The 60,948-nt window shown below is 47.8% G+C and overlaps 2 protein-coding genes across 13 annotated transcripts; both read left to right on the top strand.

Moving 5' to 3' along the window:
* The first annotated feature begins 1,700 nt into the window (after positions 1-1,700).
* On the top strand, positions 1,701-16,575 carry LOC121287276 (MRG/MORF4L binding protein). Of its 3 annotated transcripts, XM_041205001.1 has the most exons (5): positions 1,706-1,919; positions 10,861-10,982; positions 12,288-12,369; positions 13,416-13,490; positions 16,374-16,575. In XM_041205001.1, exons 1-5 carry the CDS (start codon positions 1,805-1,807, stop codon positions 16,544-16,546), a joined length of 567 nt encoding a protein of 188 aa, XP_041060935.1. In that variant the 5' UTR covers positions 1,706-1,804; the 3' UTR covers positions 16,547-16,575. The 3 variants fall into 3 exon arrangements, with proteins under 3 accessions (XP_041060936.1, XP_041060937.1, XP_041060935.1); XM_041205002.1 differs by lacking the exon at positions 13,416-13,490 and having other exon boundaries at positions 1,701-1,919; XM_041205003.1 differs by lacking the exon at positions 10,861-10,982 and having other exon boundaries at positions 1,702-1,879.
* Positions 16,547-60,734, top strand: LOC121287274 (tyrosine-protein kinase HCK-like). Of its 10 annotated transcripts, none has more exons than XM_041204997.1 (12): positions 16,571-16,670; positions 28,875-29,003; positions 38,740-38,915; positions 42,569-42,658; positions 45,563-45,666; positions 46,448-46,594; positions 49,211-49,360; positions 50,962-51,144; positions 54,373-54,449; positions 55,914-56,067; positions 58,116-58,247; positions 60,394-60,734. In XM_041204997.1, the coding sequence occupies exons 3-12, from the start codon at positions 38,887-38,889 to the stop codon at positions 60,558-60,560; spliced, it is 1,233 nt and encodes a 410-aa protein (XP_041060931.1). In that variant the 5' UTR covers positions 16,571-16,670; positions 28,875-29,003; positions 38,740-38,886; the 3' UTR covers positions 60,561-60,734. The 10 variants fall into 10 exon arrangements, with proteins under 10 accessions (XP_041060926.1, XP_041060931.1, XP_041060925.1 ...); XM_041204991.1 differs by having other exon boundaries at positions 38,790-38,915; XM_041204992.1 differs by lacking the exon at positions 28,875-29,003 and having other exon boundaries at positions 16,547-16,670.
* Positions 60,735-60,948: the final 214 nt, after the last annotated feature.

A 60,948-nucleotide genomic window follows, 5' to 3' on the forward strand; every position in this document is an offset into this window, starting at 1 on the left:
AGAGTCTAGGAATTCTGTGGTGAAATTTTGAAGGGGGTGCAGGCACAGAAAGGCCTGGATGTATATGTGCATAGATCATTGAAGGTGGCAGGACAGGTGGAGAGAGCAGTGATAAAGCATATAGTATGCTGGGCTTTATTAATAGGGACATAGAGTACAAGAGCAAGGTGGTTATGCTGAATTTTTATAAGACACTCATTTGACCTCAGCTGAAAATTGTGCATAGTTCTGGACACCATATTATAGGAAGGGTGTGAATGCATTGGAGAGAGTGCAGAAGAGGTTTACAAGAATGGTTCCAAGGATGAAAAACTTTAGTTATGTGGAAAGGTTGGAGAGGTTGTTCTCCTTGGAGAGATGAAGGCTAAGAGGAGATTTGAAAGAGATTTTCAAAATCATGAGGGAGCTAGACAGAGTAGATAGGGAGAAGCTGTTCCCATTCATAAAAAAGATCAAGAATGAGAGTGAATAGAATTCAAGTAATTTGCAAAATCACACAGCGAGTGGTTTGGGTTTGGAGTGCACGGCCTGGAAACGTGGTGGAGGCAGGTTCAATCGAGGCATTCAAGAGGACAATTGATAATTATTTGAACAGAAACAATGTGGAGGGGTACGGGGAAAAGGCGGGGCAATGGCACTAGGTCATAATGGTCATTTAGAGAGCTGGTGCAGACCCGATGGGCCAAATGGCCTCCTTCTGTGCTGTTAAAATTCTATGATTCTGAGTAGCTCACCTCCTGACTCCCCAAAGCCTGTCCACCATCTACAAGGCACAAGTCAGGAGTGTGATGGTATACCCCCTACTTGCCTGGATGAGTGCAGCTATCACAACACTCAAGAAGCTTGACACCATCCAGGACAAATCAGCCCACTTGATTGGCACCACATCCACAAACATTCACTCCCTCCACCATCGACGCACAGTAGCAGTGTGTGTACCATCTACAAGATGCACTGCAGGAATTCACCAAAGCTCCTTAGACAGCACCTTCCAAACCCATGACCTCAACCATCTAGCAGGACAAGGGCAGCAGACACATGGGAACACCACCACCTGGAAGTTCCCCTCCAAGTCACTCACCATCCTGACTTGGAAATATATCACCATTCCTTCACTGTCACTGGGTCAAAATCCTGGAACTCCCTCCCTAACAGCACTGTGGGTGTACCTACACCACATGGACTGCAGCGGCTCAAGAAGGCAGCTCTCACCGCCACCTTCTCAAGGGCAACTAGGGATGGGCAATAAATGCTGGGCCCAGCCAGCGATGCCCACATCCCATGAATGAATAAATATAGAAAAAGCAAAGCTGTGAGATGTGGAATTAAAGTAATGACCAATGGTCATAGGGTGGATCACTCAAGCTGCCTTATGAAGTTATTATTGATAAAAGCAAAATACTGCGGACGGTGGAAATCTAGAACAAAGTTATTGTTGAATCTGCTTCCATTCAACAATTGGGGTAGGGAGAGGCTGTGACATTGGGTCAGTGACCTTCAGTAACCTTTAACCTCCAGTGACCTCTCAGTGACAGCTGCCCCCTGGTGGTCGCGAGGGGAACTGTCAGTCCCTGCATGGGCCTCTGGGATTCCTGGCAGGAGGGGAAGGCGCGGGGGGCGCTGGGATTCCTGGCAGGACGGGAAGGCGCGGGGGCCGCTGGGATTCCTGGCAGGACGGGAAGGCGAGGGGGCCGCTGGGATTCCTGGCCGGAGGGTTAGGCGCGGGGGCCGCTGGGATTCCTGGCACGGCCTGTTTTCTGTTGGGTGTAGGCCTCAGGCCTCGGGTCTTGCCGGAGCGGCGGTTATGGCCGAAGTGCAGGCGCCGCCGGTGGAGAAGGAGCGCGAGGAGGAGACGGTGTCCTGGACCCCGGAGGTGGAGGTTTGCCTTTTCCACGCGATGTTGGGACACAAACCAGTGGGTGAGTCGGAGTGAGGAGAGGGACAGACTGAACCCCTCCCCACCCCCCCCCCCCCCCCCCCCCCGGGGCCAGCAGGTGTGGCCATTCGGCCCATCCCCCCTGCCCCCGGCTCATTGTCCACACCCGGGGGTCTGGAGATCGAATCTACGGGAGCTGCGCGCGCCGACCCCCCCTCCCCTCCCCCTCGTCTCCCCCCCTCCCCCTCGTCTCACCCCCTCCCCCTCGTCTCCCCCCCCCTCCCCTCCCCCTCGTCTCCCCCCCTCCCCTCCCCCTCGTCTCCCCCCCTCCCCCTCGTCTCACCCCCCTCCCCCTCGTCTCCCCCCCCTCCCCTCCCCCTCGTCTCCCCCCCCTCCCCTCCCCCTCGTCTCCCCCCCTCCCCCTCGTCTCCCCTCCCCCCCTCCCCCTCGTCTCCCCCCCTCCCCCTCGTCTCCCCCCCCTCCCCTCCCCCTCGTCTCCCCCCCCTCCCCTCCCCCTCGTCTCCCCCCCCCTCCCCTCCCCCTCGTCTCCCCCCCCTCCCCTCCCCCTCGTCTCCCCCCCTCCCCCTCGTCTCCCCCCCTCCCCCTCGTCTCCCCCCCTCCCCCTCGTCTCCCCCCCTCCCCCTCGTCTCACCCCCTCCCCCTCGTCTCCCCCCCCTCCCCCTCGTCTCCCCCCCCTCCCCCTCGTCTCACCCCCTCCCCTCCCCCTCGTCTCCCCCCCTCCCCTCCCCCTCGTCTCCCCCCCTCCCCCTCGTCTCCCCCCCTCCCCCTCGTCTCCCCCCCTCCCCTCCCCCACTCCCCTCCCCCCCTCCCCCTCGTCTCCCCCCCTCCCCCTCGTCTCCCCCCCTCCCCTCCCCCACTCCCCTCCCCCCCTCCCCCTCGTCTCCCCCCTCCCCCTCGTCTCCCCCCCTCCCCTCCCCCTCGTCTCCCCCCCTCCCCTCCCCCTCGTCTCCCCCCCTCCCCCTCGTCTCCCCCCCTCCCCCTCGTCTCCCCCCCTCCCCTCCCCCTCGTCTCCCCCCCTCCCCTCCCCCTCGTCTCCCCCCCTCCCCCTCGTCTCCCCCCCTCCCCTCCCCCTCGTCTCCCCCCCTCCCTCCCCCTCGTCTCCCCCCCTCCCCCTCGTCTCCCCCCCTCCCCCTCGTCTCCCCCCCTCCCCTCCCCCTCGTCTCCCCCCCTCCCCTCCCCCTCGTCTCCCCCCCTCCCCCTCGTCTCCCCCCCTCCCCTCCCCCTCGTCTCCCCCCCTCCCCTCCCCCTCGTCTCCCCCCCTCCCCTCCCCCTCGTCTCCCCCCCTCCCCTCGTCTCCCCCCCTCCCCTCCCCCTCGTCTCCCCCCCCTCCCCTCCCCCTCGTCTCCCCCCCCTGCCCTCCCCCTCATCTCCCTCCCCTCCCCCTCGTCTCCCCCCCTCCCCTCCCCCTCGTCTCCCCCCCTCCCCCTCGTCTCCCCCCCTCCCCCTCGTCTCCCCCCCCTCCCCTCCCCCTCATCTCCCCCCCCTCCCCTCCCCCTCGTCTCCCCCCCCTGCCCTCCCCCTCATCTCCCCCCCCTCCCCCTCGTCTCCCCCCCTCCCCTCCCCCTCGTCTCCCCCCCTCCCCTCCCCCTCGTCTCCCCCCCTCCCCTCCCCCTCGTCTCCCCCCTCCCCTCCCCTCGTCTCCCCCCCTCCCCTCCCCCTCGTCTCCCCCCTCCCCTCCCCCTCGTCTCCCCCCCTCCCCTCCCCCTCGTCTCCCCCCCTCCCCCTCGTCTCCCCCCCCTCCCCCTCGTCTCCCCCCCCTCCCCTCCCCCTCGTCTCCCCCCCCTCCCCTCCCCCACTCCCCTCCCCCACTCCCCTCCCCCTCGTCTCCCCCCCTCCCCTCCCCCTCGTCTCCCCCCTCCCCTCCCCCTCGTCTCCCCCCCTCCCCCTCGTCTCCCCCCCCCTCCCCTCCCCCACTCCCCTCCCCCACTCCCCTCCCCCTCGTCTCCCCCCCCTCCCCCTCCCCCTCGTCTCCCCCCCTCCCCCTCCCCCTCGTCTCCCCCCCTCCCCCTCCCCCTCGTCTCCCCCCCTCCCCTCCCCCTCGTCTCCCCCCCCTCCCCTCCCCCTCGTCTCCCCCCCTCCCCTCCCCCTCGTCTCCCCCCCTCCCCCTCGTCTCCCCCCCTCCCCCTCGTCTCCCCCCCTCCCCCTCGTCTCCCCCCCTCCCCCTCGTCTCCCCCCCTCCCCCTCCCCCTCGTCTCCCCCCCTCCCCCTCCCCCTCGTCTCCCCCCCTCCCCTCCCCCTCGTCTACCCCCCTCCCCCTCGTCTCCCCCCCTCCCCCTCGTCTCCCCCCCTCCCCCTCGTCTCCCCCCCCCCTCCCCTCCCCCACTCCCCTCCCCCCCCTCCCCTCCCCCTCGTCTCCCCCCCTCCCCTCCCCCTCGTCTCCCCCCCTCCCCTCCCCCTCGTCTCCCCCCCTCCCCTCCCCCTCGTCTCCCCCCCCTCCCCTCCCCCTCGTCTCCCCCCCTCCCCTCCCCCTCGTCTCCCCCCTCTCCCCCTCGTCTCACCCCTCCCTCCCCCTCGTCTCACCCCTCCCCTCCCCCTCGTCTCCCCCCCTCCCCTCCCCCTCGTCTCCCCCCCTCCCCTCCCCCACTCCCCTCCCCCTCCCCCTCCCCTTCGTCTCACCCCTCCCCCTCCCCTCCCCCTCGTCTCCCCCCCCCTCCCCTCCCCCTCGTCTCCCCCCCTCCCCCTCGTCTCCCCCCCTCCCCTCCCCCTCGTCTCCCCCCCTCCCCTCCCCCACTCCCCTCCCCCCCTCCCCTCCCCCCCTCCCCCTCCCCCTCGTCTCCCCCCCTCCCCTCCCCCTCGTCTCCCCCCCTCCCCTCCCCCCCTTCTCCCCCCCCTCCCCTCCCCCCCTTCTCCCCCCCTCCCCTCCCCCCTCCCCTCCCCCTCGTCTCCCCCCCTCCCCCTCGTCTCCCCCCCTCCCCTCCCCCTCGTCTCCCCCCCTCCCCTCCCCCACTCCCCTCCCCCCCTCCCCTCCCCCCTCCCCCTCCCCCTCGTCTCCCCCCCTCCCCTCCCCCCCTTCTCCCCCCCTCCCCTCCCCCCCTCCCCTCCCCCTCGTCTCCCCCCCTCCCCCTCGTCTCCCCCCCTCCCCTCCCCCTCGTCTACCCCCTCCCCCTCGTCTCCCCCCCTCCCCTCCCCCTCGTCTCCCCCCCTCCCCTCCCCCTCCCCTCCCCCCCCTCCCCTCCCCCTCGTCTCCCCCCTCCCCTTCGTCTCCCCCTCCCCCTCGTCTCCCCCCCCTCCCCCTCCCCCTCGTCTCCCCCCCTCCCCTCCCCCTCGTCTCCCCCCCTCCCCCTCGTCTCCCCCCCTCCCCCTCGTCTCCCCCCCCTCCCCCTCGTCTCCCCCCCCTCCCCTCCCCCTCGTCTACCCCCTCCCCCTCGTCTCCCCCCCTCCCCTCCCCCTCGTCTCCCCCCCCCCTCCCCTCCCCCTCCCCTCCCCCCCCTCCCCTCCCCCTCGTCTCCCCCCTCCCCTTCGTCTCCCCCTCCCCCTCGTCTCCCCCCCTCCCCTCCCCCTCGTCTCCCCCCCCTCCCCTCCCCCTCCCCCTCCCCTTCGTCTCACCCCTCCCCCTCCCCCTCCCCCTCGTCTCCCCCCCCTCCCCCTCCCCCTCGTCTCCCCCCCCTCCCCTCCCCCTCGTCTCACCCCTCCCCCTCCCCCTCCCCTTCGTCTCACCCCCCTCCCCTCCCCCTCGTCTCCCCCCCCTCCCCTCCCCTCGTCTCACCCCTCCCCCTCCCCCTCCCCTTCGTCTCCCCCCTCCCCTTCGTCTCCCCCCTCCCCTTCGTCTCCCCCTCCCCTTCGTCTCCCCCTCCCCCTCGTCTCCCCCCCCTCCCCTCCCCCTCGTCTCCCCCCCCTCCCCTCCCCCTCCCCTCCCCCCCTCCCCTCCCCCCCTCCCCTCCCCCTCGTCTCACCCCTCCCCCTCCCCCTCCCCTTCGTCTCACCCCTCCCCCTCCCCCTCCCCCTCCCCCTCGTCTCCCCCCCTCCCCTCCCCCTCGTCTCCCCCCCCTCCCCTCCCCCTCGTCTCCCCCCCCTCCCCTCCCCCTCGTCTCACCCCTCCCCCTCCCCCTCCCCTTCGTCTCCCCCCTCCCCTTCGTCTTCCCCCTCCCCTTCGTCTCCCCCTCCCCCTCATCTCCCCCCCTCCCCTCCCCCTCATCTCCCCCCCTCCCCTCCCCCTCGTCTCCCCCCCTCCCCTCCCCCTCGTCTCCCCCCCTCCCCCTCGTCTCCCCCCCTCCCCCTCGTCTCCCCCCCTCCCCCTCGTCTCCCCCCCTCCCCCTCGTCTCCCCCCCCCCCTCGTCTCCCCCCTCTTCTCCCCCTCCCCCTCTTCTCCCCCTCCCCCTCTTCTCCCCCCTCCCCCTCTTCTCCCCCCTCCCCCTCTTCTCCCCCCTCCCCCTCTTCTCCCCCCTCCCCCTCTTCTCCCCCCTCCCCCTCTTCTCCCCCCTCCCCTTCGTCTCCCCCCTCCCCTTCGTCTCCCCCCTCCCCTTCGTCTCCCCCTCCCCCCTCCCCTTCGTCTCCCCCTCCCCCCTCCCCTTCGTCTCCCCCTCCCTCCTCCCCCCTCCCCCTCGTCTCCCCTCCCCCTCCCCCTCGTCTCCCCCATCTCCCCCCTCCACTTGTCTCGTCTCCCCCCTCGTCTCCCCCCTCCCCCTCATCTCCCTCCCCTCCCCCTCGTCTCCCTCTCCCCTCCCCCCTCGCCTCCCCCTCTCCCCATCACCCCCCCTCACCCCATCCCCCCTCGTCTCCCACTTCCCCCTCGTCTCCCCCTTCCCCGTCTCCCCCTCACCCCCTCCCCCCTCGTCTCCCCCCTCCCCCCTCGTCTCCCCCTCTCCCCCTCTTCTCCCTCCCCCTCTTCTCCCTCCCCTTCTCCCCGTCTCCCCCCTCCCCCTCTCCCCGACTCCCCCCTCCCCCTCGCCCTTCCCGGCTCACCCCCTCACCACTCGTCTCTTCCCTACCCCCTCGTCTCCCCCTCCCCCCTCGTCTCCCCCCTTCCCCTATCCCCGTCTCCCCCCCCTCCCCTCTCGTCTCCCCCCACCTCGTCTCCCCCCTCCCCCCTCATCTCTCTCCTCCCCCCTCATTTCCCCCCTCTCTCCCCCCCACGCCTCCTTCCACACCCCAGTCTCCCCTTCCCCTCCCTACCTCACGCCCCCCATCTCCCTCCGTCTCACCAGCAGGTGAGCGTGTGGGGGGGTGGATTCACCTTCATGGAAAATTATGAAAAAACTGAAAAGAAAGGAGAGCCCAGGAGAGGCTATTAAAGTCTCCAGAACACAAAATAGGACAGAGTGTTTGGAAAGGGCTAGGAATCTAACTTCAAGCACATCTGATAAAGGGACAACAATGAGAAGGGGGAAGGGAAATACAGGACTGAAGTTGTTATACCTGAATGTACGCAGTATACGAAATAAGGTAAATGAGCTTGTGGCGCAGATTGAAATTGGTAGGTATGATATGGTGGGCATTACAGAGACATGGCTGCAAGGGATTCAGGACTGGGAGCTAAATATCCAAGGATATACATCCTATCGAAAAAATAGGCAGGTTGGCAGAGGGGGTGGGGTTGCTTTGTTAGTAAGAAACAAAATTAAATCAATAGCAAGAAATGACGTAGGGTCAGATGATGTAGAATCTGTGTGGGTAGAGTTGAGGAACCGCAAAGGTAAAAAAGCCATAATGGGAGTTATGTACAGGCCTCCGAACAGTAGTCAGGATGTGGGGCACAAGATACACCAGGAGATAGAAAAGGTGTGTAAGAAAGGCAAGGTTACAGTGATCATGGGGGATTTCAATATGCAGGTAGACTGGGAAAATCAGATTGGTAGTGGATCCCAAGAAAAGGAATTTGTGGAATGTCTACGAGACGGCTTTTTGGAGCAGCTTGTGGTGGAGCCCACTAGGGAACAGGCAATTCTAGATTTAGTGATGTGTAATGAGGCAGATTTGATAAGGGAGCTTAAGGTGAAGGAACCCTTAGGAGGAAGTGACCATAATATGATAGAATTTACTCTGCAATTTGAGAGGAAAAAGCTGGAATCAGATGTAACGGTATTACAGTTGAATAAAGGCAACTACAGAGGCATGAGGGAGGAGCTGGCCAGAATTGACTGGGAGATGAGCCTAGCAGGAAAGACAGTGGAACAGCAATGGCAGGAGTTTCTGGGAGTAATTTGGGGGAGACAGCAAAAATTCATCCCTAGGAAGAAGAATCATACTAAAGGGAGGACGAGGCAACCATGGCTGACAAGGGAAGTCAGGGACAGCATAAAAGCTAAAGAGAAAGCATACAATGCGGCGAAGAGCACTGGGAAACCAGGGGACTGGGAAGCCTACAAAGACCAACAGAGGACAACTAAAAAACGAAATAAGGAGGGAGAAGATTAACTATGAGGGTAATCTAGCCAGTAATATAAAAGAAAATTGCAAGAGTTTTTTTTAGATATATAAAGGGTAAGAGAGAGGTAAAAGTGGACATAATGACGCTGGAGAATTAGTAGTGGGGAACAAAGAAATGGCGGAGGAACTGAATAGGTACTTTGTGTCAGTCTTCACAGTGGAAGACATGAGTAACATCCCCAAAGTTCAAGAGAGTCGGGGGGGCAGAGGTGAGTATGGTGGCCATTATCAAGGAGAAGGTGCTAGGAAAACTGAAAGGTCTGAAGGTGGATAAATCACCTGGACCAGATGGATTACACCCCAGAGTTCTGAAGGAGATAGCTGAAGAGATAGTGGAGTTGTTAGTGGTGATCTTTCAGGAATCACTGGAGTCAGGGAGGTTCCCAGAGGACTGGAAAATCGCTAATGTAACCCCCCTGTTTAAGAAGGGAGTGAGGCAAAAGACGGGAAATTACAGGCCGATTAGCCTGATCTCGGTCATTGATAAGATTTTAGAGTCCATTATTAAGGATGAGATTTCAGAATACTTGGAAGTGCATGGTAAAATAGGGCAAAGTCAGCATGTTTTCATCAAGGGGAGGTCATGCCTGACAAATCTGTTAGAATTCTTTGAGGAGGTAACGAGTAGGTTAAACAAAGGAGGGCCAATGGATGTTATCTACTTGGACTTCCAGAAGGCCTTTGACAAGGTGCCGCACAGGAGGCTGCTCAGTAAGATAAGAGCCCATGGTGTTAGAGGCAAGGTACTAGCATGGATAGAAGATTGGCTGTCTGGCAGGAGGCAGAGAGTGGGGATAAGGGGGTCCTTCTCAGGATGGTGGCTGGTAACTAGTGGAGTTCTGCAGGGGTCAGTGTTGGGACCACAACTTTTCACTTTATACATTAATGATCTAGATGAAGGAACTGAGGACATCCTGGCTAAGTTTGCAGATGATACAAAGATAGGTGGAGGGACAGGTAATAGTGAGGAGGCGGGGAGGCTGCAGAAGGATTTGGACAGGTTAGGAGAATGGGCAAAGAAGTGGCAGATGGAATACAATGTGGGGAAGTGTGTTTGGTAGGAAGAATAGAGGCATAGACAATTTTCTAAATGGGGAGAGAATTCAGAAATCTGGAGTGCAAAGGGACTTGGGAGTCCTAGTCCAGGATTCTCTTAAGGTTAACTTGCAGGTTGAGTCGGTAGTTAGGAAGGCAAATGCAATGTTGGCATTTATTTTGAGAGGACTAGAATATAAAAGCAGGGATGTGCTGCTGAGGCTTTATAAGGCTCTGGTCAGACCATGGTTAGAATATTGTGAGCAATTTTGGGCCCCGTATCTCAGGAAGGATGTGCTGGCCCTGGAGAGGGTCCAAAGGAGGTTCACGAGAACGATCCCATGAATGAAAGGTTTAACGTATGAGGAACGTTTGAGGACTCTGGGTCTATACTCGATGGAGTTTAGAAGGATGAGGGGGGATCTGATTGAAACTTACAGAATACTGAAAGGCCTGAATAGAGTGGACGTGGGGAAGATGTTTCCATTAGTAGCAGAGACTAGGACCCGAGGCCACAGTCTCAGAGTAAAAGGGAGACCTTTTAGAACAGAGATGAGGAGAAACTTCTTTAGCCAGAGAGTGGTGAATCTATGGAATTCATTGCCACAGAAGGCTGTGGAGGCCAGGTCATTGAGTGTATTTAAGACCGAGATAGGTAGATTCTTGATTGGTAAGGGGATCAAAGGTTATGGGGAGAAGGCAGAAGAATGGGGGTTGAGAAACTTATCAGCCATGATTGAATGGCGGAGCAGACTCGATGGGCTGAATGGCCTAATTTCTGCTCCTATGTCTTATGGTCTTATGGTGTGAGGTTTTAGCAGATGGGCACAGAGCACCACTTGGACAGTCTGACCTGGTCTGGCATCCTCCCTCCCCACCTTTGACCGTCATCCCTTTCACTTTGCTAATCCCTTTTGTGTGTCAGAATGAAATGGGGTCAAAAGTTTTCTTTGACACAAACACTCCCTGAGAATTTAACCTATCAGCGGGGGGGGGAAATAAAGACAAACTATTGAGAGCAGCTTTAAAAACAACTTAATTTACCGGCGCCATGACCTTTTCATCAGTTTATGAATCTTAACGTTACAGAGGAACCGTGGATCCCTATCCCATCGAGTGAATGATCTGAATGGCGTCCCGCTCCTGTTTGTTACCTGATTCAATACGTTAGGTGGTGTAATAACTGAGCGTGATGTGTTTGAGACTAATGGTGATGATGATATCGAATTGAGTTTGTCAGCCATGGCTCATTCAGTGACATTCTTGTTTCTGAGTCAGAAAGTGGTGCCTTCAAGCTCCAACACAGAGCCTCGAGCACAAAACCTCAGCTGACACTTCCAGTGCAGCACTGAGGGAGCGCAACGTTAAATAAACCGAGACTTTGCCACCTGTTCAGATGGTTGTCAAAGATTCCATGGCACAATTCAAAGTTGAGCAGGGGAGTTCTCCCTGGGCTAATATTCCTCCCTCCATCGACAACACCAGAAACAGATTAGTTCATTTAGTTCACTGCTGAGTAACTGCAAATTTCTCTGTCTCTCTCTCTCTCTCTCTCTCTCCAGGAGTAAATCGACACTTCCACATGATCTGTATCCGGGACAAATTCAGTCAGAATATCGGACGTCAAGTCTCCTCTAAAATAGTTTGGGAACACCTGAATGTCATGTATGACATGCAAGCACTGGTATGCAGCTGGTCACAGATGTGCTTTTGGTTTGGGGCCTGATTAGTGGAAGAGTCACTGTCCTCATGGAGAAGCCTTTAGACCCACATGGTAACATAGATCAGATCACAATCAATCTTTTGCGGTGTTGCACAGGAGGGGTCAGATAATTCTGCAGGAATTAGAGCACAGAAACAGGTCATTTGGCTCATCCAGACTGTGTAGGTGTTTATCCTGGATAAGCAGTATAACTAATGCCATGTGCCCTGCCTTGTGACAGATGATAGAGGGGAGGGGCTGGAATTGAGTTCTTCATCTTAAAAGAATTGACTTTTGAATTCAAAACAATCACCCTTGTAATTAAAATCCACCACCCTGCCCCCAACCCCACAAACCAGGCCAGGAACTCCATCCTCATCATAACAGCACTTCCTCCCTTTGTCTACCTACACCACATGGACTGCAGCGGTTCAAGAAAGCAGCTCACCACCACCTCCTCAAGGGCAGTTAGGGATGGGCAATAAATGCTGGCCCAGCCTGCGATGCCCACATCCCATCAAAGAATAAATATTGAAAGAAAGCAACAACTTGCAGTTATATCTTGGGAAAGTTTATTACCTTAATCAAGATAAAGAGTTCAGTCACAGGTCACAGATCAGTCACAGGTCACCACTTGTCAATCCGTTTGACTGACCCACAGCGTTTCACAAACAAAAATTGACACTGAGTCAGTGGGAGATATTCGGATAGGTGACCAAAAACTTTGTCAAAGAGATAGAATTTAAGGAGCGTCTTACAGGAGGAGGGGGTTAGGGAGGAAATTCTATGGATGAAGGAGGTGGAGGCACGTTCTACCCAGAATTCTCCATTTCCCTGAGTCCAAGCTGTTGAACATCTCTCCCTCCTGTCCATCTCCTTCCCCCACCGCTGTCCTGTGTCACATCCTCACTGACTGTGCTTTCAGCTACCTGCACTCCAGAGCCCGGGATTTCCTACCCACATCCCTTCATCCCTTGGGAAACCTTTACAACATTAAAGGTGCCATATAAATGCAAGTTGCTGTTGCTATCAGAGCCATGAGAGTTTTGGAGGGAGGAATTGGGGGTTTTCAAAGAGTAATTTTACACCAAGCTGTTTGCCTTCTGTAGCCAACAACGATTTACACTTGTATAGCACTGTTAACATAACAAAACTGCCCAGGATGCTTCACAGGAGCATCTTTTGCCTTGCCCTTCTGTAAAGCACTTTGTAAAGTCTTTCGACGTTAAAGACATTATAACTATTATTTTCTGACTCCAGATTCTCTTGTTATCTGATGTTTTCCAGCACGAGTCTGAAATCCTCCCTTTCCCAAATGGCGAGCGGAATTTTGTTCTCCCTGAAGACATTATTCATGAAGTGAAAGAAGGTACGGAGCTGTGATCGAGTGAAGCCGCTCTCCTGCCTATTTTTGTATTGTCAGCAAATTTGGATACATTACACTCTGCCCCTTCCTCCAAGTTAATTGAGGCCCTTGGACTGATCCTTGTGGCACTCCACTAGTTACATCTTTCCAACCTGAAAAAGACTCATTAATCCCGGCTCTCTATCTTCTGTGTGTTAACCAATCCTCCATCCATGCTGATACATTACCTATAGTTTCCTGTTCCTTTGTCTCTCTCCCTTCTTGAACAGGGGCGTCACATTAGCAGTTTTCCAATCTGCTGGGACCCTTCGAGAATCCAGTGAGTTCTGGAATATTTCGACCAATGCCTCCCCTATCTCTGTAGCCACTTCCTTTAAAACCCTTGGATGCAGGCCATCAGGTCCTGGCGACTTGTCTGCCTTTAGTCCCATTAGTCTGTAAAATACTTTGCCCTTCGTGATAGAGACTGTTACAAGACCTTTCCTCCCATTAGCTCCCTGCTTATCTCACTATCAGCAGAGGGTGTATTTTGGAACATTCTGTAATGCCAATCATTAGTCTGGGACGCAGTGATCACTGTGTGTGTCCTTCTGAGAATTGGCCAGAGTCCCAGACCTGAGATTGTCACTTTTTAAAATAGTTTAGTTTTGTTGAAATAGTTTATTACTAAATCTTTACACCGTCCAATTTGTTTTTCTCAATTGTTCCTGAGCAGGGCCAATAGTGGTCACACTCTGGCATGGGATTCTTGTTCTGCAGATACCAGTCACACTCTGCTGCTGCTGGGTTTTGGCTCTGCGGGACTGGTCACTTGCCTAGTTCTACAGAGATGGTCACTGGTGCATGGGTAGTGGTCACTCTCTGGATCAAGGATACTAGTCACCCTCTGATATGTGCTTAGCGGTCACATTCTGCAAGCAAAGTGGTCACTCTGGTGTGGGGGTAGTGGTCACTCCCCAGTGTTGATCACTCCCCAGTGCAGCGTTCTGGCTCCACTTTTGAAATGCGCTTTGAGAGTTGGATGTGTGATATTTTGATAATCTTCACAGGAAAGAGTGGTGCAGAGGAAGAACTGAAGGATGAGCAGAAGGAGGAGTTGCTGGACCAACCACCAGTTGAAGAGGGTGGGTACTCAGGAGGACAGTCTCTGTGAGCTGTTACTCGGTATGCTCTGACTGTAGAGATGTTGATGAGGCCAAGCGTCTGCTCTCACAGTCATGGACTGCTGACTCTCAGAATGAGGCTCATATACCACAAATACCCAGTGGCAAGAGGTGCAAAGAAGCATTGTAACTGCAACCCAGGGAGGGCCTTCACCTGGGAGTGCGGGGCCGGGTGGGGAGATGACTCAACAACTCCGAAAGAGGACCCTGTATTTGAGGGGATGGTTCCAGTTTCACTAGTTATGTTGTGGTTGTTTTGGTAATTATAGGTACTTTACTGAAATATATTCCTAGAATTATGCAGAATTCACAGCATGGGCACAGGCCATTCTACCCATCTGGTCCGTGCTAGAGTTTATGCTCCGCACAAGCCTCTTCCCACTCTATTAAAGCCCATTCGGATCTGATTCAAGGTAGTTTCAACCAATTTACAATCACCCCTCTGCAGGTAACTAAGGACTGATCCTTCCCTCCTATCAATCAGGATTAAATTGGAACAGGGTCCCAGATGTTCGTGAATGGAGCTGTCATGAATCACTCCTACAGCACTCCCTCAGCACTGCTTCTCTGACAGCACGGAGCTCCCTCAGCACTGCCCCTCCAGCAGCGCGGTGCTTTCTCAGCGCGGCGCTCTCTCAGCACTGCCCCCTCCCTCAGCGCGGAGCTCCCTCAGCACTGCCCCTCCAGCAGCGCGGCGCTCTCTCAGCACTGCCCCCTCCCTCAGCGCGGCGCTCTCTCAGCACTGCCCCCTCCCTCAGCGCGGCGCTCTCTCAGCACTGCCCCCTCCCTCAGCGCGGCGCTCTCTCAGCACTGCCCCCTCCCTCAGCGCGGCGCTCTCTCAGCACTGCCCCCTCCCTCAGCGCGGCGCTCTCTCAGCACTGCCCCCTCCCTCAGCGCGGCGCTCCCTCAGCACTGCCCCCTCCCTCAGCGCGGCGCTCTCTCAGCACTGCCCCCTCCCTCAGCGCGGCGCTCTCTCAGCACTGCCCCCTCCCTCAGCGCGGCGCTCTCTCAGCACTGCTTCTCTGACAGCACGGAGCTCCCTCAGCACTGCCCCTCCCTCAGCGCGGCGCTCTCTCAGCACTGCCCCCTCCCTCAGCGCGGCGCTCTCTCAGCACTGCCCCCTCCCTCAGCGCGGCGCTCTCTCAGCACTGCTTCTCTGACAGCACGGAGCTCCCTCAGCACTGCCCCTCCCTCAGCGCGGCGCTCTCTCAGTACTGCCCCCTCCCTCAGCGCGGCGCTCTCTCAGCACTGCCCCCTCCCTCAGCGCGGCGCTCTCTCAGCACTGCTTCTCTGACAGCACGGAGCTCCCTCAGCACTGCCCCTCCCTCAGCGCGGCGCTCTCTCAGCACTGCCCCCTCCCTCAGCGCGGCGCTCTCTCAGTACTGCCCCCTCCCTCAGCGCGGCGCTCTCTCAGCACTGCCCCCTCCCTCAGCGCGGCGCTCTCTCAGCACTGCCCCCTCCCTCAGCGCGGCGCTCTCTCAGCACTGCCCCCTCCCTCAGCGCGGCGCTCCCTCAGCACTGCCCCCTCCCTCAGCGCGGCGCTCTCTCAGCACTGCCCCCTCCCTCAGCGCGGCGCTCTCTCAGCACTGCCCCCTCCCTCAGCGCGGCGCTCTCTCAGCACTGCCCCCTCCCTCAGCGCGGCGCTCTCTCAGCACTGCCCCCTCCCTCAGCGCGGCGCTCTCTCAGCACTGCCCCCTCCCTCAGCGCGGCGCTCTCTCAGCACTGCTTCTCTGACAGCACGGAGCTCCCTCAGCACTGCCCCTCCCTCAGCGCGGCGCTCTCTCAGCACTGCCCCCTCCCTCAGCGCGGCGCTCTCTCAGTACTGCCCCCTCCCTCAGCGCGGCGCTCTCTCAGCACTGCTTCTCTGACAGCACGGAGCTCCCTCAGCACTGCCCCTCCCTCAGCGCGGCGCTCTCTCAGCACTGCCCCCTCCCTCAGCGCGGCGCTCTCTCAGTACTGCCCCCTCCCTCAGCGCGGCGCTCTCTCAGCACTGCTTCTCTGACAGCACGGAGCTCCCTCAGCACTGCCCCTCCCTCAGCGCGGCGCTCTCTCAGCACTGCCCCCTCCCTCAGCGCGGCGCTCTCTCAGCACTGCCCCCTCCCTCAGCGCGGCGCTCTCTCAGCACTGCCCCCTCCCTCAGCGCGGCGCTCTCTCAGCACTGCTTCTCTGACAGCACGGAGCTCCCTCAGCACTGCCCCTCCCTCAGCGCGGCACTCTCTCAGCACTGCCCCCTCCCTCAGCGCGGCGCTCTCTCAGTACTGCCCCCTCCCTCAGCGCGGCGCTCTCTCAGCACTGCTTCTCTGACAGCACGGAGCTCCCTCAGCACTGCCCCTCCCTCAGCGCGGCGCTCTCTCAGCACTGCCCCCTCCCTCAGCGCGGCGCTCTCTCAGCACTGCCCCCTCCCTCAGCGCGGCGCTCCCTCGGCACTGCCCCTCCAGCAGCCCGGCGCTCCCTCATTACTGCACTAGAGTGCTGGCCTAGATTTGTGCTCAAGACTTTCGACTAGGACTTCAACCAGTGAGCTCCTGCTCAGAGTTAAGAGTGCTACTCACTGAGCCATGACTGATATTTATTAATCTGGGTGCTTCAATATTGAGAAAGTCAGTAAAATGGCCATAGTGCAAATACAATTGGTTAAAAATAATAAAGCAGCAGCATTGGTAAATTGAGAAATGCTGATTCAGTGACACCAGGCTTTGTTTTCGGTAAAATGGATCCCATTGTTTGCGGTATAATTCTGCCAACTACCCATCAGCGCCATCTTGCTGCCAGTGTTTGGGTTTCTGTGCAGCTTGTGGTGATGATTGCGTTTCATTTTAACAATTTAGATTCCTGCATCTCCAGGTAACCCAAAGGTGATTGAAAAGCTGGTGGTGAAGGAGAAAGTGCTGGTTGCCGGCGAGGCTGGGACAAAAGAGGTGATTGACAAGAGGAAAAGGAACCGAGCCACCGCAAATCTCCTGAGCGTGAACAGCAACCCCTCCAGCCCCAGCGGAGCCAAACGTAGGCGGGTTTAGTGGTGGCGATCAGCATCTCGACTGATTGTGGAGAGGGGGCCGGTGCCAGGTGTGGTCAGTTGGCACGTTTGGAACCTGCAGCAGATGTGCTGAGAGAGGGAGAGAGTGTGGCTCTTTGCAACAGGTAATAGCAACTGCAGACCAGCTGTGAAATACTTGTGTGTAGCTGGCCAGTTGTTTATTCAGACTGACCCAAAAGTGACTGCAAAAAGACTACAGACTGAACTGCCTTCAGGGTAAGAACACTCATCCCTCATCCTATTGATTCGATTTGACACTTACAGCATGTGACATTAACAGGATGCTCCAAGTGATCTTTTCATGCCGTTTGCAAGTTAAGGCTGCAATTTCGGACCAGAAATTAATTTGTCATGAACTGTTTCGCCCCCTTTTCCCAGAATTTTCTAAATCATGGGATAGACTCTTCCGGGGTGCAGTCTTCCATTTTAGCCTTATTTTGTTCGTTCATTATTCCGAGTTATGTTATATTTGTGGATCCATTTTTTTCAAAGCGTTTCACATTAAAACCAGATTGAAAATATATTTTTGCACTGTTTTTCTAAAATTTAACAAGCCCAATATTATGTGAAACTTGGACAGAGTTGGTGCTGAATGTGTGTTTCATTGAATCAGAGAACTGTTTAATCTGATTGGTATCATTCTGTGTCTGGTGGTTTAAGTTTGTAAATGCTTAGGTCTGGAGCTGATGCCCTCTTCGAGGAAAATATTTCAGACTTGTTTATTTTGATGTGAGGTCCACTTTAAATTTTAAAATACCAATATCACTGTTGTGTCAGAGAATGGATGTTCACAAGTACTTTTTTTATTCCACAAGACAATCTGGTCCACAGCATTTATTGGTTTTCATGAGAATGAAGCTTCCAGCAGCTTCAGTCCAATTAAGCAAATTTGATGAGCTGATTGGCTTCCTTGTCTGCTCTACTATTTTATGATTTTAATGATAACTTGTTCTTAATAATTACATATACTTATTGTCACACTTGCATACAAGATTGAGGAATTCATTGTCTTAGGCACTGTCGATCAAGCCATTCATTCAAAGATGTTTATGAAAGTGCAAGACTGCTCCAGGTGAGTTGTCATTTGCCTTACGCTAATGTCTCCTTGGAGGAGGAAATCCCTAGGACAACAATTTGCATTTATACAGTACCTTTAATGTGGTTAATCCTCCCAAGGTGCTTGAACAAAGAATGTTGATACTCAAATGTTTATCTGCCAAAGTCTCCATCTAGCAACTTTTTAAATTTCCCACTGAACATTTCACTGGAAATGAAACAGGTAAATACAACCCTCTAACGGGAACTCATTTGGCAGGCCAAAACCAGAAATTAATTTCAAAGAAATCCATATGAACCCATTTCTCACAGTTATAATCACTTTTCCAGACATTATATTGCAATGTGTGGGATAGGAGTGTAAACACTATTGGTGGACATTGAATAACACAGCCAGTAGAGCTGCAGTGGGCAGCTGACAATGGTGGGACTTCAGGTTGAGTGAGATCCAAATGAGAAAACAGGTTTCATTATCCAAAATAATCTTGCGAAGCCTGAAAACATCAGCGCAAATGATTTTCAGTGTCCAAACTTACTACAGTGTCCGGACAGCACCTTTGACACTCTGTCAGACAACAGTGAAATAACAGCAGGGTACAGGTCAGTCATGGTTGGTGTTCACTTACAGGAGGTAGCTGTCGACAATTTTGCAAATCATACAGCTAACTTCCCACAGTGAATGCGTGTGTGCACAGACACTGTGGGATGATAATACAGAGGCACGTTATTAAAATACGGACCTGTGTTTTAAGTATTTCTATTTCAGAGCCTTCAGGTGCAGCAATGTTTGTGCTAACATTTGTTCAGGGGAAGGTTTAAAGGTAAGTTTGAACAGATTTGAATACTAATATAACACCATGAGTGTGAATATCTCAGACTGTACAGCTGTGGAGAGGCAGCTGGCAATTGAGATCAATCTTGCCCCATGAATAGTTCACAAACATTCCTTTTCCACTTGTGGGGTTTTGGGGAATGTCACTGAACAGTGATCAGGAACTATAGCTAACTTTTCCCAACCTTGTCCAGGGCACTGAGACCAATTGAGGGCCCAACGAGAAATGGATCCACCAGCTCAGCATAGACTAAGATTGAAGTTTGGACTTCCCCGTTTCACTTCGCCATCACATCACCATCGGCCAAGACACAGGCCCCGTTCTCCAATGGCACCACCCAATGTAGAGCAGCCTTCCTCAGAATGCACAGCTTTTGAGTCTCCGGAACTACCTCCAACTCACACTGAGCATCATCAAGCCACACTGTTAAAGAAATAGGAGGAGAACTTTCAGCTCTTCAAGTCTGTTCTTCCATTCAGTTAGATCATGGAAGATACATACTTCAACTCCATTTACACACCACCTTCCTAAACTTTTTAATGCCCTTGCCTAACCCCCCTCCCCACCCACGACAGCTTTTTTGGGGGGAGAGAGTTCCAGATTTCAATACCCTACGTGTGACGAAGTGCTCCCTGACATTATTCCCTCCCCACCACCTCCCCCCAAAACCACAGGAAATAACATCTCTCCACCGTGTAAAATGCTTTGTGGGGAGGATTTTGCACAGGGGACCAGCTCACATGCAGATCACACTGTCGAGTTGACTCAGTCCATGTTGCCTCAGTAAGATATCATTCTCCTCATATTATTGGAATTTATTGTGAAATAGAGTATTAGTGGGATGTGTGTGTGTGGGAGACTTAATTGAATTAACCTTGGTGCTTTGACGTAAGAAGACAAGTTAGGTTTGAAATGTTAATTGGGTAAGCATGGGGAAGTTTAGAAACATAGGTGTCAAGGGAACGTTTGCAATTTTAAATAAACAGGATTAGATTGTTTTCAAAGAGGGAGTGAAATGTGTCACTTAGCCAGGTGAAGTTTAGAAAGTGTGTTTATTTTTGTGCTATGAGAGGCTTTTATTATCAGGAAGATAAAGTCCAAAGACATAGTGAAATAATGGGCATTTGCATTCAAAGAGGGAAATATGTAAAAAGGAGAGAAGATTGTGTGTAAGGGAAGGCATTTTAAGATCTTACAAATGGAGGAGGTTCACTAGATTGATTCCAGAGATGCGGGGCTTGTTTTATGATGAGAGATTGAGCAGTTTAGGCCTAAACTCGCTAGAGTTTAGAAGGATGAGGGGAGATCTAATTGAGGCATATAAGGTGCTAAAGGGGATAGACAAAGTAGACATGGAGTGGATGTTTCCCCTTGTGGGCCATTCTGGAATGAAAGGCCATAGTTTTAGATTTAAATCAGAATTGAGGAATTACTTTTCTCAAAGGGTCGTGAATCTGTGGAATTCACTACCTCAGAGTGCAGTAGATGCTGGGACGCTGAATAAATTTAGAGAGGAGATAGACAGATTTTTAATTAGTAACTGGTTGAAAGGTTATGGGGAGTGGGTGGGAAATTGGAGGTGAGGCCGAAATGAAATCAGCCATGATCGTAATGAATGGTGGGGCAGGCTTGAGGGGTTGAATTGCCTACTCCTGCTCCTAGTTCTTATGTTCTAATGTGAAAAAGCCTTCAACATCTATGCCTCAAGCTTCAGTCTTCAAAGGACTGAAAAGTTAAGAAAACTCACTTTGAATTCGACATTGTTCAAGGTATCATGTTTCTTTGCCTGGGTCTTTTAAAATCTGTGTGTCTTACTGTTGTCTTAACAAAAGTGTAACTGGGATTAGAAGTTATCGTAGTAATTTGTAGATCTTTGTATGTATTTAAAAATAATTTGTTTTATTAATAAATGTTTAATTTAGCTTTATAAAAACCTATAAGACTTGGTGGTCTTATTACTACTGCGCTCAAGGCACGCATCTCAAAATTTATACAAGCTGCAAAACAAGTTATGGCAGTTGTTTCAAGCTGCCCTTTGGGATTTGAACAACTCAGCTTTTACCATCAGCTGGTGCCATAACAAAAATTGGGGGCTCTTTGCGGCATATATTTGAAATTCCTTGATTGGGTTGAAGTTGGTGAATCTTAAGGTTACGAGTACGAGAAGCACTTTGAATTCAGGAGTTGGTGTGAGTTTTTTTTTGAAGTGGTGAGACTGCAGTTACTCAGACTTGTTTGGCAGTTGAAGTTGTGACTTTGGTTTACAAGAGGCAAATAAAGCTAAGTTAATGGAATTGGCAGATAAGTTACAATTAGGATCACCTGCAGGGGTGGAGAAATCAGACACAATTGAAGGTATAGTACAGCATTTGAAATTGGAAGGAATACCTGAGAGACTGAGTTCTCCAAGGGGTGGTTCATTAGAATGGGCTCAAGTTCAGTCGCAAATGAAAAAAATGGGACTCGAGGCATCGGAAAAATAAAGAGCATTTCAAAGGCAGAAGGCAGGAGAGAGAAGGAAAACAAAAAAGGGAATTAGAAATGTCGAGGTTGGAAAAGGAGGAAAGAGAAAATCCCAGCTTAAAATGCAGGCAATTTATAGAAGAGACGCCAGTCGGTGAGGAAGGACTTGTTTCCAGATCAGAACCCAGTGGGGAGATGTTTAAATTTGCACAAGTTCCTCCAAAGTTTGGTGAAAGAAATGTGGAAGCATTCTTTATTTCATTAGAGAAGATAGCTAAACAGACGAAATGGCCACAGGAAAACAGGATATTGTTGTTACAATCCAGGTTGGTGGGTGGAGCACGAGGTTTATGCTTCACTGTCAGAAGAGGTATCTGTGAGCTATGATGTGGTTAAAAAAAGGCTATTTTGAGTGCATGTGAGTTGGTTCCTGAGGCAGAAATTTAGGAACATGAGAAAAGAGCTTGGGCAAACTTATATTGAGTTTGAAAGAATAAAACAAAGTAATTTTGACCGGTGGATAAGGGCATTAAGAAAGAGACAACATATGTGGCTCTTAGAGAAGTAATTCTTTTGGAAGAATTTAACAGTTCAATTACTTTGGTGGTCAGGACTCGTGGAGGAACGGAGAGTTGAATCTGTAAGGCAAGCAGCAGAGATAGTTGATGATTGAGTTAGTTCATAGAGATAAACCTTTATTTCATCACCCTTTCAAATCGGAAAAGGATAAAAAAAAGTGGAAAGGTGAAAGGAAAGTGGGTAGTCAGGGAAGAGAAAGTGGAAATCCCCAGGAAGTTTTTTTTCTCAGAATAAAAAGGGGGTGCTGAGGGTAAAAGTGACATTTTAAAATTGAGGTGTTTTTATTGTAATAAAGTTGGACAAATGAAATCGATGTGTTTGAAGTTGCATGGAAAATCTGTTGGAATTATAGAATTGCAGAAAAGTACTGGAAGTAAGAGTACTGTGTGTTCTGAGCTCCAGGCACAGGAAAAAACAGTGGTTTGTGTACAGGTAAAACAGGGAGAATCAGTGATAGGTAAAGAAGCGGGAATGTGTTCACAATTTACCCAAGAGAATTCTGAGGAGCAGGTTGCAGAAATGTTTAGAGATTTTGTGTATGAAGGGAAATTCTTTACATGTGTAGAGGGTGGAGTAGGTAAAGATGTTAAAATTTTAAGAGACACAGGGGCTAGTCAATGCTTACTGTTATGGGATAGTGATATTTGTTGTCCAGAGGGAGTATTGCAGGAACAGGTGATGATAAGTGAGGTTCATGTCAATGCTAAACCTTGTGGAAGGTAAATTTAAAGAGTAAGTAGAAAACGGGTGAGATGATTGTTGAATTAGTGGAAAAATTGCCTTTTGCGGAGGTTCAATTTATTCTGATATAGCTGGATCACAAATCTGGGTGATGCCTATGGTAGTTGAGCAGCCTGTAGGGGTGTCTTCAACAGAAATGTTGCAGAGAGCATCCTGGATTGTTTGCAGATTGTGGTAACGAGATAGGCTCATATGTTGAAACAAGAAAAACAGGAAGGACAGGCAATTTAAAGGCAGGAAGACGATGTGGAAATCCAATTAGCCAACACTGTGTTTGATAACATTGTTCAGGAAAAAGACTAGAGGACAATTCAGCTAAAGTGTTTAAATCAAGGCAGTTGGTGGATTACAGAAAAAAGATTTGTAAATAAAGTATTTATATCAGACAGCTTACTCAGAAACAGAGGCAAAATGTATTCCAGAGTGTTATTACCTTAAGGGTAATATTTTAATGAGAAAATTCAGGCCTTGTCATGCTTCAGCAAATGGAAGCTGGAGGGAGGTGCATCAGATTGGGGTTGGGCATAAAAATGAGATCCTGAGTCTAGTTCATGAAATTCCAATAGGGGAGCATTTAGGAATTAAAAAGACACCAGCGAAGAAAAAAAAATATTTTTTTGGCCCGGATTGCATTGGGGTGTAGTCAAATTTTGTAGAACACGTCGCACATGTAAGGTGATAGGGAAACTACAAGCAGTGATTAAGCTGGCACCTTTAATTCCAACAACAGCATTTGAAGAGCCTTTTACTAGGGTTATGATTGATTGTGTCAGACCCCTCACCAAGACAAAAAGTGGAAATCAGTACTCACTGACAATAATGGCTGCTTCTATCAGATTTCCTGAAGCAATATCTTTGAGAAACATTACAACAAAGAAGATTGTGGACGAGTTAACTAAATCTTTTACAAAATATGGTTTACCTAAGGAAATATAATCAGATCAGGATTCAAATTTTGTGTCACAGCTGTTTAAGGAAGTAATGAGCAGTTTGGGAATAAAACAATCTAAGTCAACAGCTTATCATCCTGAGTCACAAGGGGCTTTGGAAGATGGCATCAAACTCTAAAAACTATGATGAGAACGTACAGTCAGGATTATCCACGGGTTTGGCATAGGGGAATTCCATTCTTGTTATTTGCTATTAGGGATGCTCCTAATGCATCGACTGGTTTTAATCCTTTCGAACTAGTCTATGGTCATGAGGTAATTGGGCCACTGAAATTGATTTATGGGAAATTGCTGGGTCAAAATTCAGAAGCTACTCCTCGATTACCTATCAAACTTCAAAGAGAGATCTTCAGAGAGAGATTCGACAGAGCATGTGAGTTGGCTAGGGAACATTTAAAGATATCACAGCAAGTGATGAAAGTGGGGCAGACAGGAAAGCTACAGCTTGGAATTTTGCTGGAGAGAGACTGCTAGTTCTGTTATCAATACTGGGCGATTCATTAAAGACAAGGTTTAGTGGGCCTTACAGGATTGAAAAGAAATTGAATGAAGTAAATTATTTAATAATTACTCCAGATAGAAGAAAGAAGTAGAGGGTGTGTCATGTAAGTATGCTTAAAAAGTACTTTGACAGGGAAGACGAACAAAGAGGTATTAGTAGGGGTAGATGAGGAGAAAGAGGTAGAAGTACAGGACTCTGAAATTGATTTTCCTCCAATCAAATTAGTTAATGAGGGGGTTGAAAATTCAAATGTAATATTGAATTACCTTCCAGACAAGTGTCAGTGATTTTGAAAAGCTATTGCAGTCACACAAAGCTATTTGTGGAGATAATTTGGGGAGGAAAGATTTAGCTATAAATGATGTGTCTGTAGAAGTTGCATCTTCGGTAAGTCAACATCCTTATAGATTAAACCTGGCAAAGTCATCACAAGTACAAAAATAAATTGATTTCATGCTTCAAAATAATATCATTGTCTAGTTGCAGTAACCGGAGTTCGCCTATTGTACTGGTACCGAAACCAGATGGAACACAAATACTATGTAGACTATCTAAAAGTGATTCATATCCTATACCACGGTTGGAGGATTGTATTGAGAAAGTGGGACAATCAAAATTTATCATAAAGATTGACTTGCTAAAAGGATATTGGCAAGTACCGTTATCGGAGAGAGCAAAGGCGATATTGGCTTTCGTGATGCCAAATGGACTATATCGGCTTAAAGTCATGCCATTTGGTATGAAGAATGCACCAGTAACATATCAAAGACTGACAAACAAAGTAATTGCAGGTCTGAGCAATTGGGCTGTTTATATTGACGACTTGACAGTTTTCAGTCCTACATGGGAGGAGCATTTACAATACCTGGAAGAATTATTTACTTGTCTACAAGAAGCTAATTTGGTGATGAACTTGGCTAAAAGTGAAAATGCAAAAGCGCAAGTTATGTATCTAGGCCATTCTGTTCGACATGCTAAGGTAGCTCCGAGAGATGTGAAACTGGAGGCTATCGTGGATTTCCCTGTGCCTACTACAAAACAAGAAATTATGAGCTTTCTGGGCATGAATGGGTTTTATCAGAAATGTGTACCAAATTTTAGCAGTCTGGTTGCTCCACTGACTGAGCTATTAAAAAAGAACAAGTTTCAATGGACACAGGAGGGTCAGAAGGTATTTGACAATTTGAAAACTGTATTAGATACGACACCAGTTTTGGCAGTACCCAATTACACCAAGCAATTTAAGTTGGCCATTGACCAAGCGATATAGGCATTGGGGCCGGACTGTTAGAAGAAGATAACACTGGAATTGAAAAACCGATGGGGTATTTTTCATGGAAGTTGAACGCACAACAGAGAAGATATTCAACGACCGAAAAGGAGACTTTGGGTGTGGTGTTAGCGTTGCAGCATTTTGAAATTTGTGGCAAACGATTCGTCTGAAATAATTTTATACAGATCACAATCCTTTAAAGTTTCTGGACAAATTTCAAGACAGAAGTGCAGCCATTTAATCTACAGATTATATATGTTGCTGGACAGGAAAATCTGATCGCAGATGCTTGATAAAGAGTTTGACACTTAAAGGGAAAATTGGAGATTTAAAAACCTGGACTCTGAACTGGAATGATTTCTGTTGACACAAAGGATTTGTATATGTATATTGTTATGTTCAATCCGTGCATCTGGTATTTAATAGTGTCAGTATATAGATAAGTATGGGAGATAGTATAAGATGGGTTAATAAAAATGAAGCTGCCTTTCTAAATTATGACGGTTCATTTTTCAATAGGGAGGGGGATATCAGGAAGATATATTCTCATAATATTATTGGAATTTATTGTAAAATAGAGTAATAATGGGATGTGTCTATATGTGTGTGTGTGGGAGACTTAATTGAATTAATTGGGCACTTTGATGTAAGAAGAGAAGTTAGGTTTGAAATGTTAACTGGTTAAACATGGCAAAGTTTAGAAACATAGCTGTCAAGGGAGCATTTGCAATTTTAAATAAACCAGACCAGATTGTTTTCAAAGAGGGAGCGAAATGTGTCACCTAGTCAGGTGAAGTTTAGAAAGAGTGTGTTTATTTCTCCTAAAGGTTACTGGTAAAACTTAGTGCTATGAGAGGCTTTTATTATCAGGAAGATAAAAAGACATAGTGAAACAATGGGGACTTGCATTCAAAGAGGAAAATATGTGTAAAGGAGAGAAGACTGTTTATAAGGGAAGGCATTTTAAGACCTTACAATTATGAAAAAGCCTTCAACATCTATGCCTCAAATTGCTGTCTTCAAGGGACCGAAGTTAAGAAAACTCACTTTGAATTTGACATTGTTCAGAGCATCATGTTTCTTTGCCTGGGTCTTTTAAAATCTGTGTCTTACTGTTGCCTTAATGAAAGTGTAACTGGGAGTTAGATTGATTAGAGGATTTAGAAGTTATCATAGTAATTAGTACATCTATATGTATTTAAAACTCATTTCTCTTATTAATAAATGTTTAATTTAGTTTTATAAAAACTTAAGTTTTTTTTATTCATTCACGGGATGTGGGCGTCGCTGGCTGGGCCAGCATTTATTACCCATCCCTAATTGTCCTTGAGAAGGTGGTGCTGAACTGCTGCCTTGAACCCTGCAGTCCGTGTGATGTAACTACACCCACAGTACTGTTAGGGAGGGAGTTCCAGGATGTAACCCAGCGACAGTGAAGGAACGGCGATATATTTCCAAGTCAGGATGGTGAGTGGCTTGGAGGGGAACCTGCAGGTGGTGATGTTCCCATCTATCTGCTGCCCTTGTCCTTCTGGATAGTAATGGTCATGGGTTTGGAAGGTTTTGCCGAAGGAGCCTTGGTGAATTACTGCAGTGCACCTTGTAAATGGTACACACTGCTGCTACTGTGTGTCGGTGGTAGAGGGAGTGAATGTTTGTCGATGTGGTGCCAATCAAGTGACTGCTTTGTCCTGGACGTGCTAAGCTTGAGTATTGTAGGAGCTGCACTCATCCAGGCAAGTGGGGAGCATTCCATCCCACTCCTGACTGGTGCCTTGTAGATGGACAGGCTTTGGGGAATCAGGGGGTGAGTTACTTGTTGCACTATTCCTAGCCTCTGACCTGCTCTTGTAGCCACTGTATTCATATGGCTTGTGCATTTCATTTTCTGGTTAATGGTAACCCTCAGGATGTTGCTAGTGAGGGATTCAGCGACGGTAATGTCATTGAATGTCCAGGGGAGATGGTTAGATTCTCTCTTGTTTGAGATAGTCATTGCCTGACACTTGTGTGGTGCAAATGTTACTTGACATTTGTCAGCCCAAACCTGGATATTGTCCAGGTCTTGCTGCTTTTGGACATGGACTGCTTCAGTATCTGAGGAGTCGTGAATGGTGCTGAACATTGTGCAATCATCAGCGAACATTCTAATTCTGACCTTATGATGGAAGGAAGGTCATTGATGAAGCAGCTGAAGATGGTTGGGCCGAGGACACTACCCTGAGGAACTCCTGCACTGATGTCCTGGAGCTGAGATGACTGACCTCCAACAATCACAACCATCTTCCTTTGTGCTAGGTATGACTCCAACCAGTGGAGATTTTTCCCCGATTCCCACTGACTCCAGTTTTGCTAGGGCTCCTTGATGCCACACTCGATCAAACGTTGCCTTGATGTCAAGGGCAGTCACTCTCACCTCACCTCGGAGTTCAGCTCTTTTGTCCATGTTTGAATCAAGGCTGTAATGATGTCAGGTGCTGAGTGACCCTGGCGGAACCCAAACTGGGCGTCAGTGAGCAGGTTATTGCTAAGCAAGTGCCGCTTGATAGCACTGTTGTTGACCCCTTCCATTACTTTAATGGTGATGGAGAGTAGGCTGATGGTGCAGTAATTGGTCTGGTTAGATTTGTCCTGCTTTTTGGGTCCTCGCGTAACAAGAATCTAAAGGTTGTTGGCTTAGATTGGAATGTGGAACTCAAAACACAAACAGATCAGCCATGATCTTATTGAATGGTGGAGCAGGCAAGAGGGGCTGAATAGCCTTCGTCTGCTGCTATATATATATATATATATATATATATATGTTCGTATGTACATGAGACTCCAGACCCACAGCAGTGTAGTTGACTCTTAGCTGCCCTCTGAAGGACCGAGCAATAAAAGCATTTTTCATCTTAGCCAAAACTGTGCCCTGCCTTTAATCTTATTTCATCTGGCATTACAAACGGCAGCCAGGAGGAGGCAGTGCTATACCTGACCTGGTTGCTATGAGTGGGTGCCTGGAGCTGGGGCTGTTCAAACTCTCTCTGGTTTGTGGTAAACCGCTGTACAGCAGCAAGTCCTGCTCCGTGAGAATAGCCAGAACGGGTTTTTCCACATCACTGGACACCTGCTCTGTCAGCCGGCCTTTATCTTTGAGCCTGTGTGATATTACACAGTGCTAACGCAGCCCTTTTTCCACACAGTGAGGGTTTCCTTCATTTATGTGTGCTGTGCCCGAAAGCAGGTCCTTGGTTCATTGCAGGCTGATGTTTCATTTTGAGCTATTTTCTTGGCAGTTTTTGTCAGTGATGGTTTACCATTGCCTTCCTCTCTCAGGAGCAGGATGTAGGCCCCAAGTTTACCTCAGCCAGAACGGGAATGAAGCCCACGCTGTTGGTGTTAATCTGAACCACATGCTAGCCATCTGAGCTAAGAGGCTCTCCACACTGAAGATTAAGAGGCCAGTTCAATTTACCTTTTTTTTATAAAGAGCAACCTGACCTCTTCTAAGAATCTTGAGTAATGGAACTGTCTGAGTGGAGATCACACACCAAGTCTGGTTTCTATAGATGGTGCCCTGCTGGGTTAAGGGATGAAAAATGGACCCCTGCTTCAAGAAACTTCTGCTAGCTTCCCTACCCGTGTTGAGTGCTTGCTAAGTTCAGAAACACACCTTCTGAAATTTGTCGCGTTCTTCCGCCTAAACTAAGTACTGATGCCCTTTGCACTTTCTGTATGTTGATAAGATAGGTTTAGTTCTAGCCATTACTCGAATGTTAATGTGTGAGCTGTTTGTGTCAAGATTTGGGCTAGTTCTGGCACTTATTCACCGGAACATCTGAGACTGTACTGGATCCCATTTCAGGAGCAAAGCAACAGTAAGTTTACAGTGATATTCAGTCCTTTAAATTCTGTTTGGTTTGATGCAGTGACTCGAGAATATCCAGTGGAGATTGTATCAGATCTGGAATCAAAGAACCCATTGCTTACTTGGGTTAAGAAAAAGGTGTAAAAATGGGAGAATTCTGCACAACTGCAATGGGACCTGGAAGTAACAGGTTAAAATTGTTTATTCAACATGTTATTGCAATCCCATTGTCTTGTTTAATCATCCATGTAGCCCTCTTTCTGTATAATTAATCTTTGAACACGCCCCGAAACCATTTTAGTTTCATAATTACTTTGACATTCACGCACAGTGCCAAAAGAGAAATCTGCTTCTAGAAAGACGTAATGAGTTTGTGTAAATACTGCAGCAGTTCCAGCTTGCATTTATAAGAATCTTTAATGCAGATAAAACCTCCTCTACAGAGCTATACTCAAACAAAACACAACCTTGAAACGAGATTTTGCAGAGAAGCTTAGGACTGCAATATTGTCAAAGATACAGCCGTTCTGATTGAGAGGCTTTCCCTGTCCAATACTCATTGCACTCCCACTGAGCCTGTACTCCCTCCCACCCCAGCTGCTCTCCAACATTCTTCCCTCCAACCACTTCTCACAGCGTGTTTCTCCACTGATACTTACCCAGACTGGCTCCAAGCCACCCCACTGCCAACTGACCTCCCCTTCTCTTCCTGCCACTCTTTCCTGTCTCTCTCCCTGTGCTCCTATTCCTCCCTCTCTGCCTCACCCTCCCTTCCCCTCCTCATTCGCCCTGCCTACCCCTCCTCATTCACCCTGCCTACCTTCCTCCCTCACCCTCCCTCTCCTCCTCCCAACCCTCCTCTCTGTCTCCCTCCTGGAAAATGTTGAGTGTCTTATTTTAAGCAAGAGATTTGACTAGAGGCAAAGATGCTTTTTTCAAAGTGACCTTTATTTACATACTCATCAATGTGCAGGATTATAGAACGTTAGGACAGAGCCACTGCTCCTCTCTCAGAATCTCCTCATTCTCTTTCTGTGTGACATCACTATTATATAGCTCCTTACACACGTTTAGTAGTTATTATTAGAATAATGTTAGAGTTAACCCTTTACATCACCCCCCCCCCAAGTCTTTATCTCTACATGCTATGTACATATCCTTCTACACCTTGCCCCCCCAAAGTTTCTGTTTTTAGAGGGATAATCTTTGTGATGATTTCACCAATTTCCCTGAACGTATATGGAGTTCTTTTTGAGGTTGTTGATCTGTTGCTCCAAACTCATTCTCTGAGGATCATTATTTCTTGTTTCCATCATTATTGGTTCTAAAGTCATAGTTTCCTCCTGTGGATTAGTGTGTGCAACCCATTCAGATAATGGCTTCTTGTTCAATGAACTAGGCATTCCTATTTCTTAGGATGATACCTGTTTTTGTCTGGACAAGATATGGTCTTGGTAGTTGCAACCTCTCCATTACAGTATCTTTGCGGGGAGGTGATGGTACAGTGGTATTGTCACTGGACTTGGGTCGCCACGGTAATGCTCTGGGGACCAGGGTTCAAATCCCACCACTGCCCTCCTTCAGCTGATGAATCAGTGCTCCTTCATGTTGAACATCACTTGGAGGAAGCACTAAGGGTGGCAAAGGTGCAGAATGTACTCTGGGTGGGGGACTTCAATGTCCATCACCAAGAGTGGCTCGGTAGCACCACTACTGACCGAGCTGGCTGAGTCCTAAAGGACATAGCTGCTAGACTGGGTCTGCGGCAGGTGGTGAGAGAACCAACAAGAGGGAAAAACATACTTGACCTCATCCTCACCAACCTGCCTGCCGCAGATGCATCAGTCCATGACAGTTTCAGTAGGACACTGCACAGTTGTTGTCGAGACAAACATTGAGGATACCCTTCATCGTGTTGTGTAGCACTACCACTGTGCTAAATGGGATAGATTCCGAACAGTTCTAGCAACTCAAGACTGGGCATCCATGAGGCGCTGTGGGCCATCAGCAGCAGAATTGTACTTAACTACAATCTGTAACCTCATGGCCTGGCATATCCCCAACACTACTATTACCATCAAGCCAGGGGATCAACCCTGGTTCAATGAAGAGTGCAGGAGGGCATGTCAGGAGCAGCAGCAGGCATACCTGAAAATGAGGTGTCAACATGGTAAAGCTGTAAAACTTGTGTGCCAAACAGCAAAAGCGGCAAGTGATAGAGCTAAGCGATCCCACAACCAATGGATCAGATATAAGCTCTGCAGTCCTCACATCCAGATCTGAATGGTGGTGGACAATTAAACAACTCACTGGAGGAGGTGCTCTACAAATATCCCCATCCTCAATGATGGGAGAGCCCAGCACATCAGTGCAAAAGATAAGGCTGAAGCATTTGCTACAATCTTCAGCCAGAAATGCCATGTGGTTGATCCAACTTGGCCTCCTCCAGAGGACCCCAGCATCACAGATGCCAGTCTCCAGCTGATTTGATTCACTCCACATGATATCAAGAAACGGCTGAAGACATTGGATACTGCAAAGGCTATGGGCCCTGACAATATCCCAGCAATAGTACCGAAGACCTGTGCTCCAGAACTTGCTACGCCCCTAGCTAACCTATTCCAGTACAGCTACAATACTGGCATCTACCCGCCTATGTGGAAATTAGCCCAGGTACGTCCTGTACACAAAAAGCAGGACAAATCCAACCCGGCCAATTACTGCCCCATCAGTCTACTCTTGATCGTCAGTAAAGTAATGGAAGGGGTCATCAACAGTGCTATCAAGTGGCACTTGCTTAGTAAAAGCCTGCTCAGTGACATCCAGTTTGGGTTCCACCAGGGCCAATCAGCTCCTGACCTCATTACAGACTTGTTTCAAACATGGACAAAAGAGCTGAACTCCCGAGGTGAGGTAAGAGTGACTGCCCTTGACATTAAAGCCGCATTTGACCGAGTGTAGCATCAAGGAGCCCTAGCAAAACTGGAGTCAAGGGGAATCGGGGAAAACTCTCCGCTGGTTGGAGTCATATCTAGCACAAAGGAAGATGATTGTGTTTGTTAGAGGTCAGTCACCTCAGCTCCAGGACATCACTGCAGAAGTTCCCCAGGGTAGTGTCCTCGGCCCAACCATCTTCAGCTGCTTCATCAATGATCTTCCTTTCATCATAAGACCAGAAGTGGGGATGTTCGCTGATGATTGCACAATGTTCAGCACCATTCGTAACTCCTGTTATGACGCAGCAGATGATGTGTGCCAAGCAGATCAAGTCCATGAAGGAAACTTGATTGTGCTATCACAACAGTTTCTGTATCTTGTCTGTCCTGCTTTCTACTCTTAATTAGCACATTCCTTTAGATAATATCACGACCTTCAACACCTCTTCATCCTTTTGTCTGTGACATCTTATGGTTATCTCCACCTATTACTGGCTGCTTGTCCCAACAAACCCCCTCCCCCTTAAACCAGCTTATATTTCACCCCTTTCCTATTTTTACTTAGTTCTGTTGAAGGGTCATGAGGACTCGAAACATCAACTGTGCTCTTCTCCGCCGATGCTGCAGGTCTTGCTGAGTTTTTCCAGGTATTTCTGTTTCTATTTTCATCGGAGGCTACCTCTTTGTTCAGCCCCTGCCTGGCCAGCACATCATCTGCAATGCTACAGACAACATATAACAAGATACTAACCTGATCCTTGTTAGTCTTACTCGTGAGATCCAAAGTACTTCAATAATGAGTGAAATGCTTTCTTCTGTTTTGCCATTACTTGTTCTGTGTGGGGTCCTCTGGAACGATTCTGGGAGAGGTCGGGTAGAATTCATTGCTCACCCTGGGTCGATGTTCCCATTTCCTGCGCTGTTTTCCGTGCTAGCCACTGGGCTGTCCTCATGGTTTCTCTCTCTTTGGTCCAATGACCAGGTAGGCCTCAAAGCCCTTCACCTGCTGCTCTCTGCTGCTTTTGGGTTTCTCTTCAGGCTGTTTTCTGCCATTTTACACTGCTTTTCTGTGGCTATGATCACAATTGCCACCATCAGTCATTGGCTGCTCTTGGCAGATGTTGGTTATCTAACTCTTAGCAAGAGATTTGACTGGCAACAACGAGCCTTATTCAAAGTAACCGTTATTTACATATTTAACAATGTGCAGGATTATAGAGCGTTAGGACAGAGCCACTGTTCATCTCTCAGAATCTCCTCATTCTCTTTCTGTGTGACATCACTATTATATAGCTCCTTACGCACATGCTCAGTAGCTATTGTTAGAGTAGTCTTAGAGTTAACCCTTTTACATCTCATTCCTCACTCCCTCCTTCCCCTCTCACTCTCCCTCTCCTCCCCCTCCTTAAACTTCCTCCCTCCCCTTCCCCACTCTGCCTCCCCCTGTCTCTCCTTCCCTCTCCCTCCCTCGCTCTGTCCATACCTGTATATCACACCCCTGCCTCCCTCTGTCCATTCCTGTACACTTGCCTCCCTCTGGCCTACTTTGCTCCCTCCCAATTCTCCCATTCTCTGTCTCCCTTCCACCCATCCCCTCCAGCTGTTTCTCAATTTCCTCCCCCTCTCTAATTACACATTGTTCACACAATTTACAGGAATTTAATCTTTTGAAAGCTGCCATCTCCCTCCTTTGTTATTCACTTTTTGCTGCCAGTTCCTCTGCTAGAGGTGCTAATCTTGCTGGGGGTCCTCTCCATCCCTCTAAGATCTCTCACAATCAGCAAGTCTACATAGCGAATTCTGGCAGGCTGGTTGATTATGGAATGCATTACCCAGCTGCTCCTGTCCTTGCCACCATACACTGGGCACACTCCATAGGGAGCACTGGTTAAATGTCTCAAAGCAGAAATTGTGGATGATTCTATTTTTTTTCTTCAGCATGAAGCCATTTGGAAATAGTCTGGTTTTGCGCTGGCTGAGATTCCTGATGCAGAACAAACCAGGCCGTGTATTCACTATACCCCCTGACCTTCCCCTCCCCGAAGCTGAACGTTCAGTGCTCAGCAAAGGACTTAGTTTCATACCCCTACGCCCTCATCTCAGTGAATTTCGGGCTCGGCACGATGCTGAACTCTTCTTCCGCCGTCTTCGTCTCCATGCTCACTTCTTTGGGCAGGAGTCCTCTCCCCATTCAACGGATCCTTTTACCCACCTCCAATATTCTCCCTCCACCTGGACCCCTCCCTCTGGATTCTTATCTTCTCTTGATCTTTTCATTGAGAACTGTTGGCGCGACATTAGTCGTCTCAATTTCTCTGCTCCTCTCACCCATTCTAATCTCTCTCTCTCTGAACTTACTGCACTCCATTCTCTCAGGTCCAACCCCAACATTGTCATCAAACCCGCTGACAAGGGTGGTGCTGTTGTTGTCTGGTGCACTGACGTCTACCTCGCGGAGGCTGAGCGTCAACTCGCAGACACTTCCTCCTACCTCTCCCTGGACCATGACTCCACCACTGAACATCAAGCCATTGTTTCCAGGACTGTTACTGACCTCATCTCCTCTGGAGATCTTCCTTCCACAGCTTCCAACCTGCTAGTCTCCCAACCTCGGACAGCCCGCTTCTACCTCCTACCCAAAATCCACAAACAGAACTGTCCCGGCAGACCGATCGTGTCAGCCTGTTCCTGCTCCATGGAACTCATTTCTCGCTATCTTGACGCCCTTCTCTCTCCCCTTGTCCAGTCCCTTCCCACCTACATTCGTGATTCCTCTGACACCTTACGTCACATCAACAATTTCCAGTTCCGTAGCCCCAACCGCCTCCTCTTCACCGTGGACGTCCAATCCCTCTACACCTCCATCCCCCACCAGGATGGTCTGAGGGCCCTTAGCTTCTTCCTCAAACAGAGGCCCGAACAATCCCCACCCACCACTACTCTCCTCCACAACAAAAACAGAATTACCTGGAAAAACTCAGCAGGTCTGGCAGCATCGTCGGAGAAGAAAAGAGTTGACGTTTCGAGTCCTCATGACCCTTCGAGGACTCGAAACGTCAACTCTTTTCTTCTCCGCCGATGCAGCCAGACCTGCTGAGTTTTTCCAGGTAATTCTGTTTTTGTTTTGGATTTCCAGCATCCGCAGTTTTTTTGTTTTTTACTACTCTCCTCCGTCTGGCTGAACTTGTTCTCACACTGAACAATTTCTCCTTCAACTCCTGTCACTTCCTCCAAATTAAAGGTGTGGCTATGGGTACCCACATGGGCCCCAGCTATGCCTGTCTCTTTATGGGGTATGTGGGACATTCCTTGTTCCAGTCCTACTCTGGCCCCCTCCCACAAATCTTTCTCCGGTACATTGATGATTACTTCGGTGCTGCTTCATGCTCTCGTCGGGGCCTGGAAAAATTTATTAATTTTGCTTCCAATCTCCACCCCTCCATCATTTTCAAATGCTCCATCTCTGACACTTCCCTTCCCTTCCTTGACCACTCTGTCTCAATTTCTGGTGATAGACTGTCCACCAATATCCATTACAAGCCTACCGACTCCCACAGCTACCTCGACTACAGCTCCTCCACCCCGCTTCCTGTTAGGACTCCATCCCATTCTCTCAGTTCCTTCACCTCCGTCGCATCTGTTCTGATGATGCCACTTTCCAAAACAGTTCCTCTGACATGTCCTCCTTCTTGCTTAACCGAGGTTTTCCATCCACCGTGGTTGACAGGACCCTCAACCGTGTCCGGCCCATCTCCCGCGCATCCGCCTTCATGCCTTCTGCTCCCTCCCAAAAACATGATAGAGTCCCCCTTGTCCTCACTTATCACCCCACCAGCCTCCACATTCAAAGGATCATCCTCTGACATTTCCGCCAATTCCAGCATGACGCCACCACCAAAAACATCTTCCCTTCATGCCCCCTGGCGGCATTCCATAGGGATCGTGACGCCCTGGTCCACTCCTCCATCACCCCTTACTCCTCAACCCCCTCCTATGGCACCTCCCCATGCAAACGCAGAATATGCAACACCTGCCCCTTCACTTCCTCTCTCCTCACAGTCCAAGGACCCAAACACTCCTTTCAAGTGAAGCAGCATTTCACTTGCACTTCCCTCAACTTAGTCTACTGCATTCGTTGCTCCCAATGTGGTCTCCACTACATTGGAGAGACCAAACGCAGACTGGGTGACCGCTTGACAGAACACTCCACCCTGCTCTCTTGCCCACATGTCTGTCCTTGGCTTGCTGCATTGTTCCAGTGAAGCTCAACGCAAACTGGAGGAACAGCACCTCATCTTCCAACTAGGCACTTTACAGCCTTCCGGACTGAATATTGAGTTCAACAATTTTAGATCTTGAACTCCCTCCTCCATCCCTACCCCCTTTCCGTTTCTTCCCCCTCCTTTTTGTTTTTTCCAATAATTTGTAAAGATTTTTCTTTTCCCACCTATTTCCATTATTTTTAAATGTATTCCACCCATCATTTATTTCACCCCATCCCCACCAGAGCTACCTTGCTTGTCCTGCTTTCCACTCTTAATTAGCACATTCTTTTAGATAATATCACCACCTTCAACACCTCTTTGTTCTTTTGTCTGTGACACCTTTTGGTTATCTCCTGTTATCACTGCTTGCTTGTCCCAACAACCCCCCCTCCCCGTTCTACCCCCCCACCCCCACCCCTTAAACCAGCTTATATTTCACTCCTTTCCTATTTTTACTTAGTTCTATTGAAGGGTCATGAGGACTCGAAACGTCAACTTTGCTCTTCTCCGCCGATGCTGCCAGACCCGCTGAGTTTTTCCAGGTATTTCTGTTTTTGTTTTGGATTTCTAGCGTCCGCAGTTTTTCGTTTTTAAACCAGGAATCCATCTGGGTCCTCCAGAACTATCCTTTCTACATGACTCTTTTGAGGAAGGATATACCTGCCTTCGAGGAGTCTGTCAAAGGTTCACTATATTGATTATACTGATATAGATAGGTTGAGTGATGGGCAAAAATCTGGCAGATGGAGTATAATGTGGTAAATGTGAAGTTGTTCATTTGGCAGGAAGAATAAAAAGGCAGAGTATCACTTAAATGGAGAATGACTGCAGTGTTCCGAGGTGCAGAGGGATCTAGTTGCTCTAGTGCATGAGTCACAAAAAGTTAGTATGCAGGTACAGCAAGTAATTAAGAAGGCTAATGGAATGTTATCCTTTATTGCGAAGAATTGAACATAAAAGTAAGGATGTTATGCTTCAGTTTTTCAGGACATTGGTGAAACTGCATCTCGAATACTGTGTGTGGTTTGAGTCTCCTTATTTAAGGAAGGATGCAAATGCATTGGAGGTGGTTCTCGGAGGTTTACTAGATTGATGCCTGGAATGAGTGGGCTGTCTTATGAGGAAAGGTTGGACAGACTGGGCTTGTTTCCACTGGAGTTTAGAAGAGTGAGCGGTGATTTGATTGAAGTATACAAGATCCTGAACGGACTTGACAAGGTGTATGTGGAAAGAATGTTTCCTCTTGTGGGTGAGTCCAGAACTAGGGGTCCCTGTTTTAAAATTAGGGGTCACCCTTTTAGGACAGAGATGAGGAGAAATTTTTTCTCTCAGAGGGTTGTGCGACTTTGGAATTCTCTGCCTCAGAAGGTGGTGGGGGCGGGTCACTGAATATTTTTAAGGCAGAGGTAGGTAGATTCTTGTTAGACAAGGGAATCAAAGGTTATCAGGGTTAGATGGGAATGTGAAACTCGAAACACAAACAGAGCAGCCATGATCTTAAATGAATGGCAGAGCAGGCTTGAGGGGCTGAATGGCCTATTTCTGCTCCTATTTCCTACGAATTAGGAGCAGAAGAAGTAGTAGGGAGGACTTTGCAGGGTCGACAGGGCTGTTTGCTATTGTCATTTCCGGTGCCTAGGTCAATGATCCATCCGGTTTCATTACTTTTTGTAGACTTTTTAGTGGCTTGATACAACTGTGTGTCTTGCTAGGCCATTTCAGAGGGTGTTTAAGAGTCATCTACATTTCTGTGGGTCTAGAGTTACATGTAGGCCAGACCGGGTAAGGACGGCAGATTTCCTTCCCTAAAGGACATTCGTGAACCAGATGGGTTTATATGAGAATTGACAATGGTTTATGGTCATCATTGGACTTTTAATTGTTTAATAGTTAATGGTGAACTGTCAGATTGTTGCAAAAACCCATCTGGTTCATTAATATCTTTTAGGGAAGGAAATCTGTCCCCTTTACCTGACCTGGCCTACATGTGACTCCAGACCCAAAGCAATATAGAGACATCAACATCCCATGAATGAATAAATTTTAAAAAAGTATTGCAGCTAAAGTTGGAATCTTAGTTGAGAATTCAATTGGACTGATCCATGCCCTTGGTGATGTAATTAGAGGAAAAGAGGGAAGGCAAAAAACAAGTTATTCTAAAGCATCCCAAAGCACTTTGCAGCCAATGAAGAACTTTGGCTGTCACATTTCCCTAGGTTACAACAATGTGCCTGTAGAAAGCTCCCATAACAGCAATATCCGGGTAATCTGACCAGAACGTTTGGGAGGTCTCCCTCACTCTTCAATTAATACCAGGAGAAATTTCAGTCCAGCTGAGAGGGCACATGGGGCTGTGGTCACCTCTGACAGTGCAGCACTCCTCCAGCAGTGTTAGTAGAGATTTTGTGTTTACATTGATGTTGTGGGAGTACAGCTCATGTCTTTCTGATTTGGAGGTGTTAGTGCTACCCACTGAGGCATGACTAATGTATATACAATATGGTCACCTCCTCAAGCTCAGGGTGACTGTTCAGAACATTTTTGTACAATGTCTTTGCAGTTTTATGTCCACACTGAAAAATATTTAACCAACAATTTGTATTCTGCAACTCACACACCCATACACTTACACATTCACACACACACACACATTCAGCCACACACTTACATTTTCTCTCACACTCACTCGTACTCTCACAGCTTGAGCCTATGATATATTTTTCAGATACCATGTGATAAATACCTGAGGGCTGAATTGTCTTCATTTCTGATTAGTTGACTGGTGGAGTTACAAAATCTCTGTTAACTGGGAGCAAAGATTTTGGACCAAACAACTACATGAGAGAGGAAGAGGAGCAAGAAGGTGAAGACCATGGATCGGGAGGAGGAGAACAAGGAGAGGTAAGTGCCTTTGACTCCACCTGTGTTATCCTGCTTATGTGATTCAGAATGTTAAGCTCAGCAACCACAAGGGAGGACCTGGCTGGAAGAGTATGTGAGATGGTGAGTCATGAGTTGTGGGTTATAAAAGCCAATGGATGGTGCAAGGAGGAGAAAGATGAGCAAAGTACGAATTTCCAAAGTCTTGAGGTCCTAGTCAAAGATGAATTTGAGAGGCCATTGCAATGAGCTTTGATATCAACACACTGAGGTTGTAAGGAGAGGGGAGTGTGTTGATGGGTCACACTGTGTTAGGGAAACAGGACCATTGACAGATTCAATTTGGCTCCATGTTAGTGTTAATCACTTGACTGGGTAATAACAAGCCAAACTGACTACACACAGGAACACGATGGCAGGTGGAAGTTCAGCCTCCGGCACATTCATCGAATCCACTCAACCCAAGCAGTCTGCTAATCCCATGAGCTGCCCCTGTTCCCTTTATTTCCCTTTCATTCAACCACCAGTCCAAATGTTCCTGTCTCTGCTATAATCACTAACTCTGTCAGTAGATATCTGACACTGTAAAATACACACCGTGTAAAGAAAAGCTTTTCCTGCTCTGTTTTAAGTCTCTTACATTTAACCATGTATCTAAGTCCCCTTTTTTTAATCCCAATCACTGAAAACAGACTGTTTCTAACTATCTTGTTCCATCTCTTTGTAATTTTAAACAATATTAAACGATGAGCCCAGTGTTCACACTTGGCCTCAGGGACCCTCACTGAGATGGGCACCAGATCTGATGATACCAACTGCACAAAACCACGCAATTTCTTACATTTATTGTCAGAACACATCTATGGATTCCACCAGAGTTACTCAGCTCCAGACCTCATTATCATTACATTGATCCAAACAAGGACAAAGAGCTGAACTCCCGAGGAGAGGCAAAAGTGACTGCCCTTGACATCAAGGCCGCATTTGACCGAGTGCGGCAACAAGGAGCCCTAGCAAAACTGGGGTCAAAGGGAATCAGGGGGAAACTATCCACTGGTTGGAGTCATACCCAGCACAAAGGAACCTGTGTTATGATTCCAGCTGCTGTTCCTACTGGACAAGCCAGATCTCAGGGTGGAACCTGGCTTGATAGATCCTAACTTTTATCTTTTTGTTTAGAACATGGAGAGTGGCTACTGAACAGAATCACAGGAATCAGTTGATGAACTTTTAACAAAAGAATAAAACATTTATTAAACAAGAAAAGATGAACTATATTGCAATACCCCTTCACCCACACTATAGCTTTACTGATATATACAGATTTGTAAGGATAACCCGAGTTACAAAGGCTAAGCTATACTCAAACGTTCACAATAAGCATACAGTCCATGTAAACCAATAGGCATCTTGTGGTCAGACACAACACACTCTGTAACCAAGTGACAGATGACCCCTCAAACAGATGCTATGGATCTCTCCTCAACTCCCGCCAAACACTTGTCAGACTGTGAACCAACCGGTCTCACTGAATTCCGTCTTTCACTCAAGGGATTCCAATCTCCAATCTCCAAGAACCTGCTTTGGAATCTTCTCCTGAACCAACCTTTCTCCAAGACCCCTTCCACAAGGATCCAACTCTCCTTCTAATATTCCTCTCCCCTGGGTCACCACATGTATTCAAGCTGTCTTCCATGTGCTCTCTCTCACAGACTCAGCCATCAACAGTACACCACTGCTTCACATGCCCATGGCAAAGAGTTAGAGACCTTCAGATGTCTCCTTGGATCTTCTGGCTTCTTGCACGCTTATGTCACTTTAATTCTGCTTCCTGCAGCTTTCATCTCTTTAAGCTTGAGGCTTGGAGCCTCCTCTCTGCTCCTTACTGTCACTTCCACAGAACAGGTCTTTTTCCTATGGTCTCCTGTTCTCCCTTTGACTAGAATGTTCTCTTGGGACCTTTCCTTTGTTCTCACTCCTTGGCCTTGGGAACTTTCAGTTCTTTTAGGAAATCTACTCTCTGTAGTTCCCTCTCCCAGTAGACTGCTTCTCTGGAGTCTTGGCTTCAACTTCAGTTTGGGACTTGCTATCTGTCCCTCTGCTGTCCAGGTCTCTCTGGCAGCTGCTTCCAACTGAACTCAAACTGCTTTTTCGTGTGTGTGTGCACGTGCGCAAGTGTCTCTGTCTGTCTGTCTGCCTGTCTCTCTGTCTGTGTGCGTGCATATGTGTGTGTAGCCACATTGTTTAAAAAAGAAAATGAAACAAAACATGTCCCCTCACATGAGCAGGGACGTGTTATTAATTCAATTGTAAAACTTTTATTTTGTCTTTACTTGCTTTTGGAAACCTCATCCTGCCCATGGGTGAGGTTTCCAAAAAATACAAAGACCACTTGGCCTTTTCACCAACCGTTGGGTTGGATGGGCAGCGAAAAATTTAATTTAACTGATTACTTAATGGCCTTAACAGGTCTTTTAATTGTCGGCGGGTGCACTGCCGTCTCCAGCGTGTGCCCACTGACTGAACAATCGCGTGACTGTGCATTGACATCAGCATGCTCAGCCAACGTCAACGCATGTCATTTCACGCTGGAGCGGGTCAGACACACGCCCACCTGTGCTTTGACATACAATGACATTACCATCATTGAAAACCCACTATCAACATCCTGGAGGTTACCATTGACCGGAATTTTAACTGGACTAACCATATAAATACCGTTGCTACAAGAGCAGGTCAGTGGCTGTGAATTCTGGGGCAAGTAACTCACCTCCTGACTTCTCAAAGCCTGTCCGCCATCTACAAGGCACACGTCAGGAGTGTGATGGAATACTCTCCACTTGCCTGGATAAGTGCAGCTCCCACAACACTCAAGAAGCTTGACACCGTCCAGGACAAAGCAGCCGCTTGATTGACAACCCATTCACCACCTTCAATATTCACTCCCTTTCACCACCAATGCACTGTGGAAGCAGTGTGTACCATCTACAAAGATGCACTACAGCATCTCAAAGCTCCTTTGACAGCACTTTCCAAACCCATGACCACTACTTGAAGGAGAAGGGCAGCAGTTAGATGGGAACACCACCACCTGCAGGTTCCCCTCCAAGCCACTCACCATCCTGACTTGGAAATATATCGCCGTTCCTTCACTGTCGCTGGGTCAAAATCCTGGAACTCCCTCCCTAACAGCACTGTGGGTGTACCTACACCACATGGACTGCAGCGGTTCAAGAAAGCAGCTCACCACCACCTTCTCAAGGGCAACTAGGGATGGGCAATAAATGCTGGCCCAGCCAGCGATGCCCAAATCCCATCAAAGAAAAGAATATAAAATAGTCACTAATAAAGTAGTCACTAATAAATGCAACATGCAATTCAGAAGAAACTTTTTTGGCAAAACTGCTTTACCCAGAGAGTGGTAAGAATTTGGAACTCATTACCACAGGAATAGCTGAGGTGAATAATAGCGATACATTTAAAGAAAAGCTGGATAAACAGATGAGGCAATAGCAGTGAAAGCAATAGAAGGATATGTTGATGGGATGAGTGAAGATGGGTGGGAGGAGCCTCTTACACAGCATAAACATTGGCATGGACCAATCTGGCTGAATGGCCTGTTTCTGTGCTGGAAATTCCATCTAATGTTTATAATTTTTGTTTCCATGTTTCAGATCAGAAAATTTTCAGCCCACAATACCTCTGGCCAGAGAAGAGACTGTGAGTGACCAAAGTGCAGATAACAATCCACTGGAGGAGGAGAGGTAGGTGTCCGGCTGTTGTTAAAAATGTCTGAACTCATAGGATCAGTGTGTGAGGACATATCTGAGCAGCCTGAAGTTTCATTTACAAAGCAGAGGAGTGAGGCATCATTTGGGATTGGTAAGGTAGGAAAGTCAGGGTAGTCTGTTCCCACGCACACCATTGCAGTGACCAAAGCTGTTTAATAATCTATCGGGTAAGGCAAGTTAAGGAGAGTCTGACACAGAAGGTGCTTAACTAGCAGATCAGGCAGATTTGGACTGGGTTACAACACAGGAACAGACCATTCAGCCCAATCCATATTGGTGTTTATCCTCCAAAAGAACAGTATCTAACCCTATGTGCCTGCTCTGTTTCAATATCCGCTATTCCCCTTCCCTGTAACACCCCAAATAGTCATTCCTTAAATGTAGATGTGATCTGTGCTTCGGTCACTAATTATTCCACAATCTCTCAATCCTCTGTGTGAAAGAAGGTTATCCTAATCTCTTAAATTTAGTCTTTTATTTATGTTCCCTTGTTCTATAACATTCAATCAGTGGAAACAGAGCTTGTATCTTCCCTGACACCATCCTTTTGATCTTATATACTTCTTGCCATAAAACTGAAAAGTTATGGCTTTATCCAACAGAGATGCTGTTTTCAATGTCCTGAATCTGCCCTGAATTGTAAATTTGAATCCCTCCATCTCTCTGCTCATCGACGTTACTGACCATCCCTCTATTCAAAATATAACGATTAATTTTTCACCAACTTCATCTGCTGTTCATTGCTCCATCTTATCAATATTCCTTTGCAGCTTCCTTTGGTTCTCAGGATGATCCTGTGCTTCTTATTTTCCTATTGTTGGTAAATTTAGAGTCCTCTCCTCCTGGACTGATATCAAATCACTGAAGTATAGTGAACAGAAGATGAAAAATGGGATGTTGTTTAAATATATCCACTTATCTTAGGGTGGGCCATTATGCCGGTCACTTGAAAGGACAGTGGGAATGTGGGTGGGTGAAAGTTGAGCAGGACAGATCACTGCCTCATTTCCCACCCCCACCTGCTGGAGCACTATTCAAAATCAGGAGCTCTGGAGCTCACAGGCACAGGCTGACACTCAAAGAATGGCTCCTGGGCAGGGCTTCTTCAGTAGTGCCTCCCCAACCTGCCACCTCTACCATCTAGAGGGACAAGAGCAGCAGATAGAAGGGAACTCCACAACCTGGAAGTCCCCCTCCAAGTCACTCACCATCCTGACTTGGAAATATATCACCGTTCCTTCACTGTCGCTGGATCAAAATCCAGGAACTCCCGCCCTAACAGCACTGTCCTGGAATTCTTTTTAAAAAGGGACTCAGATTTAACATAATTGGTAAATTAAAAAAAGCCAGAGGATAGATGAGAACTTTTTTTTATATAATGAGTTGTTGTGATCTGGAAGGCGCTGCCTGAAACTTTCAAAAGGGAACTGGATAAATACTTGAGAAGAAAATATGTACAACATTATAGAGGAAGAGTAAGGGGAGTGGGATTAATTGGATAGCTCTTTTAAAGAGCCAGTACATACAGGATGGGCTGAATGATCTCCTTCTGAGCTATAATATTCAATGAGCTACCAACCTGAGTTTAAGGTATCTGCTAGTCTATATACCAACCAACTGAACATTGTGACTGTATCCCAGCTGGGTAGTCACTCCTGGATATTTGTTATTACTTAACTGAAGGGGCTTGACAGTGTAGACACTGAGATGATGTTTCCCGTGGCTGGGAAATCTGGATCACGGGCACACAGTCTCCTGTTAAGGAGTTAATCATTTAAGGCTAAGTATTGCTGAAAAAAGAAATATGCTACCAAAGCTTTTCATCTTGCACTCATCAACGCCTCGCCCAATCAGAGTGGACCTGCCTGGTTTGAATTTAAACAAAAGCTTGGGGGATAACTGTTCCCTGGTCCCTAGTGCATTCACCGTGACAACACTTCTACCAATCAGAATCCATTTGCCAACCAATCAGCACCCTCCTCCCATGCAGGGTAAATTGTTGTTCCCTTTGAGATTTGGTATTCTTGTGATTCTGTCCTGATGAGTGCCAGATAAAAAGTTTCATCAGCATGTCTCTTTTCATAGCAACACTCAAGGAACTTTTTCATTCAAAGGGCTGTGAATCTTCGGAAATTTTTTAAAACAGAGGGTTGTGGATGCTCCACGGTTGAATATATTTCCGGCTGGGATAGATAGACTTTTAGTCTCAAATGGAATTATGGGATATGGGGAGTAGGCGGGGAAGTGGAGTTTAAGCAGAACATCAGCAGTGATCATATTGAATGATGTAACGGGCTTGAGGGGCCATATGTTTTACTGCTCCCATTTCATATGTTCTTTTAAAGTAAAATTTGTACTTATTCGGTTTTGCCCAATGGGTACATTGCTACAATGCACAATAAACATCAACTTGGTTTCATTTAGAAGATTATGGGTTCAAGTCCCATGCCAGGGATTTGACACTCCAGTGCAATACTGAGAGAGTGCTGCATTGTAAGAGGTGCCATCCTTTGGCTGAGATATTAAACTGAGGCCCTGACTGCCCCCTCAGGTGGTTGTGAAAGAACCTATTGCACTATTTCAAAGAAGAGCAGGGGAAGTCTCCCTGGTATCCTCACCAATATTCATTCTTCAACAAAGATCATTAAAACAAGTTAACGGGTCATTCTGTTTCTGCGCACAGATTGGTTGTCATGTTTGCCTACTTTACAACAGTGACTACACTTTAAGGAGAATTATCTAGCTATAAACCAATTTGTGATCTCTTGAGACCATGAAAGGTGCTGGATAACTGTGATTCCTTTCTTAAACATAGCATTTCTGATTTGCTATTGACCCATCAGAACTGAGAACGTGGTTTGTGATTGTTTCTCACAGATGGTTCTTCAAAGGAATAAGTGGCAAAGAGGCAGAGAGAACAATTCTGGAACCAGAAAATAAAGAGGGATCTTTCCTGATCAGAGAGAGCCGATCAAATAAAGGTAACTTCATCCAGTCTCTAGGAGTGTAAAATCTTCATCTAAACTGTGTGAACTTGTCCTAGAAGCTGTTTGAGACATAGGAACAGGTTGAAATCCCTGTATGGCCTTGCCCCTTGAGAATCTTGGGTAACACTTATTCACCAGGACAGAGCGATAGTGTACCTGCAACCCCCTGCACACTGGGTTTTGGTGTCACCTCTGCAGATGTGTGCATTCTGAAGACTATTTATATATTTCTCCCAATCTTCATAAACATGAGCTCACCCAGGACTCTGATGCCTGTATCCTAATTCGCATCAGTACCAGTTCATCCATTAGCCAAACATGCCATCCTTAGTCAATCTGACCAAATGGACTCCAGACCCACACCAATGTGGTTGACTCTATCTGGAGCGGACTCACAAGTCACTCAGTTCTTCAAGAACGTGGCTCACCACCACCTTCTTGAGGGCAATTAGGGATGGGCAATAAACACTTTGCCTTGCCTGCAATGTCCACATCCTGACAATGAATAAAAAACATAGACCATTCCACCTCCTCCACCATCACTTCCTCACATGGTCAACAATGTCAGACAATGCAGAGAGATGAAAGGAGACAAAAAAGAGATGATCACAAAGCACGCCACTGGAGTCTGACCAGGCCAAGGGAACCCAGATGGAAGTGGGGGGTGGACATAGTGAGGTGAGCTGGTAGGGAAGATGCAGCTGAGGACCCAACACAAATAGAATCACATTTGGTTTCTCAGATCTCCTGAAGCATTTCTTCTTTGTTGGATTAGGTTGCTATGCTTTGTTGGTCAAGCACTGGGATCCTAAACTAGATGTCAGAGTGATTCATTACAAAATATTCAGCAGCCCCAGTGGCTATTATATCAATCCACGGATCAAGTTTATCAGTCTACAAGAGTTAGTCAAGTACTACCACGGTAAGTTTTGATCTTGCTTACCTTTTGTGAAGCATTGTCACAGCAGCATAACTGCTAGCTGGAATGAGGTAGAGGAGCCATTGGTTTGGGCGGCTCATATAATAAAACAGAGCAAAGAAAAATCATTTTTGGCAGCTGATAACCCTACAAGTTGCAAATATATTCAGTATTCAAAAGAGTTAATCTGCCCACTTAGGTCAACGTTAAAGTTCCCAGGGCATTATTTCAAAGAAGAGCAGAGGAGCTCTGCCCAGTGTCCTGCCCAATAAGCAACTTCACCAAAACAGATGACCCAGTCGTTACCACATTGCTTTATGTGGGATCTTGCTATGCGCAATTTGGCCACCACATTTCCTACATAACAACAGGGACTACGCTTCAAAAATGCTTTATTGGCAGTAAATTGTTTTGGGATGTCCTGAGGTCAGGCAAAGCACTGTACAGAACTATAAATGCAGGAATTTATTTTAATTGGTTACCTCTTTCAAAAAGCGGGCATAAATGTGATGGGCTGAATGGCCTCCTGTGTGTGTGTTTCTGTAAACATAGGCTAAGGATGAGCCTGGGTCCTCCCTCAGTGGTCCAGTAACACACCATCTCACATTTAATACTGAGTGCATCCATATTATTTCTTTCCCACCTAACCTACCCCTTCCTGAATCTTGCTGCTGATTCCCATTGACGAATGGCTTATTTGGGAGCCAGTCACAGCCATTTGTTCCTCACCCAGAGGTGGTCATTCCACACCTACAGCCTAGACATCGTTCTGGTGAACTTTGGAGTGGGGACATTGAGGAATCACTGGTGAGCTAAGCTTCAACTTGATGCCCACAAAGGACAATTCTGCATAAAGATCAGGGCTAGCTTTTCCCCTCATTGATGCTGAGATCCCCTGGAGTTCTTCAGCTGCAGGAGATGAGCGAACTCAACACTGCTCAAAGGGAGAACCTGGGCTGCAAGACTGAACATCCCAGCTTAGTGGGAGCTGGGAAGCAAATTTTAAGAAAGAAAGAACATGCATTTATCTATCACCTTTCACACCATCAGGACATCTTCAAGCTCTCCCCAGCCAATGAAAAACTTTTGATGCATGGTCTTTTGAAGGATACTATGTAAAATTGGCAGCCTATTTCTCTGCATATTTCCTCTTCTTCCTCAGCCTCTGCCCGAAGGCAGGTCTGACCCACAGCACCACGACCTCCACCACCGGTAGGAAAAGGAGGCATGTCCCAAATCCACCCCAGTCAGAATGGGGATCAAATCACATGCTGTTGGCATGAACCCGATCCACACCGGTTGTCCAGCCAACTGAGACAACCCCCCCCCCCCACCCCCGGCACAAAGGAGTCCGGGTTGCTGTGGCAACATCCACTTTCACATGTATATTGTAGCCTGGAGCTACGGAGAGTGATGGTAGAAGCTCCAATTACTTTCTGTCACATGGTTGACCAGGAATCTCTTCCACTCTTACTGCCTGCTGATGGTTTGTATTGGAAGGATTTACAAATTAATACCTGCTTGGCCATGTTATGAACACACCTTCCTTAGCCATCAAGTCCTGGAGTGGACTTCGACCTGGAGCTTCTGGCTCAGAGGCAGGTTCAGAAGGCAATTAATAAGGAAAGTGGGATCCTGGACTTTATAAATAGAGGCATAGAGTAGGAATGCAAGGAAGTTATGATGAACCTTTATAAAACATTGGTTTGAGTACTGCGCCTGATTCTAGTTACCTCACTTTAGGCAGGGTGTGAAGGCAATAGAGAAGGTGCAGAAAAGATTCACGGCAATGGTTCCGGGAATAATGGACTTCAGTTGTCAGGATAGATTGGAGAAGCTGTGTTTGTTTTCTTTCGAGGAGAGAAAGTTGAGAGGAGATTTGATAGAGGTGTTCAAAGTCATGAAGGATCTGGACAGAGTAGAGAGGGAGAAACTGTTCCCATTGGTGGAAGGATCAAGAACAAGAGGGCACAGATTTAAGGTGATTGGCAAAAGAGCCATGAGGAAACATTCTTTCCCACAGTGAGTGGTTAGGGTCTGGAATGCACTGGAGTGTGTGGTGAAGGAACATTCAAATCAGGACTTTCAAAAGCCAATCTGATAATTATCTAAAGAAAAAAAATTTGCAGCGGCTGAATGAAACAACAAAACTGTTGACCAAGGCATCAGTTTCTCTTCAAAGCATCATGGGATAAGACAGGGGAGTGGGACTAGGTGATATGTTCTTTCAGAGAGACTCAATGGGCTGAATGGCCTCCTTCTGCACTGTAAAGATACTGTAGGATCTTTTCCATCCTTTTAAACAGCAGATAAGGCTTTGGTTTAAGATCTCACCTCCGACAATGCAGTGCTCACTCAGTTTTAACTGAAATCTGAGCCTAGATCATGTGCTCAAATTCTGGGCTGGAATTTCAACCCATGACCTTCTGACTCAAGGAACATGTAACGACTGAACCAAGATGCAAGAGTGCAGTTACCAATTGGGCCATTAAGTGGTGATGCAGAAGAAACATTAGGTGGAATTGTCCTGTGTCCATGAGGGTGTGTTGTGGTCACTGAGTGTGCCAGCATTGTACCATCAAAGAAACTAACACGTTTGACCTGAAACTGCCTCTTTAGCGGACGCGGATGGTCTGTGTCAAAGACTGGCAAGCCCCTCGCTCAAAAAGACCCAAAATATTTCAGAAACTGATGGCTTTGAGATTCCAAGAAAGTTCATTACACTGGGAAGCAAACTTGAAGTGGGACATCTTGCAGAAGGGAAGATGAGTAAGTAAAAATTTACACAATCAGTGTCTTGTCTTAGATTTTCAGTATATGGGCATCACTGGCAATCCCTGGTTGCCATAGTGGAGGTGGTGGTGATGGTGAGTCTTCCTTTTGAACCACTGTGGGTTTAATATAACTGAGTGGCTTGCTATGGCCATTTCAGAGGGCAGTTAAGAGTCAACCATATTGCTGTGGGTCTGGAGTCACATGTAGGGCAGACCAGCTAAGGACGGCAGATTTCCTCCCCTAAAGGACATTAATGAACCAGATGGGTTTTTACGACAATCCGACAGCCTCATGGTCACTTATGAACTCATGTTCCCTGGGTGATTAGTCCAGTGACATAACCACTACACTACTGCATTCTCTCTGCTCGTCCTATGAATGATGGGAGCATCTTACATTAAAGTGTTTGCCCATATTTCCCCGTTTCTAACTACATCTGAAACTCTACCACCCATCTCCTAACTTGCACCAAGTTCATCCATCGCATCTGTGCTCACTGACCTAAGATGGCCTCCAGTTTGCCAACACCTTGATTTTTAAAATTTTCCTTCTTGTTTTCAAGTCCCTTCCTATCTCTGACCTCCTTCAGTCCCAGAGCCCTCTGAGATCTCTGCGCTCCGATTCTGGCCTCTCACACGTCCCTGAATCCCACCGCCGCACCACTGGCGGCCGTACCTTACCTTCGGCTGCCCCTCAGTTCTGGAATTCCCTCTCGAATCCTCTCTCCTCCTTTAAGACACATCTTAAAACCTGTGCCTTTCACCTGTCCCAGTAGCTCCTTATTTGGTCGGGTGTCAAATTTGGTTAACCTGACTGTGAAGTGCCTATAGATGTTGTGCAATGTTAAAGGCGCTATATCAATGCAAGTTGCTGTTATTGCTCCTAGAATGAAGCTTTCAGCGCAACCAACCCGTGTCAAATAATTCCAACTACGTTTACCCTTCCAGTTCCCAATTTCCATCATCGTCTTTTCCTTCTTCTGTCTGTCCACTTTGTTGTTGAATGTTGACATAAATTTTGTGTCAACCGCTAAGTCTGGAAGTGAATCCTACATCCTCACAGTTCTCTGTATGAAGAAGTCTCTCCTGCCTACAGCTCTAAATGGCTTGGCTGGTGTCACTCCTGGCTCAATATTAAGCTCTCTCAACCTCAGTGTCATAAAGATTATGAATTCAAGCTCCACTCCAGAGGCTTGAGTATCAAATTTAAGCTGACACTTCAGTGTTGTACTGAGGGAGTGCTGCACTGTTTAAGGTGTTGGTGTTGTCTTTTGAATGAGGCATTAAACCAAGGTCCCATCTACCCTCTCATGATGTAAGAGATCCCATGACATTAATTTGTAGAAGAGCAGGGGAGTTCTCCCACGTGTCCGAACCAACATATCCCTCAGCCAACATAACTAACACAGATTCACTAATAGTACATTGCTGTTTGTGGGATCTTGCTGTGTGCAAATTGGTTGCCACGGTCCCTATTATTACAACAGTGATTAAACGTCAAAAAGTACCTTATTGGCTGTAAGGTGCTTTCGAACTTCCTGAGGTTGCGAAAGGTGCCATACAGATATTTAAATAACCCTTTATTTCTTTCTTTAGAGTCGAACAACACCTTCATCAGAGTGTCTGTGAAGGTGCAGAATGTGGAGCTGACCCCAGACGACTCCTTCCTCAGGGAGGTCAGTATTCGGAAAGCTCTTCAGCACGTCTGCCTGGTGCAGCTTCTCGGAGTGATGACACGATCCCAGCCCATGCTCATCATCACAGAGTTCATGAGTCAAGGTAACGGCTGAAGCCCTCTGCTGTCACTGACAGCTTCCAATATCAAAGCCCTACATGTACCATGTACCTACATGTGGTACTAAGCCAAGTGGCCCAAACTATCTGGGCTAGGTTAGGCTTGTATCTGCTGGAGTTTAGAACAGTAAGAGGTGACTTGATTGAAACATATAAGATCCTGAGTGGACTTGACAGAATGGATGTGGAGAGGATGTTTCCTCTTGTGGGAGAATCTGATACTAGGGGTCACTGTTTAGATCAGAGATAAGGAGAATTTTTTTCTCTGAGGGGGTTGTGAATTCTTAGAACTCTCTCAAAAGGCATTGGAAGCAGAGCCTTTGAATATTTTTAAGGCAGATTCTTGATAAACAAGGAGATGAAAGGTTATCAGGGGTTAGGCGGGAATGTGGAGTTGAGGTTACAATCAGATCAGCCATGATCTTATTGAATGACGGAGCAGACTTGAGGGGCCGAGTGGCCTACTCACTGTTCCTAACTCGTATGTTTGTATGTTCATATCTGAGCCAGGGAGCAGTAATTGGTCTCTACACTTACAGGCTAGGCAAAAGAAAGATCTGCTAATCATCATTCATTGACTCTCATTTTGAAATTCTGGAGTTTGAATGTCCAAGGAACGTTGCAGTGCAGGAGGCAATTTGGCCCATTGTGCCTGTTCTGGCTCTTTGTAAGAACGGTTCTGATTCAGTCCCACACCTCAGCTTATTTTTCTATAATCCTACAAATTAGTCCTCTTCAAGTTCCTGTATTTGAAAACTCCCATCGAAGCTGATTTCACCAGCCTTTCAGGTAATGCCTTCCTGATCCTAACATGTAACTCCAGGCCCACAGCAATGTGGTCGACTCTTAACTGCCCTCTGAAAAAAGGCAATTAGGGATGGGCAATAAATGCTGGCCTAGCCAGCGATGCCCACATCCCATGAACAAATATTAAAAAAAACCACTGCATGAAAAGAATTCTCATTTCCTCTGTAGTCCTTTTGATGCTCTAATGTTAAGTAATGACAAGACTGATCCTGGTGCCTCTCCACATGCCACCTGGACTTCAAGGGTTAAATTAAAAGGAAAGATCACTCCTGCTGAGTATTTACAGTCTTTTCTGTTTTTATTCCAGACTTCAAGCATCTGCAGTATTTTGCTTTTACACAAACTAGGGTTGTATTCCCTGGAACTTGGAAGGTTAAGGGGGTAATTTGATCAAAGTTTTCAAGATATTAAGGTGAACAGATAGGGTGGATGGAGAGAAGCTATTTCCGCTGGTTGGGGAGTCTAACACCAGGGGACAGAGTCTAAAAACTGGAGCCTGATCTTTCAGGTGTGAAATCAGGAAACACTTCGACACACAAAGAGCAATAGAAGTTTGGAGCTGTCTTCTGCCAATGACAATTGATGCTGGGTCAATTCTTCATTTTAAATTTTAGAATGATAGATTTTGTTAGCTATAGCTATTAAGGGGTACAGGGCAGTCATGATCACTTTGAGTGGCGTAACAGGCTTGAGGGGCTAAATGTCCTTCTCCGGTTTCGATGTATGCTTGAGTAGTCTCCCACTGCTCAATTTCTAGGCCTCAACAGGAGGAACAATCAGTTGGGTGAAGTATTAGTAAACCACCGTTCCCTCCATTCCACAACCCCCACACCAGTGGAACTGAACTTCAACAAAAGAAATGGGAGAAAGCTAGGAGCAAAAACAGAATCCAACTCAATGATGGAGAGCAACTTGCCAAAGCATCTCTGGCAGCATCACCCAAACCAGTGACCTACACCACCTGGAAGGGCAAGTGTTGCAGGCGCATGGGAACACCATCTCCTGTAATCCTGCAAGCTTTCCCCTGTCCATCACCTCCCCCCACCCCCACCACCCCTAGGTCACTCACCATCCTGACTTGGAAATATGTCACCTCCACTGTCGCTGGGTCAAAATCCTGGAAGTCCCTCCCTAACAGCACTGTGGGTGTACCTACACCACGTGGACTGCAGCGGCTCAAGAAGGCAGCTCACCACCACCTTCTCAAGGGCAATTAGGGATGGGCAATAAATGCTGGCCCAGCCAGCGATGCCCACATCCAAATAATTAATTTAAAAATAATAACCTCCAAAATTTACCATGGTTCCAGAGAAGTTAAATCTTTACTTACAGTTGTCCTTTGTCTAGACAGTCAGTACTTGTGGGCAGCTTATAAAGGACTGAATCATCACTATCTTTCTAAACAATATTTACTTGATGACAGTAACACAGGATATTGAACATTTAATTTCTGTGGATCAGTGAAGTTATTACTTCCACTGCTGAGGAGCTAAACAAAAAAGTTGGCAGATATATTGAGGTAAATTATTGACACAAGTTCGAAATAAACTTGCCTGTCAGACACGGAACATGTCAAGATACAGCAAGATAAACTGATCTGCTTCCAAAATTAACAGAATTGAAGATTGTTGCTCCCAAAAGGAGTTACATTTGTCTTAAAAGTCAGAGCTGGATTTGAAACGTTGATTGTCAGGTGAAAGGATAATGTGTTCGCCCACTGTCTTCCTCCTCAAGCTCCCATTTCCCCAAACAACTGTGGGATTTTTAGATACAGAAAGTAGAGAGTTTGACCTAAACAGACCTGCCTCACTTTTCTTCAGATTAAAAGCTGATTAAAATTCAAAATCTTCTTCATAATCCTCAGAACTTCAAAAATAATTTCTTATCAGTCCGTGCCCATCTATTTATACACAGGGGTAGTCAAGACTGAGTGTAGGCTTCAAGTGAACCAGGCTTACACACAAACTAGGGACAGGAGGAGGCCATTCATCCCGTCAAGCCTGCTCCGCCATTCAATAAAATCATGGCTGATCCGACTGTGGCTTCAATTCCATAGAGGGTGGGGGTTAATATCCGTTGTAATTCTGTCCCAGTTTTAAAACTGGGAACATGGGGATCTGAACTCAGTGAGCATTCTTCTGTCCTATATATTTTGTGTTTAATTTTATAATTTCCATGATAAATTTCTGTGTCTGTATTTAGAATGGCAAATGCACATGTAAACGTGCGCATGTTCCTGCCAGATGGGAGTGCTACGGAAATAAGGGGATATCTGAATGTACATCTCTATTTCAGCTTGTGTTGGATCCCGACGGATTTGGTCCATGTGCTCTTCAGTCTAAAGTCAGCACTTTAAACAAGGAGAATGTGCAACACTTCAGATAACTGGTCTCTTTTTTTCTGAAGGGAATCTAAAAAGTTACTTGCGGAGTGACCTTGGCAGGCAGTTAGAGTTGGTGCTGCTGATTGACTTTGCAATACAGGTAAGTGGTTTTTATTCCTAAGTGAGGTAGTGCGTTGTTTCAGTGGTTCTCCAATATTATCTTCTGTGGACTATTTAGGCAGGGCAAAAAAAAAACCCTGCGGACCGCTTACTGGTTCTACCACAAACACATTTTGCCAATGCAAAAAAAGTCTTAGAATTAATGGAAACTTACGGAAACGATAAATGTTTTGCTGCTTTTTTCGATACTAGTTGTAATAAATTTACATGCGCTGACTTTTTAAGTTAAATACCTTGGGCCAGAACTTTTGTGGAGTGACAATCACAGTCGATTCCCACTCTGCTCACAATCATTAGTTGAGAGCTGCAGCTTCCTCCACCTGACCTTCTGACTCGGGCCAGGTGAGAAAAGTGCAGCGTAGCGGGTTCCTGAGGTCTTCAGTCCAGGATAGCAGCATTGGGGGAAGTGAAGCTACGCTCCCTTTTTTACGGCACTGGCTGCTGTAAAGCAGGTACATTTAAAGGCCCCAAACACTTTGAGAAGCCAGGGAGGAGGTAAGCGGGTAGGATGGGGGGGGTTGTAGGACAGTGGGGGAGAAGGGGGTAAGATGGGGGGAACGAGGTAGGATGGGTGGAAGGGTGTAGGGTGGGGGAAGGTAGGGAGAAGGGGTAGGATGGGTTTGGGGGTGTTGGGTGGTCAGTCAGTGGGTAGGATGGGTAGGGGTACTTGGGGGTTTGGGAGGGTACTCAGTTGGGGGGGGTGGTCAGGAGGGTAGTTGGGGTGTGGTGGAGGGGTTAGTCGGTGGATCAGGAGAGTGGGGGTGGTTGGGAGTCAGGAGGGTAGTTGGGAGAGTAGTCGAGGGATGGGGGCTAGTCCGGGTGTGGGGGAGTTAAGTCAGGGGGCTAGTCAGGGCATTTCAGGGGTTGTTGGGTGTGGGGATTTCTTGGTGGGTGGAAGTGGGGGTGTGGGGTCTCCCTACGCATCGGGGTACCTTCTGGATACCACCCCCTGGAGATCAGAAGTTCTGGGCTCATAAGTAAATTATCAATTCATGCTGGAAACTAAACTTTTCATTTCTTATTTTCATATTATCAGCATTAGTACTGTAATAGAACATGTTTATTTGAAACATTCTAATATGTTATAAAATTATCACAATAATCTTCTGAGAAACTAATACTTATCTTACATCGATATCAATCAAACAAGATCAAAAGGAGCATAAATTTTGCACATAATACTGCATTGCTGTTTTTCACACTTATGATGACTTCTGCTGTGCCAGTGGGAGTTGGTCTGATTGTCTGACATTTCGTGAGTGGCAGGGATGACACTGTATGGCCTCTGCCGTGGTGTTGTGGGTCAGTGACTTGCATTTTGGACCAGCTCATGGACCAGCTCATTGACCCTCACAGATCACACTTTGAGAACCATTGAAATAGGTCACTCTGGAAATAAATGGAGCAGTGGCAACCTGAATAACAACCCCTTCTGTTTCTGCAGGTTGTGGATGGAATGATTTATTTGGAAGAGAACTGTTATGTGCATCGGGATCTGAGGTCAGCAAACATTCTTCTATCTGACACGCTGGAGTGCAAGATTGGAGATTTCAGCCTAACTCGGAAACTCAAAGATCACAGATACATTCTCCTCAAAGGTAGACAGAACTGAAGCCTAGATGTTGAGACAATGTTTCCCCTAGGTGGGGAATATAGAAGATGGGTTCACAGTCACAGGATAAGGGGTCACCCATTTAGGGCTGAGTTGAGGAGAAATTTCTCCACTCAGAGGGTTGTGAAACTTTGGACTTCTCTATCCCAGAAGGCTGTGGATACTCAATATATTCAAGACTGAAGACTGAGGGCAATAGATTTTTGGGTACGGTAGGAATGAGGAAATATGAGGAAAGTGTGGGAAGGTGGAGTTGAAATATGTCAGCATTATTCTTGTTGAATTGTGGAGTAGAATCAATGGACCAAATGGCCCACTCCTGCTCCTATTTCTTGTGTTCCTATGGAAGCCCAGGAATACACTCTGGATGATAAGTTACATCAAGTGGCATAGCGAATACTCCAATACAGAGTCGAGCCCAGCAAATGAAAAAAGTCCAGGTTTTATCCCCACTCCATAACGACTTAACTGACCTCATCCAAGGCCATGATAGGAAGACTGCTTTAGCCTCAACATCCATGGACTTGGGCAGAGGAACGTAAATCAGCCAGGCTTCCTGCTCCTAATTGCCCATTTACCCTGCTGGAAGGTGCACTTGTACAGAGATCAGCAAAAGTATCATTGGGATAGAAGGTCTGGAGCATTCAAAAATCCAACTGCCATTGAGCATCTGGGGTCACACCCTAACCCTCACCTGGGTCAGCCATGGCTCAGTGGGTCACACACTCACTTCAGAGCCAGAAAATTGTTACTTCAAATCCTACTCCATAAAAATCTAATCTGACACTCCTAGTGTAGTGCTGAAAGAGTGCTGTATTGTCAGAAGAGCTGTTTTTTGAATGAGATGATAAACTGAGGCTACATCTGCCCTCTTAGGTGGATATAATTTTTTTTTAAATTCTTTCACGGGATAGGACATCATTGGTTGGGCCAGCATTTATTGCCCATCCCTAATTGCCCTTGAGAAGGTGGTGGTGAGCTGCCTCCTTGAACCGCTGCAGTCCAAGTGGTGCAGGTACACACGTAGAGCTGTTAGGGAGGGAGTTCCAGGATTTTGACCCAGCAACATTGAAAGAACGGCGATATATTTCCAAATCCGGATGGTAAGTGGCTTGGAGGGGAACTTGCAGGTGGTGGTGTTCCCATCTCTCTGCTGCCCTTGTCCTTCTAGGATGTAGAAGTCACATGTTTGGAAGGTGTTGTTGAAGGAGCTTTGGTGAGTTGCTGCTGTGCATTTTGTAGATGGTACACACTGCTGCTCCTGTTCATTGGTGGTGGAGAGAGTGGGTGTCGAAGTTGATGGATGTGATGCCAATCAAGAGGACTTCTTTGTCCTGGATGGTGTTGATCTTCTGAATGTTGTTGGAGCTGCACTCATCCAGGTCAGTGGGGAGTATTCCATCACACTCCTGACTTGTGCCGTGTAGATGGTGGACAAGCTTTGGGGAGTCAGGAGGTGAGTTACTCGCCACAGGATTCCTAGCCTTTGATCTGCTCTTGTAGCCACAGTATTTATATGGCTAGTCCAGTTCAGCTTCAACACCTTCAAGCACCATCTGCCCTACATATGGCAGAGTCTGCAGATCGAACACTGGACTTATCAGCCTTTCCAGAACCCATCGCACTGGAGTGGAAGCAAGTCTTCCTCGATCATGAGGGACTGCATAAGATGAAGAGATATCAGAAGTATTTCACTGGCTGTAAAGGGGCTGTTGAAATGCAAGTGCTTCCTTTTTTACATATGACCGTCAATTTGCATTTTAAGTTGACCCAGGGGAGGGTGGGATGGGGCGGGGAGGAGACATTTGCCAAGGCAACGGGGCACAAGCCATTGCCCTCCATTTTATGAATACTACCATCCCATTTCCACCGACTGGGAGACCTCAAAATTTACCCACCCATCTCTCTCAGTGATCCACCAGCTCCACATGTCTAAAAACATAGAATCTTGCAACATACAGCCCACTGCCTGTGCTAGCTCTTTGGAAGAGCTATCCAATTAATCCCACTGCTTTCAATGTCTTGTGCTTCCAGGTGAAAAAGTTGCAGTTAAATGGACTGCGCCTGAAGTCTTCAAAGAGGAATCACACACCACAAAATCTGATGTCTGGTCATTTGGGATTTTCCTGATGGAACTGGTGACTTTTGGGCAGACACCATACCCAGGTACGAGTCACCTTTATCCCAAGGAGCCAATTAGTCACAATGGGAAAAATGCTGCACTCCCAATTACAGGCTGAGAAGCGCCATCATCTTCAACCAGCATTGATGCAATCTTGGCCTTCAGCCTGCACTCATCGCTGATTTGGGAGCTGGATAAAGCTCTATGGCTACTGACCCTCTCCAAGTATTGACAGTGACACACGTGGTTCACACAAGTCCAGCTGATGCAGCTTGAGTGTTAACTGGACAGCTGTTTACCAATTCATTGTATAAAATTGGGTGATTTAAAAGTTAAACTTTGGGAACTGAGTGACGTGAGGTTGCAGAATCCTGAGCTCTAGAACCGGATAACTGACATCATCAGAGACCAACAGAAATAGGCAGTTAGGGTGGCTGAATTGCAAACATCAGGAAGATCCCAGGTTCTGCAGCCGAAATACAAAGGGGTAGAAGTTATGCTCAAAGCATTGGTTAGACTCCATCTGAAGTATCTGTGCCCAGTCCTGGACACTGCATCTCAGGAAAGGTATATGGGCCTTGGAGGCCAGTCAGCCTAACGTTGGTGGAGGAACGTTTTACAGAAAGTGTTTTTCTTTATTCTTTCATGGAATGAGGGTGGCACTGACAAGGCCAGCATTTGTTGCCCAAACCTAAGTGCCCTTCAATTCTGGCCATTGCAGAAAGCAGTCAAGAGTCAACCACATTGCTGTGGGTCTGGAGTCACGCCAGACTGGGTAAAGATGGCAGATATATTTTTCCAATAATCGGACATTAGTCTGGGACAAAATGAATGGAAAGATATGAAAGTCAGCAAAACATTTGATAAAGACAAGTCATGTTTGACGAACTTGGTTGGGTTTTTTGATGAAGTAATGGAGAAGTAATGAGAATAGTGTGGCTGTTGTGCATATTGAAAAGGCATTTGACAAAATACATTCTAGACTTGTTATCAGAATTAAAGCCAATGGGATTAAAGGGACAGTGGCAGCATGGATTGAAAATTGGCTAAGGGGCAATGCAGGTAGCAGAAGCCACTTTGTTAGGGATCCTTTGTTCGTTTGAATGGTAACATCCTTCATATGAAAGGGAGAGATACAGCAGCTTAATGAATATATTACTGGACGAGTAACCCAGCGAATGAATTTAAGGCCCAACAACAGTGCTCACCACCACCTTCTCAAGGGCAATTAGGGATGGGCAATAAATGCTGGGATTCAGGCTGGAGGGGGATATGTAGTTGTGTTCCCCAGGGATCAATATTAGGACCACTGCTCTTTTTGATATACGTTAATGACTTGGACTTGGGTACAAAGAGCATAATTTCAAACTTTGCAGAGGACACAGAACTCAGAAATGTAGTAGGACAGTAAAGACTTCCAAAAGACATAGATGGACTGGTGAAATGGGCAGACACGCAGGAGGTGAAATTTAACATTGGGAAGTGTGAAATGATACATTTTTGTAGGAAGAATGAGTACAAGCAATGTAAACTAAATGGCACAATTTTAAAGGGCATTAAGGAAGAGAGCTTGGGGGTGTATGTACACAAAGATGACAGAACAAGTTGAGAATGCTGTTAAGAAGGCATATGGGATCCTCAACGTAATTAATAGAGAAATAGAGTACAAAAATGGAAATTATGCTAATTTATAAATAAAAAACGCTAGAAACAATCAGTAGGTCTGTGACAAGAGTTACAGATTTAATGTTCCAGGTCCATGACACTTCATCAGAACCTGTTCACATTAAAGCCTAGACCAGGTAAGGATGTGGGCTTCCTTCCCTAATGTACATTTGGGAACCAGCTGGATTTTATAATAATCCTTCAGGTTCATGATCACATTTACTGACACCAGATTTTGATTTCCAGAACTTTCTTTAACCTAAAAATCTGAACTGCCCTTCTCAAAATTTGTTTGTTAATTATTCCTGGCAATGGTTTACCATGTTAATGGTACTATATAAATGCAAGTTGCTTTTGGGATTTAAACTCATCCCTGGATTACTAGTCCAATAATAAATTCACTACGCTGCAGTAGCTCTCCCTTTCATGTGAAGAATATTACCATTCAAAGATGAAGAAAGGATCCCTAACAAGGTAGCTTCTGCCACCTGCATTGTGGACTTTAATGATGTCTTGTTTTTTCAGGTCTAACCTTTGCACAAACTCTTGACTTCTTGGAGAATGGGCTTCGCATGCAACGCCCCGTGAGGTGCACAGAGGAGTTGTTTTGTGTTATGTCAATGTGCTGGGAGGAGAATCCTTGGAGTCGGCCATCGTTTAAACAGCTGAGGGACCTGCTGGAAAATCTCTGAGCCCTTTGTTGCTGCTTTAATTCTCCAGTTCTTGCTTCATACCCCAGAGAGTGACAGAAACCACAACTGGACCAGAGCTGCCTTTGTGTGTCTGAATCATTTGACGGAGATAAATTTCATTGTTTGCAGGACTGACCGTGTCTGACGAATAAAACCGCAATGAAATATCTGAAATGAAGTATAGGTGGAAGATGAACAAATCAGAGCCAATGTCTTAGTGAAAATCTGTTCTGATCTGCCAGTCAGAAAGATGGCTGAAAATGTTTCTAAACCCACAGTGTCCTCCAGTTCTGAGTTTCTAACTGAAGAACAGGGGAACAAATTATAATTTAAAAACACATCACCTCTCTGCTTTAACACCCTTGCTCTGCTGAACTTGTTGGCTCTT

This window comes from Carcharodon carcharias, chromosome 14 (assembly GCF_017639515.1).
Source record: "Carcharodon carcharias isolate sCarCar2 chromosome 14, sCarCar2.pri, whole genome shotgun sequence".
In the NCBI taxonomy this organism is placed as follows: Eukaryota; Metazoa; Chordata; class Chondrichthyes; order Lamniformes; family Lamnidae; genus Carcharodon; species Carcharodon carcharias.

Bases quoted from the DNA above. Each gene is read 5' to 3' on its own strand.
- LOC121287276 (XM_041205001.1), top strand. From the start codon at position 1,805: ATGGCCGAAGTGCAGGCGCCGCCGGTGGAGAAGGAGCGCGAGGAGGAG. The intron at 12,370-13,415 runs GTACGGAGCTGT...TAATCTTCACAG, and splicing joins TATTCATGAAGTGAAAGAAG to GAAAGAGTGGTGCAGAGGAA. The intron at 13,491-16,373 runs GTGGGTACTCAG...CTGCATCTCCAG, and splicing joins CCAACCACCAGTTGAAGAGG to GTAACCCAAAGGTGATTGAA.
- LOC121287274 (XM_041204992.1), top strand. From the start codon at position 38,887: ATGGATCGGGAGGAGGAGAACAAGGAGAG. The intron at 56,068-58,115 runs GTAGACAGAACT...TTGTGCTTCCAG, and splicing joins CAGATACATTCTCCTCAAAG to GTGAAAAAGTTGCAGTTAAA. The intron at 58,248-60,393 runs GTACGAGTCACC...TTGTTTTTTCAG, and splicing joins TGGGCAGACACCATACCCAG to GTCTAACCTTTGCACAAACT.